The sequence below is a fragment of the Henckelia pumila genome, chromosome 1, assembly GCF_033568475.1.
Source record: "Henckelia pumila isolate YLH828 chromosome 1, ASM3356847v2, whole genome shotgun sequence".
Taxonomy (NCBI): domain Eukaryota; kingdom Viridiplantae; phylum Streptophyta; class Magnoliopsida; order Lamiales; family Gesneriaceae; genus Henckelia; species Henckelia pumila.
In genome coordinates, this window is record NC_133120.1 from 14,362,782 (window position 1) to 14,434,870 (window position 72,089).

General features: G+C 37.4%; 1 protein-coding gene across 1 annotated transcript; it reads right to left on the reverse strand.

Moving 5' to 3' along the window:
- Positions 1–32,636: 32,636 nt before the first annotated feature.
- LOC140859913 (uncharacterized) lies at positions 32,637–54,749 on the reverse strand. The gene is made up of 7 exons (XM_073262535.1): positions 54,734–54,749; positions 35,990–36,089; positions 34,841–35,315; positions 34,653–34,754; positions 33,744–34,331; positions 33,483–33,608; positions 32,637–33,050 (listed from the first exon to the last, which is right to left on the reverse strand). Exons 1-7 carry the CDS (start codon positions 54,747–54,749, stop codon positions 32,637–32,639), a joined length of 1,821 nt encoding a protein of 606 aa, XP_073118636.1.
- Positions 54,750–72,089: the final 17,340 nt, after the last annotated feature.

The following is a 72,089-nucleotide window of genomic DNA, read 5'->3' on the forward strand; positions in this document are numbered from 1 at the left end:
TCGACGGCGGTTGACTTCTGCGCCGGTGTTAGCATTACCGTCCGGATCTGGAGGGTATGTAGTTTACACGGATGCTTCTCTTCAGGGGTTAGGTTGTGTCCTGACTCAGAATGGGCATGTGATCGCATACGCTTCTAGACAGCTGAAGCTTCACGAGGACAACTACCCAGTCCATGATTTGGAGTTAGCAGCCATTGTGTTTGCTTTGAAGATCTGGCGTCATTATCTGTATGGCGAGAAATTTGAGATCTTCACCGACCATAAGAGTCTCAAGTATTTGTTCACTCAGGCGGAGTTGAACATGAGGCAGAGACGTTGGATGGACTTGCTTAAGGACTATGATTGCGAGATTAAGTACCATCCGGGAGCTGCTAATCTCACCGCTGATGCTTTGAGTCGCAAGGTGCGACTATCCGCACTTCAGACTTGTTCGATGTCTAGTGCGATCAGTGACTGTTGTACTTCAGGTTATACCTTCAAGCATAAGAAAGGTATGCAGAGTATCCAGATGTTTGCGATATTATCTGAGCCAGCCTTGTATTCGCGGATCCGAGATGCTCAGATGTCTGATTCAAAGACCCAGCGTTTAGCTCGTCTAGCTAATGAGGTTAGCTCGTCTGGATTTCATTATCAGTCAGATGGCTTTCTGTGTTTGTCTGGTAGGCTTGTGATTCCACAGGATGAAGAGTTGCGAGAGGAGATTTTATCTCAGGCACATCGCACTAAGTTGAGTATTCATCCTGGGAGCAACAAGATGTACAAGGATCTACGTACTCGTTTCTGGTGGAAGGGAATGAAACGCAGTGTTTATCAGTTTGTTTCGAGATGTTTGGTGTGTCAACAGGTCAAGGCCGAGCACCGACGACCTGGAGGATTGCTTCACAGTCTGCCTATTCCTGAATGGAAATGGGAGTTTATCACTATGGACTTTGTGACCCATTTGCCGGTATCCCCGAGGAACTGTGATGCTATCTGGGTTGTGGTGGACCGACTCACCAAGTCAGCGCATTTCATTGCCTATAGCCGAGAGTACTCTGTGGATCGCATGGCACGGATGTACATTCAGGAGATCGTCCGACTTCATGGAGTGCCTGTGAGCATTGTCAGCGATCGGGACCCCAGGTTTACTTCTAGATTCTGGGGGAGTGTTCAGCGTGCGATGGGTACTACTCTCAGTTTGAGTACAGCGTATCATCCGGAGACTGATGGTCAGTCAGAGCGCACTATCCGTACGTTAGAGGATATGCTTAGAGCGTGCGTCATGGATTTTGGTTCAGCCTGGCAGGATCATTTGTCGTTGATCGAGTTCGCTTACAACAACAGCTATCACACTAGTATTGGGATGGCACCTTTTGAGGCGTTGTATGGGCGACGTTGTCGTACTCCACTCTTCTGGGAAGAAGTGGGGGAGAGACAGGCTGAAGGACCGGAGTTTATCCAGCAGGCGATAGACATTGTTGATCAAATCAAGAAACGGATTAAGACTGCACAGGATCGTCAGGCCAGTTATGCTAATATCAAGTGTAGGCCCTTGCAGTTCGAGGTCGGGGAGAAAGTGTTTCTGAGAGTGTCACCTTTCCGCAAGATTCTCAGATTTGGCCTTAAAGGCAAGTTGTCTCCCAGATTTATCGGTCCGTTTGAGATCTTGGAGAGTATTGGCGATTTGGCTTATCGACTAGCTTTGCCACCGCATCTATCCAGCATTCACGACGTGTTCCACGTATCTCTGTTGCGACGATATGTGGCGGATGAATCTCATATCCTGCAGCGATCTGAGGTTCAGGTAGACAAGGATTTGACTTATGTTGAGAAACCTCTTCGCATCCTTGATTATAAGGATAAGGTTTTACGGAACAAAGTCATTCCTTTGGTTTTAGTTCAGTGGCAGCGCCGAGGCACTGAGGAAGCTACTTGGGAGCTTGAGGACAGGATGCGTAAAGACCATCCTGAGTTGTTTTGATTTCATTCTTTAAGTTGTATTCAGTTGCAAACTCTGTAAACGTTGGATTTGAATAAAGAATGTTTCTGATTTCTGTATTTGCATTCGGTACTTAAGATCTGATTTCGAGGACGAAATATCTTAAGTGGGGGAGAATGTAGTAGCCCGAACCCTAATTGAGTAATTAAAGGATTAATGCTAATTAAATAAATTGGGGATTGGACGGATCGGAAGCTCCGAAGGGACGATCGGAAGCTCCGATCGGGATCGGAAGCACCGATGATATTACGTCATCCATGACGTGTGGCTGGATCGGAAGCTCCGATCAGGACCGGAGGCTCTGATCACCCCTATCTGGAGTCAACAAGTGATATTTTGACACGTGGCAGATCAGGATCTTCGAAAGCTCCGATGGCAGGATCGGACGTTCCGATCGAGGATCGGAGGCTCCGATCGTTGTCTATAAATAGAAGGCCGAGACTTCATTTCTCCTTGCCAATTCCGGATTTCCTCCCTATTTCTAGTCATATTCGAGCTGTTCTAGTCTTCTTAGGCTTGGTCCGGAGGTCGGAGAGGCGTTCGGTAGTCGTAGCGGAGTTGTGCCCAAGTTCTGGAGGCATCGACATCAAAGGGCTAACGACGGACGAAGGTATAGCTTTTGCTTCCTATAAATATTTAGGAGTATGCAATAGCTTAGTTAAGGCTTTTAGAGCACTTTAATGATAGTAGTATCATTTCGCTGTGTAGGCGGACTTTAGGCTTGGACTTAGAGCTGGTAGTGCCTACCTGGTATTTTGAGGTACGGAAGTACTGTTCGAGATATCCTGACTGAGTATGCATGTATTATGTGACCGCATGATTTATATGCCATGATATTATGCTGCATTCATTTGCATCTTACTGTATCTCCTTCGAGATGTCTGTTAGTAGGGTTGTACCCTATCCTGTTAGTGGATGGACTTCCATCGATTTGGGTCCAGCGTATCCACAGTTATCTCGGTATGGGAGCCACCTCTTGAAGCGACGGCACAGCGTGCTACATACCAGGGCCCGGTCTGTCTCTGTTATCTGATCCTTGACCTCGAGTCTATAGGGAGTTCACTTTGCATGCATGTATACTCATACTCTCGCACTGAGCGTTTTATGCTCACGTCTCGTACTCTGTATTTTCTGGACACCCTATTCCATGGGGCAGGTTTGCGATTGGACGAGGAGGGTGGATCCAGGAGGGGCTAGTCAGTGGTTGGCCAGCTGGAGCTTTGTCTAGGCTTTATTACTGTTGTTTGGGTTTATACAGCTATTCGATTTGGTTGTATATTATTGGATAATTACAGATTCCTTTACTTGGGATTGTATAATTTTATTGGTTCCGCAGTTTTATTCTGATATCTGTTTCTTTAAGTTAATTGCATGCCTAAGTTCTGTTTAGTAGGTGATCCGGGTAAGGGTCACTACATTGTGTACAGGTTGCATAGGCTGTCAAATGAGGTTGAAATCATGTCATATGGTTAGTTTGTAGTGTTTGGAGAGTTTCGGTTCAAGCGGTGTTGAATTTGGCTAAGGGATGATAGAGTTAAGAGGTTTTCGGTGCGATTGCTCGGGCTGTTGCTTCGAACGTGAGAATTTGAGTTAAGGATGGGTTATCACCTAGGGGCAGCCACTTACTCACCTAATACCCACATTTATGTGTTGAGTATTCATTCATATAAATGCATACATGTGTCTTTAAGCCTTGGCCTTGGGTCAAGCAAAAAGGTTACAAAGAAAGTCTCTTCCATGCATGCTAAGTATTTTAATGTCTTGTCAAAGGAGGAAAAAAAATATATATTTTTGAACGAAGTGATTTGATTGTGACGGGACAGGGTATTGATGGGTGGGGGATTCCCCACTCACTTGCCATAGACGGGTAGATCGAGATCGGGAGACATCCCGGGATCCCTACCAAAATAGACGGGTAATGTGAGATCGGGAGAAATCTCGGGATCCCTACCAAATGAAACTTAAAGAGGTAAGTCTTATCGGGAGGAATCTCGGTGTCTTGCCGGCATAGTTCACTGCAGCCATTGATCGATCAAAACAGAGGGTTACAATTCAAAGATCTAAGTTTACAGTTTCACTTTCAGTATCAGTTTGACTCGTCTTATTGCATAAAGTTTCTGTCATGCATGAGTTTCAATAAAGTTAAGAAGGTTCCAGAGTTTCATAGCGTGAGTTGGCGTGTGTTCATCATTATATGTTGTCTCATTTTTGTTTTAGCTTGCGCATTTCTACAGCTTTCGTTTCAAGTATATTATGTATAGTATTTTGAGTATTACTGCAGTTATTTTAAACTCTTGTTATTACACTGCTTAAACTTGCTGGGTCATTAGACTTACTATACTTGTTTGTTTGCCAGGTTAGGAGCACTTTGTTGGGACCGAGGGGCAGGCTCCTCGAGGTTGAGGTCGCCGGTGGTGCGAGGCCCTAAGACCGTCGCTGCTATGTTTCCGCTCTAGTTTATGATTGTAATAAAGAGTTTAAACTTATGTACTTTTGGTAATAGCCAGGATGTGATTTTCCTGTGCTTAAATTTCTAAGTCTTGAAACAATTATCGCTATTTTTTGCAACCATGTGGGGTTGCTTTTACATTTGAAGTTATGATTATCGCAGTGGTTATCTTTTTGCCGCATTTATTGCGTTTTTTTAGATTTGTTGTCTGTGACAGGGAGGTTTTGCTTACTTTCAAACAAGTCATGGTAATTTTTTTTTTAAAATCCATAATTTCTTTTATTATTTATTTAAGTATAGAAGTTAGGGTCGTTCAATAACAGAAACAACTGATTCTTCAACCTCGAGAAACGATTTCGAGAGAGAAGAATAAAGAGAATTCAGAGTGAGACAACTGAGGCGTAGATTGTGACGGGAGAATTCAAAGATTTGAGTCTTAAATTGAGTTTGTATCTAGCATTTGAGTTGGTCTGATCTGGATTGTAAAAGCTCTGTTTCTGTGCTTGATTGTTATCTTCTTGTTTGTGATTAATAAAAGTGTTGTGTTGCTCTCCTATGGATGTAGGAAAATTCGTTGCCAAACCACGTAAATATTTGTGTTGTTTAAATCGCTTTCGCGTTAGTGGGGTGATTGATCTATGTGTTGGGTTTTATACAATTTATGGGATTGTGTTCTTGTTGCTGTGTGTGGTGAATTCTCTGGAGAATATCGAATTTTTTCTATTAATCTTAACAGCTTTATTATCAACAACTATATTTTTTGTTAACAAGGTAAATGTTCGATTCTACAATTAATATCAGCGTCATGATAACGAGTTCATCTTTATGATTGTATATAGTTGAGAGAGAATTATTGGGGTTGATATGAATCTGGATGTGTAAGATTAGCAAACACGATTACAATTTGAATCGCACCCTCTAATCAATAAACAAATGACCCAAAGTTTTGCCCAATCTTTGAAACAAGTAAAAATTGATAGGATTTTGGATTTTCACCTTTAATCGACGGTACGATTAACAACAGAAATTACAACAATTGAAATCAAAGAAAACCTTCAGATAACTTGTATCTGACAATCTTCAGTGAGAAACAATCGACAAACGCTTCCAAGTAATTAAACTGAGAAAGTTTGATTTGAAATGCCAAAACAAAGCTTTGTATAAAATTCTAGAGAGAATTTCAATAATTTGTGTATAAACTGAATCTGAATTATTATTAATGAAATAAACAAAAGTATTTATAGTTTACAATAAAAAATAAAAGATAATGCAAAATATAGCCTAAAGATATCAAAGATATCATCTAAAAAGTTTCCTAGTATAATTAAAAGACTCAAAATATAGAAAATAATGCCAAAATATCAAAAAGTCTCGCACACACACAAACATGTCGAACTATGTGTAAAACTCGGAGGCGCGGGTGCGCGTGCGGACGCGCATGGCTCTCTAGACTGATGCACGGGCGTGCATAAAACTCTGTCCAGAAATCTTGAAAGTACTCGGAACATGTGCGGGTGCGCATGGGCTTCTGTCCTCGATCTTCAAAAAGACAAGGCTTCGCGCGGGCGCGCATGTGTCTCGGGCTGTGTCACCTATTGTTGTGTTCTCTTTGACATTTTCTCCACTTTCTTGACTTCTTTGGACTTCAATAATATTGTAACACCCTTCAAAGTGATCTTCAAGCATTCCAATGCCTTCTTGACAATTCACCATCAACGACTGAAGCGCATTTTGAATCTCTTAGCTCGACCTCTCGTAATTGGTCCTCTTGGCATCTCCAACGGATCCTTAGCCACTTGATCAACATGCGAGCCATCCATTATCGCATCATCCTTCCCTTCTTGAAAAGGATTTGTCATCAAATCTTGATCATCTCCTACATCAAATGGAGACAAATCAGAAACATTGAAAGTAGCACTGACATTATACTCACCTGGCAAGTCTAATTTGTAGGCATTGTCATTGATCCGCTCCAAGACTTGGATAGGTCCATCGCCTCAAGGTAACAACTTAGAACGCCGCTTCTCCGGAAAATGCTCCTTCCGCAAATGCAACCAAACCCAATCACCGGGTTCAAACACGAACTTCTTTTTACCTTTGTTTGCTTGCTTTGTGTATTTCAAGTTCTTTTTCTCGATGTTCGCTTTCACCTTCTCATGAAAATTTCTCACAAACTCAACCTTTGTCTTTCCATCCGTATTAACCCTTTCACTCATAGGTAACGACATCAAATCCAACGGGGTCAATGGGTTAAAACCATACACAATTTCAAAAGGTGAATAATTCGTAGTAGAATGCACATTACGATTATAAGAAAATTAAATAAATGGAAAACAATCCTCCCAATTTTTCAAGTTATTTTTAATGAAAGAACGCAACAATGTTCCTAAAGTTCTATTCACTACCTTAGTCTGTCCATCAGTTTTTGGATGACAACTAGTAGAAAACAACAACTTAGTTCCAAGTTTACACCACAATGTTTTTCAAAAGTAACTCAAAAATCGAGTATCCCGATCAGAAACAATACTTAGTTCCAAGTTCCAACTTGTGGCTAAGGGCTTTTGTGACTCTATGTATAAACAATCTTTGTTTAATATAATTTACATTCATTAATGGCATTTCCTTTGTCTTTCTTCATATTGTTATATTGTGATATACTATTGATGTTTTGATAAAGACCTTGAATATACTATAATGTAAGTAAGATGTGATAGTGAATAAAGAGAGATCACTATTATGAAACACATCTTATAGTCACTGTATATTCTAAACAGTTCCTAGTCAATTGAGTCGTCCGCTAATAAGGGTAAGGATCGCTCGAGATTTAGACTAGCATTTGTGATGCCAAGTACCACGTTTCATTGGTAATGGACATGGAGATATTCAAAGCATGCAAATTGATATTCATATGATGAATGATCGAACTACCCTATTCGGACTTTCCAAGTGGTTATCACTTATCGAGTGGATAAAGTCCGCGGTTTTGGTTGTACACCATTAGTCCTTACTACTTGAAACATCATTGAGACTCTATATGCTAGTAATGTACTTTGACTCGTTTACCGACTCTATTGGGGTCATCAGGTGTCGGGATTGGGTACAGTTACGACACATATAGGAGTCAATGCTTTGTTGTCAAGGATTCACCACATACTTGCGAGTGTGGATATTGTAGTGACCCTTACCCTGATCACCTACTAAACAGAACTTAGGCATGCAATTAACTTAATAAAACAGATATCAGAATAAACTTGCGGAAACCATAAAAAAATACAATCCCAAGGAAAGGAATCTGTAATAATCCGAATATTATACAACCAAATCAAATAGTTGTATCAACCCAAAACAACAGAAATAAAACCTAGACGAAGCTCCAGCTGGCCAACCACTGCCTAGCACCTCTTGGATCCACCCGCCTCGTCCAATCGCAAACCTGCCCCATGGAATAGGGTGTCCAGAAATACAGAGTACGAGACATGAGCATAAAACGCTTAGTACGAGAGTATGAGTATATATGCATGCAAAGTGAACTCCCTATAAACTCGAGGTCAAGGATCAGATAACAGAGACAGACCGGGCCCTGGTATGTAGCACGTTGTGCCATCGCTTCAGGAGGTGGCTCCCATACCATAATACCAGTGGATATGCCGGACCCAAATCGATGGAAGTCCAACCACTAACAGGATAGGGAAAAACTCTACTAACAGACATCTCGAAGGAGATAGCTCAATATGCAAATGAATGCAGCATAAATCAATGACATATAGACCATGCAGCCACTTAATACATGCATACTCAGTCAGGATATCTTGAACAGTAATTTCGTACCTCAAATCAGTGCAAGCTCTACCAACTCTAGGTCCACGCCTATAGTGAAAGAGTGGGTGCCCGGTGAGCCAACTTGTGGCTAAGGGCTTTTATGACTCTATGTATAAACAATCTTTTGTTTAATACAATTTACACTTTTATAATGGCATTTACTTTATCTTTTATCATATTATTATGTTGTGACATACTATAAGATGTTTAGATGAAGACCTTGAATATACTATAGTGTATGTAAGATGTGGTGGCACATGGGGATGGCTATCATGAAACACATCTTATAGTTACTGTATATTTTAAACATTTCCTAGTCGATTGAGCCGTCCGTTAATAAGGATAAGGATCGCTCAAGATTGAGACTAGCATTTGCGATGCCGAGTACCACGTTTATTGGTATGGAACATAGAGATGTTCAAAGCATGAAAATGGGTATTCATACGATGAATGATAGAACTACCCTATCCGGACTTTCCAAGTGGTTATCACTTATCGAGTGGATAAAGTCCGCGGTTTTGGTTGTACATCATTAGTCCTTACTACTTGAAACATCATTGAGACTCTATATGCTAGTACTGTACTTTGACTCGTTTACCGACTCTATTGTGGTCATCAGGTGTCGGGATTGGGTACAGTTACGACATATATTGCTTTGTTGTCAAGGATTCACCACATACTTGCGAGTGTGGATGTCCTATGCAATCTGAGGAGATATTAGTGTGACGAATCTCTGGCCAGAGTACATGATGTGTTTTTAAGAAATTGTTTCTTAGTAGCACATGCGATGTCACTATTTGATCTTCAAGATGCATTGCATAGTTATCGAATCTCGAACGACTCTTGATTTACCAATGGTTGTTGATTCGATCGGGATATATGGATGAAGAGACCGTACTGTACGCTAACCAAAATCTATTGGTTCTTGCAGGCACTATCAGTGATACCTAGGGTAAGTCGGAAATAGTCGAAAATCTATTGGTTCCACCCAACTTACCATGATTCGATGGGCAAGTCGGAAATTGTTGTTCCGAGTCACAAGGAGTTGTGAGCCCACAGCTAGATGTATCCCTGAACCATTGAGGGTCACACAAGTAATGGATTTTTAATCCCCGTTGAGATAATTAAATTTAAAGAGTTAAATTTAGTGAATAAAGAAGTGGGACTTCTTATATCAGAGTAGAAGAGTAAGATTTCCTAAAATGACATAGGGATGGGCATTTTTGGAAATCACTGAATTCGGATTCAGAAAATTTATCTTGACTTTAAAAGATGCAGAAATGGTTTCGGTGCACATTGGTGAAATTGGTTTATCAATCTGAGTCACGATGAATTTTATATTAATTTCTGAATATGCAGGCTTTGCTTGTCAGGCTTTAACTTATGACTAATGGGCCCTAAGCTGTTAGCAGCCCACATTATAAATAAGTTATTGCAGTGCAGAAATTAGACACAAGTCTCATAATTTTCGAACACTAGGGTTTTGAGACCTAGAGTGGCCGCCCCCCTCTCTGTGTTTTTCTCTCTGAAATCCAGTCTGTGAATTTCGAATTTGCAGTCTGGTTTAACGGATCAAATTCGTTAATTCTCTTCGTAGAAACTTCTGATAGATTTTCTAGTGCAATCTATCAGAGGGATTCGAATTCTGTTCGTGGACCTGATTGAAGAATTGTTCGTCCATCAGTTCCTGAGATATACAACAAGAGCAGAGTTATCTGTTGGTGTCCATAATCTCGTTTCGAGTTTCAAGGTAAAAATTTAATTGTTATTTAATTTTTACACGCACAATTTAATCGTAAAGTTTTGATACCCATGATATGAAATTGTTCCATATAAAATTTTAAAACTTCCGCTGCAGCGGGTATCAATTCTTATTGATCTGAACACCGTGTAACAACAGTGGTATCAGAGCAAGGTTGCTCAGATCAAGCGATTAAATTAATCGATTGTACAAAATTTTTAAGCTTTGGTTTTTTGAAACAAAAGGATTTTAAAAATTTAAAATTAATGGGCAAACCCGGGGCAGCGAACGTCGCTGCCCATGGGCAGCGATTTGATCGTTGCCCAGGGCAGCGATCGTCGCTGCCCAAGGGGCAGCGACGGATTGCCCGGCCTGAGCTCCTTTGGGGCGCGGGCTGCTCGGGATCGTTCCGGGCGGTCCGGGAAAATTAATTTTTATTTTTAATTAAAATTTTAATATGTTAAAATTCTATTTTTGGTCCGATCAAAAATTGTTTTTGATTGGTCCACGAGGCATCGGATCGAATTGTTCGAGTCCGAAAATTTTAAAATTGATTTTTGGATAAATTTGAATTTTTGGAAAATTAATAGATTTTATCCGTTAAATCAGATTTTATGAAATTAATTATTTTTGATACAATTGATGATAAGATATGATCTTATGGAAATATTGAGTAAAATATGATTTTATGTATAAAATTGGATTTTATATGTAAAATATGATTTTATTTGATAAAAAGGTAAAATATGATTTTGTATGTAAAATAAGATTTTATATATGGAATATGATTTTATCCTTTTTAATTTAATTGTCATTGCATGTTATCCAATAAATTAATTTTGAATTAAATATTATTGGATAAGGATGATCGATTACCATGACCAATTTTGTAGGTGTATGTTAGGGAATTTACATTTGTTTTTATTGTTGTTGGATTTATTAATGGGCCTGGTTTATGGCCCAATATGAATTGTCATATGTAATAAAAGTGGGCCTGGTTTATGGCCCCCACCCCTTAAAATGTATCCCCTACTTGTCATAGTTATTTATTGTAAATACATTATACTTAGTGGAAGATGAAGATTTGAAGACGAAGGTGGGCCCAGCAGACAATAAAGACTGAAAAAATGTAAATTGGAAGCTTAATGTAATATGATTGCATTGCATACTTGCATATTACCTAGGATTGGACATAGACTCGTGATTGGCAACCACGGGTCGATTAGAAATGGAATCGATCATCCTAAATAATATATGATATTATTGAAGTATGCATGTTTTAGACTAAATTGTATGAATCCCGCAAGCATACAAATTTTAAATGATGAGACAAATTTTCAAAATTAAAATCCCTCATTTTAAATATGATTTAAAATTGATATCAAGATAAATAAAGGAAATTTAAATATTGTTTAAATGTTCCTACCTTCCATCAACGATCAATGTATGAGATTCTACACGCGGATACGGTCCGGCTCATATTATTGGGGGGGCCCGTTCGTCGGAAAGCTGTACATTGGATCGACACATGTTGTAAGTTGGATGGAACTCCCATGGGATTGGCTCATATTATTGGGGATCCACATGGCGACCGTCCATCACAACTTGATATTGATGGGTCATCTTGACATGTCACAATAAACGACGTCATATTATTGGGCCCTTATTGGACATGAGTTAAAAACATGGAGATTGCTTTGGAAGCAATTGGGCTCTACCTTTTGAAAATTATGGTTGGCTGATATTATTCGGGACTATAGTTTGTCAATTGGACTCCATGTTCCCACTAAAGAAAATGTTTCTCGTTTTCACTAGAGGGTAGTGAAATCGTTAAAATAGTGGGAGTGAGATTCATAAAATAAATTTCGCCTATTTTATGTCTTAGTAAATTAATTAAACAATCACAGATTATTGTCTGTTTCTTTTCAGTATTTCATTAAGAAGAATTCGCGCAATCCACTATTCTCTATTCTCGAACAAAATAAACTGACTGGCGCAAACTATACGGAATGGTTCCGTAAGTTGAAGATTGTCTTGACCTCGGAGAAGATGTTCTACGTGTTAGAAAAAACTCCCCCGAAGGAAGCACCAGCTGATATAAGTCCGGAAGAGTTGTCCAAACTTGATAAATGGTGGGACCATGATATCAAGGCCAAATGCTATATGCAAGCTTCGATGTCTGATGAACTCCAGAGGCGATTTGAGGATACCGTGAATGCTGCTGACATTCACGTACAACTCAAGGAACTTTTTGGGGCTCAATCGAGAGCTGAAAGGTTCGCTACTGTAAAAGAGTTAATGACGTGTCGCATGCGTGAAGGAACTTCGGTCCGTGATCATGGGGTACGCGTGATTTGGCTCATTCAGAAGTTGGTAACGCTTGATTTGGTATTGGAACATGAACTCAATGTGGACTTATTACTTCTCTCTCTTCCTTCATCGTTTGACGGTTTTGTGGTAAATTTCAATATGAAAAAGATATAGGCCTCCCTTGAAGAGATGGTCAATATACTTGTAACTTATGAAGCCACTTTAAAGAAGGATAAATCGGTTCTCTTGGTGGGCTCCTCTTCTTCTGCTAAGAAGGGGCCAAGTACAAAGGGTAAGAAACGTTCTGCCCCATCCATGAAAACCGGACCCGAGAAGAAGAACAAGACAAAGGCTTCAAACATGGAAAAGTCCAAGGATGTTTGCCATCACTGCAAGAAACCCGGTCATTGGAAACGTAACTGCAAGGAATATCTAGAGCAGTTGCGAACTGCGAAGGGTATATTTTATATTGAAATAAATGTTTCACTTAATACTACTTCCTGGGTATTGGATACCGGATGTGGATCTCACATTTGCAATGATTTGCAGGTGATGACAAGAAGTCGCAAGCTGAGAATGGGTGAGACCCAGCTGAGGCTCGAAAATGGTTCTAGAGTTGAAGCCAAAGCTGTGGGAGACGTTTATTTAATTTTGCAGAACGATTTTAAGTTACTTTTGAGAGATGTTTTATTTGTTTCAGACTTGATTAAAAATATTATTTCTGTTTCTATGCTTGATAGAGATGGTTTTTCTTGCAATTTTGTGAATGGGATTTGCAATATTTACAAGAATGAATGTTTGATTGGAAATGGACAACTTGAAAACGATCTATATAACTTAAAATTAAAAGACGTTCCAATAAATTATGTTGATAAACCGGTAACAACAAACAAAAGGAAAATCGATAGTCAAAACCCGGCAAACCTTTGGCATGCTAGGCTAGGTCATATTTCATCAAGGATGATGAACAAGCTAGTGGGAGAGGGCATGTTTGATATGTCTGATATTAACTCTCTACCTACTTGTGAGTCCTGCCTGAAAGGAAAAATGACTAAATCTCCTTTCAAAGGAAAACCTGAGCGTAGTCAAAATCTATTGGATTTGATCCATACGGTTGTTTGCGGACCATTTAGTATTGGTAAAAAATTTTGTCACACCTACTTCATTACCTTTACTGATGATTATTCTAGGTATGGGTACTTATATTTGATGAAATATAAGTCTGAATCATTTGAAAAGTTCAAAGAATTCAAGGCTGAAGTAGAAAACAAACTAGGTAAGAGGATTAAAGCACTTCGATCAGATCGAGGTGGAGAATACTTGAGTACCGAGTTTTTGAGCTATCTAAAAGAGAATGAGATTCTCTCTCAGTGGACTCCTCCTATGACACCACAGCTTAATGGTGTTTTGGAGCGTCGCAATCGAACTTTGTTGGACATGGTTCGATCTATGATGAGCTTCACTGAGCTCCCACCTTCGTTTTGGGGCTATGCTCTTGAAACGGCGGTATTGTTGTTGAACAACGTTCACACTAATGCAGTGAAACAAACACCATACAAGTTATGGAATGGCAAAGCTCCTAAGTATTCGTACTTGAGGATTTGGGGATGTCCTGCTTACGTGAAGCAGACAGTGGGAGATAAGTTGGATAGTCGATCCACCTTATGTTATTTTGTAGGGTATCCGAAGAATTCAATCGGATATTATTTCTATCATCCTACTGAAACAAAAGTGTTTGTTTCAAGGAATGCCACCTTCTTGGAGAAGGAGTTCTTATTGGATAAGAAAGGCAAGATGATGGAACTCGAAGAAATTCGAGAAGAACCCAAGATACAAAATAATGATCCTACACCTCAGGAACCATTGATTGACACGCCTATTACTAGAAGATCCGAGAGGACTTCTAGGCCTCCTATTAGATATGGTTTTCTTCTTGAAGGGGATCAAAGTGAACCCGACATTGGATGTGATCCAAGAAACTTCAAGGAAGCAATTTCTGATGCAGATTCGAATTTATGGCTTGAAGCTATGCATTCGGAAATAGATTCGATGCATACAAACCAAGTTTGGACTTTAGTAGATCCTCCCGATGGAATTGTTCCAATAGGGTGTAAATGGATCTATAAGAGAAAACTTGGGCCTGATGGAAAGGTACTGACCTACAAGGCACGATTGGTGGCAAAAGGTTATACTCAAAGACAAGGAGTTGACTATGATGAAACCTTTTCACCAGTCGCAATGTTCAAGTCTATAAGAATCCTTATTGCCATAGCATCATGGTATGACTATGAGATATGGCAAATGGATGTAAAGACTTCATTTCTTAATGGAAACATTAAGGAAGAGATCTATATGACGCAGCCTGAGGGATACACATCCATGGGAAGCGAGCATAAGGTATGCAAGCTTCAGAGATCAATCTATGGTCTCAAACAAGCATCAAGAAGTTGGAACCAGAAATTTGATGAAACAATAAAGGATTTTGGTTTCATAAAGAACCCGGAGGAACCGTGCGTGTACAAGAAAGTAGTTAAGGATGCTGTGACATTCTTAGTACTTTATGTTGATGACATGTTACTCATTGGGAATGATGTAGGGATGTTGCAGTCAACAAAGATATGGTTATCAGGTAGATTCTCGATGAAGGATTTAGGTGAGGCATCCTATATTCTAGGAATTCAGATCTATAGAGATAGATCTAAAAGAATGATATGACTCACTCAATCAACCTACATCGACACCATATTGAAAAGGTTTTCAATGGATGAGTCCAAGAGAGGACATCTACCTATGTGTCATGGAGTCTCTCTATCCAATTCTATGTGTCCCAAGACTGACGAAGAGATAGAGAAAATGACACACATACCATATGCGTCAGCCATAGGGAGTATCATGTATGGGATGATATCCACCAGACCGGATGTGGCATTTGCTCTGAGTGTCACGAGCAGATATCAAGCCAATCCCGGTCAAATGCATTGGAAAGCCGTGAAGGATATTCTTAAGTACTTGAGAAGAACTAAGAATGTATTGATGGTTTATGGAGGAAGAGAACTGAAATTGGAAGGCTATACCGACTCTAGATTCCAAAGTGACGTGGATGACTCGAAGTCAACCTCTGGTTTTGTGTTCATGCTCAATGGCGGTGCTGTCTCTTGGAAGAGTTCCAAGCAGGACACCACAGCGGATTCCACCACTGAGGAGGCAGAATACATTGCGGCATCAGCTGCTGCTAAAGAGGCCGTTTGGATGAGGAATTTCGTCCAAGAGTTGGGCGTTATTCCTAAAGCTGTTGGTCCAGTCCCGGTGTACTGTGACAACACGGATGCCGTTGCTCAGGCAAAGGAACCAAGGTCTCATCAAAGATCCAAACACGTACTGAGGAAATACCACATCATCCGGGAGATCATGGAAAGAGGAGACATCACTGTCGAGAGAGTGGCCTCTGCAGACAATATCGTTGATCCACTTACTAAGCTCTTGCCAGGACCATTATTTGACAAACATCGCGAAGCAATGGAACTACGTAGTATGACTAGTTGGCTTTAGGGCAAGTGGGAGATTGAAAGAGTGGGTGCCCGGTGAGCCAACTTGTGGCTAAGGGCTTTTATGACTCTATGTATAAACAATCTTTTGTTTAATATAATTTACACTTTTATAATGGTATTTACTTTATCTTTTATCATATTATTATGTTGTGACATACTATAAGATGTTTAGATGAAGACCTTGAATATACTATAGTGTATGTAAGATGTGGTGGCACATGGGGATGGCTATCATGAAACACATCTTATAGTCACTGTATATTCTAAACAGTTCCTAGTCGATTGAGCCGTCTGTTAATAAGGATAAGGATCGCTCAAGATTGAGACTAGCATTTGTGATGCCGAGTACCACGTTTCATTGGTATGGAACATAGAGATGTTCAAAGCATGCAAATGGGTATTCATACGATGAATGATCGAACTATCCTATCCGGACTTTCCAAGTGGTTATCACTTATCGAGTGGATAAAGTCCGCGGTTTTGGTTGTACACCATTAGTCCTTACTACTTGAAACATCATTGAGACTCTATATGCTAGTACTGTACTTTGACTCGTTTACCGACTCTATTGGGGTCATCAGGTGTCGGGATTGGGTACAGTTACGACACATATAGGAGTCGATGCTTTGTTGTCAAGGATTCACCACATACTTGCGAGTGTGGATATCCTATGCAATCTGAGGAGATATTAGTGTGACGAATCTCTGGCCAGAGTACATGATGTGTTTTTAAGAAATGGTTTCTTAGTAGCACATGCGATGTCACTATTTGATCTTCAAGATGCATTGTATAGTTATCGAATCTCGAACGACTCTCGATTTACCAATGGTTGTTGATTCGATCGGGATATATGGATGAAGGGACCGTACTGTACGCTAACCAAAATCTATTGGTTCTTGCAGGCACTATCAGTGATACCTAGGGAATCATGGGGCGATGTTGCTAGGCGCTCTTACCATGATTCGATGTGCAAGTCGGAAATTGTTGTTCCGAGTCACAAGGAGTTGTGAGCCCACGGCTAGCTGTATCCCTGAACCATTGAGGGTCACACAAGTAATGGATTTTTAATCCCCGTTGAGATAATTAAATTTAAAGAGTTAAATTTAGTGAATAAAGAAGTGGGACTTCTTATATCAGAGTAGAAGAGTAAGATTTTCTAAAATGACATAGGGATGGGCATTTTTGGAAATCACTGAATTCGGATTCAAAAAATTTATCTTGACTTTAAAAGATGCAGAAATGGTTTCTGTGCACATTGGTGAAATTGGTTTATCAATCTGAGTCACGATGAATTTTATATTAATTTTTGAATATGCAGGCTTTGCTTGTCAGACTTTAACTTATGACTAATGGGCCCTAAGCTGTTAGCAGCCAACATTATAAATAAGTTATTGCAGTGCAAAAATTAGACACAAGTCTCATAGTTTTCAAACACTAGGGTTTTGAGACCTAGAGTGGCCGCCCCCCTCTTTGTGTTTTTCTCTCTGAAATCCAGTCTGTGAATTTTGAATTTGCAGTCTGGTTTAACGGATCAAATTCGTTAATTCTCTTCGTAGAAACTTCTGATAGATTTTCTAGTGCAATATATCAGAGGGATTCGAATTCTGTTCGTGGACCTGATTGAAGAATTGTTCGTCCATCAGTTCCTGGGATATACAAGAAAAGCAGAGTTATCTGTTGGTGTCCATAATATCATTTCGAGATTCAAGGTAAAAATTTAATTGTTATTTAATTTTTACACGCACAATTTAATCGTAAAGTTTTGATACCCATGATATGGAATCGTTCCATATAAAATTTTAAAACTTCCGCTGCACCGGGTATCAATTCTGATTGATCTGAACACCGTGTAACAACATATAGTCTGCTCTACACTGCCAAATGATACTACTATCATTATAGCGCTCTAAAAGCCTTAACTAAGCTAAAGCATACTCCTAAATATTTATAGGAAGCAAAAGCTATACCTTCGTCCGTCGTTAACCCTTTGATGTCGATGCCTCCAGAACTTGGGCACAACTCCGCTACGACTATCGAACGCCTTGCCAACCGTCGGGTCAAGCCTAGGAAGGCTAGAACAACTCGAATAGACTAGAAAGGAGAGGAAAATATTCGGAATTGGCAATTGGAAATGAAGCCTCAGCCCTCTATTTATAGACAACGATCGGAACTTCCGATCCTCGATCGGAACGTCCGAACCTCGATCGGAATGTCCGATCCTGCCATCGGAGCTTCCGAAGATCCTGATCTGCCACGTGTCAAAATATCACTTGTTGACTTCGGATAGGGCGATCGGAGCTTTCGGTCCTGATCGGAGCTTCCGATCCTGCCACACGTCATGCATGACGTAATATCGATCGGAACTTTCGATCCTGCATCGGAGCTTCCGATCCTGATCGGAGCTTTCGATCTCACTTTCGGAGCTTCCGATCCGTCCGATACCAAATTGGTTTAATTAACATAGTTAATCTCTTAATTACCAATAACGGGTATGGGGTACTACATTCTCCCCCACTTAAGATATTTCGTCCTCGAAATCAGATCTTAAGTACTGAATGTAATACAGAAATCAGAAACATTCTTTATTCAAATCAAACATTTACAGAGTTTGCAACTGAATACAACTTAAGAATTAAATCAAAACAACTCAGGATGGTCTTCACGCATCCTGTCCTCAAGCTCCCAAGTAGCTTCCTCAGTGCCTCGGCGCTGCCACTGAACTAAAACCAAAGGAATGACTTTGTTCCGCAAAACCTTATCCTTATAATCCAGGATACGAATAGGTTTCTCAACATAAGTCAAATCCTTGTTCACCTGAACCTCAGACCGCTGCAGAATATGAGATTCATCCGCCACATACTGTCGCAACAGAGATACGTGGAACACGTTGTGAATACTGGATAGATGTGGTGGCAAAGCTAGTCGATAAGCCAAATCACCGATGCTCTCCAAGATCTCAAACGGACCGATAAACCTGGGAGATAACTTGCCCTTAAGGCCAAATCTGAGAATTTTGCAGAAAGGTGACACTCTCAGAAACACTTTCTCCCCTACATCGAACTGCAAAGGCCTATGCTTGATATTAGCATAGCTGGCCTGACGATCCTGTGCAGTCTTAATCCGTTTCTTGATCTGATCAACAATGTCTATCGCCTGCTGGATAAACTCCGGTCCCTCAGCATGTCTCTCCCCCACTTCTTCCCAGAAGAGTGGAGTAAGACAACGTCGCCCGTACAACGCCTCAAAAGGTGCCATCCCAATACTAGTGTGATAGCTGTTGTTGTACGCGAACTCGATCAACGGCAAATGATCCTGCCAGGCTGAACCAAAATCCATGATAGGCAATACTCAAACAGAGAGTAGTACCCATCGCACGCTGAACACTCCCCCAGAATCTAGAAGTAAACCTGGGGTCCCGATCGCTGACAATGCTCACAGGCACTCCATGAAGTCGAACGATCTCCTGAATGTACAACCGAGCCATACGATCCACATTGTACTCTCGACTATAGGCAATGAAATGCGCTGACTTGGTGAGTCGGTCCACCACAACCCAGATAGCATCACAGTTCCTCGGGGATACCGGCAAATGGGTCACAAAGTCCATTGTGATAAACTCCCATTTCCATTCAGGAATAGGAAGACTGTGAATCAATCCTTCAGGTCGTCGGTGTTCTGCCTTGACCTGTTGACACACCAAACATCTCGAAACAAACTGATAAACACTGCGTTTCATTCCCTTCCACCAGAAACGAGTACGTAGATCCTTGTACATCTTGTTGCTCCCAGGATGAATACTCAACTTAGTGCGATGTACCTGAGACAAAATCTCCTCTCGCAACTCTTCATCCTGAGGAATCACAAGCCTACCAGACAAACACAGAAAGCCATCTGACTGATAATGAAATCCAGACGAGCTACCCTCGTTAGCTAGACGAGCTAAACGCTGGGTCTTTGAATCAGACATCTGAGCATCTCGAATCCGCGAATACAAAGCTGGCTCAGATAGTATCGCAAACATCTGGATACTCTGCATACCTTTCTTATGCTTGAAGGTATATCCCGAAGTACAACAGTCACCGATCGCACTAGACATCGAACAAGTCTGTAGTGCGGATAGTCGCACCTTGCGACTCAAAGCATCAGCGGTGAGATTAGCAGCTCCCGGATGGTACTTAATCTCGCAATCATAGTCCTTAAGCAAGTCCATCCAACGTCTCTGCCTCCTGTTCAACTCCGCCTGAGTGAACAAATACTTGAGACTCTTATGGTCGGTGAAGATCTCAAATTTCTCGTCATACAGATAATGACGCCAGATCTTCAAAGCGAACACAATGGCTGCCAATTCCAAATCATGAACTGGATAGTTGTCCTCGTGAAGCTTCAGCTGTCTAGAACCGTATGCGATCACATGATCATTCTGAGTCAGGACACAACCTAACCCCTGAAGAGAAGAATCAGTGTATACCACATACCCTCCAGATCCTGACGGTAATGCCAACACCGGCACAGAAGTCAACCGCCGTCGAAGCTCACAGAAATTCTCCTCACACTCGGAGGACCACTCGAAATCCACACCCTTGCGGGTAAGCTGCGTCAAAGGTCGAGCTAGCTGAGAGAAGTTTAGAATGAAGCGACGATAATTCCCTGCTAGACCCAGAAAACTACGGATCTCAGCAACTGTCGTCGGACGCGACCAATTAAGCACCGCTTCAATCTTGCTTGGATCAACAGAAATCCCCTCCCTAGATATGATATGGCCAAGAAAGACCACTCGATCAATCCAGAACTCACACTTGCTCATCTTGGCGTACAACTGCTCATCCCGAAGAGTCTGTAGTACTAACCGCAAGTGAGAAATATGCTCTTCCGTATTATGCGAATACACCAAGATATCGTCAATGAAGACCACGACAAACTTGTCCAAATACTCCCTGAAGACACGGTTCATCAGATCCATGAATATAGCCGGCGCATTAGTCAAACCAAATGGCATCACTAGGAACTCGTAATGCCCATAGCGAGTACGGAATGCAGTCTTGGCTACGTCCTAATCACGGACTCTCAACTGATGATACCCAGATCTCAAGTCAATCTTGGAGTAAACTGACGTGCCCTGCAGCTGATCAAACAAGTCATCAATACGAGGCAACGGATACTTGTTCTTCACAGTGACTCGATTCAGCTGCCGATAGTCAATGCACAGCCGCATCGACCCATCCTTCTTCTTCACAAAGAGAACAGGAGCTCCCCAAGGAGATACACTAGGACGAATGTACCCCTTGTCCAAAAGATCCTGTAGCTGATTCTTCAACTCACGCATCTCTGACGGAGCCAGACGATACGGTGCTCGAGAAATAGGTGAAGTACCCGGCATCAACTCTATGCCAAACTCGACTTCCCTAGCAGGAGGAAAACCCGGAATCTCATCAGGAAATACATCTGGAAATTCATCCACAACAGGAATGCTCTCTAACCCAATGCTCTCAGCGGACAAATAAACTGCATAGATAAGGTAGCCTTACCCGCCAGACTCTAGAGCTCGGCAGGCTCTCAAAGCTGATACCAAAGGCATCGGGGGTCGCGCTCCCTCACCATAGAAAAACCAGCTCTCACTCCCCTCCGGATGAAAGCGTACTAATCTCTTATAGCAGTCCACTGAAGCTCGATAGGTAGTCAACATATCTATTTCCAGAATGCAATCAAAGTCGTCCATCGCTAGGACCATGAGATTCGCTAACAGAATGTTCCATTCGAACTCTAAAGGGCAACCCATCACTAGATGCTTAGCCAAAGCAGATTGGCCCGTCGGAGTAGAAACAGACATCACTACGTCTAGTGCAATGCATGGTAACTTATGCCTCTTAACAAATTGTGCAGAAATGAAGGAATGAGATGCACTAGTGTCAATATGTACAAGAGCAGGTATACCATAAAGAAGAAATGTACCTGCGATGACTTTCTCATTCTCCTCCACTGCCTGATCATGTCTCAGGGCAAACACCTGGCCAGAAGCTCGTGGCCTCAAATGAGAACTCCCAGCAGGCTGTCCCTGCGACCTCTGCTGAACGGTGGCCTGAGAACCAGATCCTGAACCAGAACCAGAACCGCCTCCCCCAGATAGTGGACAATCCCTCCGGATATGACCAGTCTCTCCACAATGGAAACAAGCTCGGATGGATGGTTCTTCCCACAGTGATCACACTTGTCCTTCTTACCGAAACGGACAACACCTCCAGAACCAGAGGAAGAAGTAGATCCAGACTTCTTAAAAGTTTGGGCACGGGGACCCCAAGAACTAGCAGGCCTCGATTGAGGGAAAGACCTGTTTCGCCGAATGCTGTCCTCCGCCTGGTGACAACGGCTCACCAAACCCTCGTAGGACATGTCGTCGCCAACCGCCACACGGTCATGGATCTCAGGGTTAAGGCCCTGAAGGAACAGATTATACTTCATCTCTGATCTATCAGCAATCTCGGGGCAATAGGATAGTAGATCAAAGAACCTCTGCTGATACTCATCAATAGACATGGTTCCCTGTCGCAGACTCAGTAACTCACCTGCCTTCGACTGTCGGAGTGCAGGAGGAAAATATCGCTTTTGGAAAGCTGTGCGGAATTCGGCCCAAGTGGCCACTCCTCTCGCCGCAATAAAGGGTGCCAAAGTAAACCTCCACCACCTGCGCGCACGTCCATCCAGAAGATAGCCAAGGGTCTCCATCTTTTGCTCCTCGGTGCATTGGAAAGTCTGAAAAGTCGACTCCATGCGGTCTAACCAGTTCTCCGCATCCTCCGGAGACTCACCTCCAACTAAGGGCTTAGGACCCATAGCTAAGAATTGATGCACAGTTAAATGCTCGTCGTCATGATGATGATGACGCCGTTCTCGACGAGGCTCCCGATCGGCATCACCCCAACGCCCACCAATAATGCCATGAGAACTCCGGTCGTCACGATCTGCCATCTACAAATGTACCTCACGGTTACCTTATGCAGAGTCTAAATCCCAAGAATACTATGCATGCTCTGATACCATAAATGTAGTGACCCTTACCCGGATCACCTACTAAACAGAACTTAGGCATGCAATTAACTTAATAAAACAGATATCAGAATAAACTTGCGGAAACCATAAACAAATACAATCCCAAGAAAAGGAATCTGTAATAATCCGAATATTACACAACCAAATCGAATAGCTGTATCAACCCAAAACAACAGAATTAAAAACTAGACGAAGCTCCAGCTGGCCAACCACTGCCTAGCCCCTCTTGGATCCACCCGCCTCGTCCAATTGCAAACCTGCCCCATGGAATAGGATGTCCAGAAATACAGAGTATGAGACGTGAGCATAAAACGCTCAGTACAAGAGTATGAGTATACATGCATGCAAAGTGAACTCCCTATAACCTCGAGGTCAAGGATCAGATAACAGAGACAGACCGGGCCCAGGTATGTAGCACATTTTGCCGTCGCTTCAGGAGGTGGCTCCCATACCATAATACCAGTGGATATGCCGGACCAAAATCGATGGAAGTCCAACCACTAACAGGATAGGGAAAAACCCTACTAACAGACATCTCGAAAGAGATAGCTCAGTATGCAAATGAATGCAGCATAAATCAATGACATATAGACCATGCAGTCACATAATACATGCATACTCAGTCAGGATATCTCGAACAGTACTTTCATACCTCAAATCAGTGCAAGCTCTACCAACTCTAGGTCCACGCCTATAGTCTGCTCTACACTGCCAAATGATACTACTATCATTATAGCGCTCTAAAAGCCTTAACTAAGCTAAAGCATACTCCTAAATATTTATAGGAAGAAAAAGCTATACCTTCGTCCGTCGTTAGCCCTTTGATGTCGATGCCTCCAGAACTTGGGCACAACTCCGCTACGACTATCGAACGCCTTGCCGACCGTCGGGTCAGGCCTAGGAAGGCTAGAACAACTCGAATAGACTAGAAAGGAGAGGGAAATATTCGGAATTGGCAATTGGAAATAAAGCCTCAGCCCTCTATTTATAGACAACGATCGGAACTTCCGATCCTGGATCGGAACGTCCGAACTTTGATCGGAACGTCCGATCCTGCCATCGGAGCTTCCGAAGATCCTGATCTGCCACGTGTCAAAATATTACTTGTTGACTTCGGATAGGGCGATCGGAGCTTCCGATCCTGCCACACGTCATGCATGACATAATATTGATCGGAGCTTCCGATCCGTCGGATACCAAATTGGTTTAATTAACATAGTTAATCTCTTAATTACCAATTTCGGGTACGGGGTACTACAGATATCCTATGCGATTTGAGGAGATATTAGTGTGACGAATCTCTGGCCAGAGTATATGATGTGTTTTAGGTTACTCGGTTTTCCTAGTAACACATGCGATGTCACTATTTGATCTCCAAGATGTAATGCATAGTTATCGAATCTCGAACGACTCGCGATGCACCAATGGTTGTTGATTCGATAGGGATATATGGATGAAGGGACCGTACTGTACGCTAACAAAAATATACTGGTTCTTGCAGGCACTATCAGTGATAAATAGGGAATCATGGGGCGATGTTGCTAGACGCTCTTACCATGATTCGTTGGGCTAGTCGGAAATTGTTGTTCCGAGTCACAAGGAGTTGTGAGCCCACGGCTAGCTGTATCCCTGAACCATTGAGGGTCAGACAAGCAATGGATTACTAAACCCCGTTGAGATAGTTAAATTTAAAGAGTTAAATTTTATGAAAGAGAAGTTGGACTTCTTAACTAAAAGGGAGTGGAATTTCCTAAAATGACATAGGGATGGGCATTTTTGGAAATCACTGAATTCGGATTCAGAAAAATTATCTTGACTTTAAAAGGTGCAGAAATGGTTTATGTGCACATTGATGAAATCGGTTTATCAATCGGAGTCATGATGAATTTTATATTAATTTCTATAACAACGGGCATGACTTGTTGGGCTTAAGTTATGGATTGTAGGCCCTAAGGAGTTAGAGTCCTAATACAATTATAACTTAATCTAGTCTAGAAATTATCTATAAATACATGTGAAGTGTTGGAAAATTGAAACAATTCATTCTTCCAATTTTCGAAATCACACATATATATTAAAGGGGAATTTTCGAAAATTCCTCTGTCCCTTTAGAGAAAATTCGGTCTGTGATTTTTGTGAAAAATTACATTCCGAATTAACAGATCAAATCTGTTTATTCTCTTCGATAAACATCTGATTGATTTCTAGTGCAATCAATCTGAGGGTTTCTATTTTCTGTTCGTGGACCTGATTCCGAAGATTGATCGTGAAGACAAATATACAAGAAGAGCAGATTAAATTCTGTTGATGTCCATAATCAAGACGTTGCTTGAATAGGTAAAAAATTTAATTGTGAATTTATTTTTACTTGCATAATTTAATCGTAAAGTTTTGATACCCATGATATGGAATCGTTCCATATATAAAAATAAAATTTTTAAACTTTCGCTGCACCGGGTATCAATTCTTAATTGATCTGAACACGTTTTCTAACATTGGTATCAGAGCCAGGTTGCTCTCAGATCAAACGATTAAATTAATCGATTGTACAAAATTTTTGGCCTCGGCTTTTTGAAACAAAAACAAAATTTTAAATTAAAATTTAATGGGCACATCGGGCAGCGATTGTCGCTTCCCAAGGGCAGCGCTGGGTGCTGCCCAAGGGCAGCGAGCCCATCGCTGCCCAGGGCAGCGCACGGTGCAGCCCATCGCTGCCCAAGGGGCAGCCCTGCCCGGGATTGTCACGGGTAGCCCGGGAAAAATTAAATATAATTTTTTAATTAAAATTTTAATATTTTGGAATTTTAGTTTTTGGTCCGATCGAAAAATGTTTTTTATTGGTCCACGAGGCATCGGATCGAATTGTTCGAGTCCGAAATTTTTAAAATTGATTTTTGGATAAATTTGAATTTTTGGAAAATTTATAAATTTTATCCGTTAAATTAGATTTTATAAAATCAATTATTTTTGTACAATTGATGATAAGATATGATCTTATGAAAGGATAAGATAAAATTTGATTTTATCTTTTAATTATGATGTCATTGCATGTTATCCAATTATTTAATTATTGAATTAATTATTGGATAAGGTATGATCGATTGCCATGACCAATGTTTTAGGTGTATGTTAGGTAATTTACATTTGGTTTTATTGTTGTTGAATTTTATTAATGGGCTTGGTTTATAGCCCAATTTGAATTGTCATTTGTAATAAAAAGTGGGCTTGGTTTATAGCCCGTTCCCACCCCTTAAATATGTATCCCCTACTTGTCATCGAAATTTATTGTAAATTTGTTAGACTTAGTGGGAGATAAAGATTTGAAGACAATGGTGGGCCCAGCAGACGATAAAGACCGAAGAAATGTAAATGGAAGCTCAATGTAATAGGATTGCATTGCATACTTGCATATCACCTAGGATTGGACTTAGACTCATGATTGGCAACCACGGGTCGATTAGATAATGGGATAGATCATCCTTAAATAATATATGATATTATTGATGTATGCATGTTTAGACTAAATTGTATGAATCCCGCAAGCATACATAAATTGCATGATGAGACAAATTTTCAAAAAATTAAAATCCCTCATTTTAAATATGATTTAAAATTGATATCAAGATTTATAAAAGGGAATTTAAATATTTTTTAAATTTTCCTACCTTCCATCAACGATCAATGTATGAGATGCTACCCGCGGATACGGTCTGGCTCATATTATTGAGGGGGCCCGTTCGTCGGAAAGCTGTACATTGGATCGACACATGTTGTAAGTTGGGTGGAACTCCCATGGGATTGGCTCATATAATTGGGGGATCCACATGGCGACCGTCCATCACAACTTAGTATTGATGGGTTATCTTGATATGTCACAATAAACGGCGTCATATTATTGGGCCCTTATTGGACATGAGGTAAAAACATGGGGGTTACTTTGGAAGTAATTGGGCTCTACCTTTTGAAAATTATGGTTGGCTGATATTATTCGGGACTATGATTTGTCAATTGGACTCCATGTTCCCACTAAGGAAAGGAGTTTCCCGTTTTCACTATACGGTAGTGAAATCGTTAAAATAGTGGGAGTGAAATTCATAAAATTAAATTTTGCCATATTTTATGTCTTAGTAAATTAATTAAACAATCATCGATTATTGTCTGTTTCATCTCAGTATATCATTATGATGAATCTTCTTAATCCACATGTTTCAATTCTCAAACAAAACAAACTTTCTGGCGCAACTATACGGAATGGTTCAATAAGTTAAGATTGTCCAGAGTTCGAAAAAGATTTTCTAAGTGTTAGAAAAGGCTTCTCCAAAAATAGCCCCGGCTGATGTAACTGCCGAAAGGTTGGCCGAACTAGAGAAATGGTTGGACCATGATCTCAAGGCCAAATGTTACATGCAAAATTGGACAAGTCTAAACAAGTTTTCCATCACTGCAAGAAACCCGGTCATTGGAAACGTAACTGCAAAGGGTATGTTTTACATTGAAATAAATTTTTTACTTAATACTACTTCTTGGGTATTGGATACCAGATGTAGATCTCACATTTGCAATGAGTTGCAAATGATGACAAGAAGTAATAAGCTTAGGAAAGGTGAGACCCAGCTAAGACTCGGAAATGGTTCTAGAGTTAAAGCCCAAGCTATAGGAGACATTTATTTAGTTTTGCAGAACGATTTTAAGTTATTTTTGAGAGACGTTTTATTTGTGCCAGATTCTATTAAAAACATTATTTCTATTTCTATGCTTGATAGAAATGGTTTTTCTTGTAATTTTGTGAATGAGATTTGCAATATTTACAAGAATGAATGTTTGATTGGAAATGGACAACTTGAAAACGATCTATATAACTTAAAATTAAAAGACATTCCAATTAATTATGTTGATAAGCCGGTAACAACAAATAAAAGGAAAAACGATAGTCAAAACCCGGCAAACCTTTGGCATGCTAGGCTAGGTCATATTTCCTCAAGGAGGATGAACAAGCTAGTGGGAGAGGGCATGTTTGATATGTCTGATATTAACTCTCCACCTACTTGTGAGTCCTGCCTAAAAGGAAAAATGACTAAATCTCCTTTAAAAGGGAAGCCTGAGCGTAGTCAAAATCTGTTGGATTTGATCCATACAGATATTTGTGGACCATTTAGTATCGGTACTAAATTTGGTCACACCTACTTCATTACCTTTACTGATGATTATTCTAGGTATGGGTATTTATATTTAATGAAATATAAGTCTGAATCATTTGAAAAGTTCAAAGAATTCAAGGCTGAAGTAGAAAACAAACAAGGTAGAAGTATTAAAGCACTTCGATCGGATCGAGGTGGAGAATACTTAAGTACCGAGTTTTTGAGCTATCTAAAAGAGAATGGGGTTCTCTCTCAGTGGACTCCTCCTATGACACCTTAGCTGAATGGTGTCTCGAAGCGTCGCAATCGAACTTTGTTGGACATGGTTCGATCTATGATGAGCTTCACTGAGCTCCCACCTTCGTTTTGGGGCTATGCGCTTGAAACGGCGGTATTGTTGTTGAACAATGTCCACACTAAAGCAGTAGATAAAACTCCATACGAGTTATGGAATGACAAAGCTCCTAAGTATTCGTACTTAAGGATTTGGGGATGTCCTGCTTACGTGAAGCAGACAATGGGAGATAAGTTGGATAGTCAATCCACCTTATGTTATTTTGTAGGATATCCGAAGAATTCAATCGGATATTATTTCTATCATCCTTATGAGACAAAAGTGTTTGTTTCGAGGAATTCCACCTTCATGGAGAAGGAGTTCTTATTAGATAAGAAAGGCAAGATGATGGAACTCGAAGAAATTCGAGAAGAACCCGAGATACAAAATAACGACCACACACCTCAAGAACCTTCAACGGACACGCCTATATCTAGGAGATCCGAGAGGACTTCTAGACCTCCTATTCGATATGGTCTTCTTCTTGAAGGGGATCAAAGTGAACCCGACATTGGATGTGATCCAAGAAACTTCAAGGAAGCAATTTCTGATGCGGATTCTAATTTATGGCTTGAAGCTATGCAGTCGAAAATAGACTCGATGCATACATACCAAGTTTGGTCTTTAGTAGATCCTCCCGATGGAATTGTTCTAATAGGGTGTAAATGGATCTACAAGAGAAAACTTGGGCATGATGGTAAGGTACTTACCTACAAGGCACGATTGGTAGCAAAATGTTATACTCAAAGACAAGGAGTTGACTATGATGAAACCTTTTTACCAGTTGCAATGTTCAAGTCCATAAGAATCCTTATTGCCATAGCAGCATGGTATGACTATGAGATATGGCAAATGGATGTGAAGACTGCATTTCTTAATGGAAACATTAAGGAAGAAATCTATATGATGCAGCCCGAAGGATTCACATCCATGGGAAGCGAGCATAAGGTATGCAAGCTTCAGAGATCAATTTATGGTCTCAAACAAGAATCAAGAAGTTGGAACCAGAAATTTGATGAAACAATAAAGGACTTTGGTTTCATCAAAAACCCGGAGAAACCGTGCGTGTACAAGAAAGTAGTTAAGGATGCGGTGACGTTCTTAGTGCTTTATGTTGATGACATCCTACTCATTGGGAATGATGTAGGGATGTTGCAGTCAACAAAGATATAGTTATCAGGTAGATTCTCAATGAAGGATTTGGGTGAGGCATCCTATATTCTAGGGATACAGATCTATAGAGATAGATCTAAGAGAATGATAGGACTCACTCAAGCAACCTACATCGACACCATATTGAAAAAGTTTTCTATGGATGAGTCCAAGAGAGGACATCTACCTATGTGTCATGGAGTTTCTCTGTCCAAGTCTATGTGCCCCAAGACTGACGAAGAGATAGAGAAAATGACACACATACCATATGCGTCAGCCATAGGTAGTATTATGTATGGGATGATATCTACCAGACCGGATGTATCTTTTGCTCTGAGTGTCACGAGCAGATATCAGGCCAACCCTGGTCAAATGCATTGGAAAGCCGTGAAGGATATTCTTAAGTACTTGAGAAGGACTAAGAATATATTCATGGTTTATGTTGGAAGAAAATTGAAATTGGAAGGCTATACCGACTTTAGCTTCCAAAGCGGCGTGGATGACTCGAAGTCAACCTCTGGATTTGTATTCATGCTCAATGGCGGTGATGTCTCTTGGAAGAGTTCCAAGCAAGACACCACAGTGGATTCCACCACTGAGGCAGAATACATTGCAGCATCAGCTGCTGCTAAAGAGGCCGTTTGGATGAGGAATTTTGTCCAAGAGTTGGGCGTAATTCCTGAAGCTGTTGGTCCAGTTCCGGTGTACTGCGACAACACTGCTTCCATTGCTCAGGCAAAGGAACCAAGGTCTCATCAAAGATCCAAACACGTACTGAGAAAATACCACATCATCCGGGAGATTGTGGAAAGAGGAGACATCACTGTCGAGAGAGTGGCCTCTACAGACAATATCGCTGATCCACTTATTAAGCCCTTGCCAGGACCATTGTTTGACAAACATCGTGAAGCAATGGGATTGCGTAGTGTGACTAGTTGGCTTTAGGGCAAGTGGGAGATTGAAAGAGTGGGTGCCCGGTTAGCCATCTTGTGGCTAAGGGCTTTTGTGACTCTATGTATAAACAATCTTTGTTTAATATAATTTACATTCATTAATGGCATTTTCTTTGTCTTTCTTCATATTGTTATATTGTGATATACTATTGATGTTTTGATAAAGACCTTGAATATACTATAATGTAAGTAAGATGAGATAGTGAATAAAGAGAGATCACTATTATGAAACACATCTTATAGTCACTGTATATTCTAAATAGTTCCTAGTCAATTGAGCCGTCCGCTAATAAGGATAAGGATCGCTCGAGATTGAGACTAGCATTTGTGATTCCAAGTACCACGTTTCATTGGTAATGGACATGGAGATGTTCAAAGCATGCAAATGGATATTCATATGATGAATGATCGAACTACCCTATTCGGACTTTCCAAGTGGTTATCACTTATCGAGTGGATAAAGTCCGCGGTTTTGGTTGTACACCCATTAGTCCTTACTACTTGAAACATCATTGAGACTCTATATGCTAGTACTGTACTTTGACTCGTTTATCGACTCTATTGGGGTCATCAGGTGTCGGGATTGGGTACAGTTACGACACATATAGGAGTCGATGCTTTGTTGTCAAGGATTCACCACATTCTTGCAAGTGTGGATATCCTATATGATCTGAGGAGATATTAGTGTGACGAATCTCTGGCCAGAGTACATGATGTGTTTTAGGTTACTCGGTTTTCCTAGTAACACATGCGATGTCACTATTTGATCTCCAAGATGTAATGCATAGTTATCGAATCTCGAACGACTCTCGATGCACCAATGGTTGTTGATTCAATCGGGATATATGGATGAAGGGACCGTACTGTAAGCTAACCAAAATCTACTGGTTCTTGCAGGCACTATCAGTGATACCTAGGGAATTATGGGGCGATGTTGCTAGACGCTTTTACCATGATTCGTTGGGCAAGTCGGAAATTGTTGTTCTGAGTCACAAAGAGTTGTGAGCCCACGGCTAGCTGTATCCCTGAACCATTGGGGGTCACAAAAGTAATGGATTACTAAACCCCGTTGAGATAGTTAAATTTAAAGAGTTAAATTTAATGAAAGAGAAGTTGGACTTCTTAACTAAAAGGGAGTGGAGTTTCCTAAAATGACATAGGGATGGGCATTTTTGGAAATCACTGAATTCGGATTCAGAAAAATTATCTTGACTTTAAAAGGTGCAGAAATGGTTTTTGTGCACATTGGTGAAATCGGTTTATCAATCGAAGTCATGATGAATTTTATATTAATTTCTATAACAACGGGCTTGGCTTGTTGGGCTTAAGTTATGGATTGTGGGCCCTAAGGAGTTAGAGTCCTAATACAATTATAATTTAATCTAGTCTAGAAATTATCTATAAATACATGTGAAGTGTTGGAAAATTGAAACAATTCATTCTTGCAATTTTCGAAATCACACATATATTTTAAAGGGGAATTTTCGAAAATTCCTCTGTCCCTTTAGAGAAAATTCGGTCTGTGATTTTTGTGAAAAATTACATTCCGAATTAACAGATCAAATCTGTTTATTCTCTTCGATAAACATCTGATTGATTTCTAGTGCAATCAATCAGAGGGTTTCTGTTTTCTGTTCGTGGACCTGATTCCGGAGATTGATCGTGAAGCCATCGATTCCCGGGATATACAAGAAGAGCAGATTAAATTCTGTTGGTGTCCATAATCAAGCCGTTGCTTGAATAGGTAAAAAATTTAATTGTGATTTTATTTTTACTTGCATAATTTAATCGTAAAGTTTTGATACCCATGATATGGAATCGTTCCATATATAAAAATAAAATTTTTAAACTTTCGCTGCACCGGGTATCAATTCTTAATTGATCTGAACACGTTTTTCCAACAACAATCTCATTAATGAACAAATATGCAACATGCGAAACATCATCTGATTTATGACATGCAATAAAATGTGCCATTTTTGAAAAACTATCAACCACAACATAAATAGAATCCCTCCCCTTCTTAGACCTCGGTAACCCAAGAACAAAATCCATAGAAATGTCTATCCATGGTTCTTTAGGTACTGGAATTGGAGTATATAACCCATGTGGTTGTGATCTAAACTTTGCTTGCTTACAAGTCACACACCGCTCACACATTCTCTCAACATCATGCTTCATATGCGGCCAATAAAAAATGTTCATGCAAAATTTGATATGTCTTAGCCACACCAAAATGACCCATTAAACCACCACTATGTGATTCTCTAACAAGTAACTCCTTAATTGAATACTTAGGAATACACAATTTATCCTCTTTAAACAAATAGCCATCATGGAAGTAAAATTTATCCTTTGGACCACGCATACATGACGCATAAATCTCACCAAAATCAATATCACTCACATACAACTCTTTGACATGCTCAAACCCCAAAAATTTAAAATCTAAGGTAGTCAAGACCACGTACCTTCGTGACAATGCATCTGCCACTACATTCTCCTTACCTTGATTGTACTTGATTACATAAGGAAAAGTTTCTACGAACGCTACCCATTTGGCATGTCTTTTATTCAACTTTTGCTTCCCCTTGAGATGCTTCAAGGACTCATGATCCGTATGAATCATGAACTCTTTCGGCCTCAAGTAATGCTGCCATGTCTCGAGTACCCTCACCAACGCATAGAACTCCTTGTTGTAGGTAGGATAATTCAAAGACGCTCCACTTAACTTCTCGCTGAAGTACGCCACTGGTTTTCCCCCTTGCATCAAAACGCCTCCAATCCCTACACCTGATGCATCACATTCAATTTCAAACATATTAGTAAAATCAGGTAAAACAAGTAAAGGAGCATTAATAAACTTATTCTTAATAATATTGAAAGACTTCTCTTGCTCCTCGCCCCAATGCAATGAAACATTTTTATTGATGACCGCAGTCATAGGCGCCGCCAATGTGCTAAAATCCTTCACGAATCTCCTATAAAAACTCGCAAGACCATGAAAACTCCGAACTTGACCAATAGAAGTAGGTGTTGGCCAATCTCGAATAGCACTTACCTTTTCTTCATCAATTTTCACACCTTGTGAACTCACAAAAAAACCAAAAAACACGAGTTCTTTTGTACAAAACACACATTTCTTCAGGTTAGCATATAAATGTTCAGCACGCAATGTGATTAAAACAACTCTCAAGTGTTCCACATGATCATCTAAGTTTTTGCTATATACCAATATATCATCAAAATAGACAACCACAAACTTCCCAATATATGCACGCAAAACATGATTCATTAAACGCATGAAAGTACTTGGTTCATTAGTCAAACCAAAAGGCATAACCATCCATTCATACAACCCATACTTTGTTTTAAATGCAGTTTTCCACTCGTCTACCTCTCTCATCCTAATTTGATGATAACCACTTTCAAGATCAATCTTGCTAAACACACAAGCACCATGCAATTCATCTAACATATCATCAAGTCTAGGAATAGGATGCCTATACTTAATGGTAATGTTATTTATAGCTCTACAATCAACACACATACGCCAAGATCCATCCTTTTTAGGTATTAACAACACAGGTACAGCACATGGTGACATCGAATCACGCACAAAACCTTTATCTAAAATCTCACTTACCTGTCGTTGCAACTCCTTAGTTTCCTCCGGAGTGCTCCTATAAGCTGGACGATTTGGCAATGCACTCCCGGGTACCAAATCAATTTGGTGTTCAATTCCTCTCAAAGGTGGTAATCCTTGAGGTAACTCCTCCGGAAATAAATCATCGAATTCCTGCAATAGAGAAACAACAACGCTCGGAAGATCTCCGGCTATATCACTTTTCTTAAGGAGTACCTCCTTATAAATCATCAACACAAGTGGAATTTGAGAATTCATAACATCTCTCAACTCACTCTTTTGGGCTATATATATATTTTTTTCAACCTCTTTTCGCTCAACTTTTTTTTCATCATTCTTTTTTTCTAGGGTCATCTCACTTTTTTGTTAACTTGCTCTGGACACTTGCTCTGGAGTCATAGGCAACAATACAATGGATTCTTTTTTCATTACAAACGAATATTTATTTTTAAAGCCATCATGACTCACTCTTTTATCAAACTGCCATGGTCTACCCAATAAAATATGACACGCTTGCATAGGGACCATATCACACAAGACCTCATCAACATATTTGCCAATAGAAAATGGCACCACAACTCGCCTATTAACTCTCACTTCCGCACAGTCATTAAACCATTGCAATCTATATGGTTGAGGATGCTTCAAAAGAGACAACCCCAATTATTCCACAAGTTCACAACTCGCTACATTGGTGCATCTACCCCATCAATGATAAGACTACATACCTTTCCCTTTACAAAACAATGAGTATGGAAAAGATTTTCCCTCTGGCTCTCTTCCTCTTCTCTAGGTTGTGCATATAACGCTCTTCTTCTCACCAATAACTCACCAACAACAGCCCCAAACCCATCCTCATCATCAGGATCTACCAATGCAGGCATATTATCATAATTTTCCTCCTCACTCTCCGACTCCACATCACCACATGAATTAATAATCATCAATTTCTTATTTGGGCATTGGCTAGAAATATGGCTAATACCTTGACACCTAAAACATTTAATATCTCTAGAACGAGTATTAGAAGTTTCAGATGTACCTTTAACCACTTGCCTTGGTGTCTCCGATCTGGTGTCGGGTTTTGGATTGGACCCCTGCTTGTTGTCCTCCCATTTTGCAATTTTTGGACGCAATGAAGTCGACGATCCTCCACCTAAAAGGAAATCGGCCAGCTCCTCTTCTCTTGAGCTGTTGCTCCACCTTCATGGTCGTCTGCACCATCTCATCCAAATCAAAATAGTGACAAAGTTTCACTTGGTCTTGGATTTCTCTATTCAAACCGCACAAAAATCGGGCCATTGTAGCTTCATTATCCTCCTCGATGTTGGTCCGGATCATCATGGTCTCCAACTCCTTATAGTAATCCTCCACGTTCCTTGGACCTTGCTTCAAAGTTTGTAAACTCCTGTACATTACACGATAATAATTGTTAGGCACAAACCGCTTCTTCATGACACGCTTCATCTCTTCCCACGTCTCAATAGGCGGCTCTCCACATCTCCTTCTAGTGGTCACTAATTGAACCCACCAGATTAATGCATAATCTAGAAACTCAACCACTGCCAACATCACTTTCTTAAGATCAGAATAGTGATGACAATCGAATACAAACTCCACACGCTTCTCCCATTCCAGATATTCCTCCGGAACAGATTTTCAATGAAACGCTGGAATTTTCATCTTAATACTACTCATATTCCCATCCTCCTTACTACCCTCCGTATATTTTCCTCGCACCGTTTCTCGCCTATGTCTACCCCCATGTACTCTTCTCTTCTCATCCCAATTCTCCCCTTCTGACTTTTACTTTTTTTCCACTACCACTACTCTCCTCCAATTTATTCATCCGCTCATGAAGAGACTCTAACTCCGACCTCATCACCCTAGTCAACTGCCCCATCAACGCATCCATTTGAACCTTGGAAATTCCTTGGTTCACACTCTCACTAACATCTTTATTGGAATTCATGGTACCTGCAAGAAAATAGTTAGTAATAAACTTCCTCACACAAATTCTCATAGTTCACTCCAAACGAATCACTCAATCACTCCTTTTTTTCACTCAAATTTATGGAGAGGCTTTGCTTTGTAGAATAAAATTTAAACCTTCAAGTTTAAAACTTTTAGACGCTTGAAAATTGACCCACAAAGATTGCACAAATACAAGTAGGAAATTTTATAGACAACTTGACTCTGACTCACTTCAGATGAATAAAGACAAAGGAATTGGCCACAAGTTACTTTTCTTCACCTTTTTTTTCTCAGATTTTCGGCCCCACTATTTTTTTTTCTGACCGATTTTTCTTTGCTCCTTTTTTTTTATTTTATAACTTGTAGCACAAGACACGTGTGGGGACCTCGGGTTGCTAATCTCATCTTAGGGCAAATAACGATTAATTAAACAATTAATCAAACAATTAACGAATAATAAATCAAGAGCAGCAATTTTTTTTTATTTTTTTTTAAAAGTCCCGAGCCTCGCTCGATCGGTCAAAAGCTATCGATCGAGCGAGCAAGAAATTTCATGTTTCTGCTCACCAAAATTATGCCTCGCTCGATCGGTTCCAAGTTTGATAGCAGAAAATGTCTTCTGTTATTTTTTTGGAATTGGTGCTCGCTCGATCGGTGATAATCACCCGATCGAGCGAGCACTAATTCCAGAAAAATAACAGAAGACATTTTCTGCTGTCAAACTTGGAACCATGCCAAATATTCTCAATAAATTCGATCAAAAGCATGCTACAATATCTAGGAACATGCAGATAATCATTTACAGCAATTTAAGCATCTAATCATGCAATTCTTACATCAAAAGAATCCCATAAACATTAAGAAACTACAACTATTCAAGACGTCATATACCGACTACAAGTTTCTAATGTTCTTGCTAAGTTGATGTAATATCACTATCATTCATCCGCTTAAAACCGAGTCCACACTTGCTAAATCTCGCTCCCGAGCTATCCATGTCATCTCAAAGTAGCTCCTGCCCCATCTGTTGTGATGCACACATACAAAACAAAACAACAGCCGGATAAACTCCGGTGAGAAATAATTCTCAGTATAATCGACATATAAATGCGTTAAATAAATTCATAACAACTCTAAACATATCAACTCAAGAATAGAGTAAAAATAACGCATATATCGACTCAACTTCAAATCAAGACTTCAATTTATATAGCGCGCTAACTCAAGAATTGATTCTTATCACTTCGTTGCCATCAAGATTCATAAACGATCTTGACATGGATATCCATCTATCGAAATCATTCCGGAATTCGAAAATATGGGCGTCCTCCGACCCCGGCATAGAATCAATTCGTATCATTCTCGTATCATAATCGCATCGACTCAAAATTAAAGATCCACTACCTGGGATGGATCGATAAGAACAATAACAAGTTCTCAATCAAAAGAAACATAACTAATATGTGATTTGGCGGACTACTCAAGATTCATTAATCCTGAGTATCATAGTCCTGAATCTCGATATCGTCTTATACATGTCATTCTCGAGTTTATCATATTCCACATCTGGATAGGAAGTACATAAACTTCTACAAAACATCTGATCCTTAAACATCAATCACCCTTCAATCAATACACTTCATCTTGATCACTTCTTCTTTTGTTTCAAGTTGAGGTTCTTGAGTCAATAGTCTCCTATTAAACTCTGAAACATATCATCAAAATATGCATATCAAAACTCATTATATTCAATCATTTCAGAATTGAATCAAAATCATCAATATAGATGTAATCAACATCATTTCAAACTTCAACTTCTTCTTAGTCGGTACAACTCGGAGTCTTGCATCGTTCGTCTTTTAAACATGATTGAAACTGAGACATAAAAATGTTATATCATCACTACCATGTCACTAACATCTCAATTCAATCTTTGATTATCATAACTGATCCTAAAACATCACCCAGCGGCGTAGCGATTAAAATTCGGTAACCGACTCGGTATCGAATTCATTATGAACTTCTTATCAACTTCTAATCACTTCATATCATTCATGCTTCACATATCAGCAGCTATAATCACATGTTAACAAATCAACAACATGCTGAAATACTTATAAGTTCATAACTTAATCCATATTCGACCCGGTTTCGAAATTAAACGATATAACACATCAATAACATGATCATATACCAAAGTACTGATCTCTGCCATATATCGTTCTTCAAAACATGCCGAAAGGATTAAATACTTACATCAAATCGAAGTAATTGTCGTAAGGATTCCAGAACATCTTTCGGAATCGAAATCGGACAACCGACGCAAAAGTTACGGGGTTTCGAACAAAATGAATTCAAAAGAAAATAAGGAGAAGCTCGACTCTGTTCTTCAATTCTGAATTCCTTATCACACATACACATATAACGCTGAATAATCTGATTAAAATCAGATATATATGGCATAATTGCAATTTAGTCCTTCAAGTCTTCATTAATTGCAATTCAGTCCTCAGCCTTCTTTTTAATTCAATTTCAATCCAAAATAATTTAAGAATATTAGAATTAAAATCGAAACTCTAAATATTCCCAAATTAAATATACTCGGATTAAAATAAATTAAATTTGGATTAATTAAATAATCCCGACCGTTTGCACTTCAGCCCTTCAAACGTCGATATTTGCAAATCAGTCCCTGATCGGGTTGTATCTTCAAAATTAATCTTAGTTAATTCCCGAAACATGGAATTTAATCTTAAATCCCATAAATATTCAAATCGAATAGTTATTCTTTTAATTTAAGAATTCTCGGAATTTAATTCTCAAAACCCGTAAATTCTCAAATTAAATATTTTCGGCTCAAAAATTAAATCTATCATTTCCATAACTTCTCAAATAAATATTAGCCCATAATATGGAATTTAATTCTCAAATCCCATAATTAATAATTTAATATTTTCGGGCCTTACAATTCCTCCCCTCTAAGAAATGATTTCGTCCTCGAAATCATAGTCATCTGGAATATCAAATCGAATAGAATGAATGATTATCTGAAGTGATTCTCACTTCAATCATCCAACTCTGCATTTCGTATCTCACTTCATCCTTCAATCTCTTGTCAGATTATTACTTCGAATCTGCTTCTATTCTCTTGGAACCAGTATCGATTCAGTTGTACTTTAAGTCATTGAAATGAATTCGTTCTGAGCTGTTTCTTTCTTCAATCAAGGATTGGTCGAATAATCGACTTACCTCAGACTCTTGTTAATATCTATCTCATCTGAATAAAGTACATACGAAGAATCTACTGATACTTCTTTCACTTAGATACTGAACTTATCAAGTTGAAAAGAATACTTTCGTTCAATGAAATTATCAATTCGGTCTGACATGTCATTCAGTGAAATTCATCATTTGTGACGACTTGATTCTTTCTCGATATCATTCTATATAGAGTATAGATCATAAATCAACTCTACACTATTCTTCAGTTCATCGCTTAAAAATCAGTATTCAACTTCATATTCTGAATCTGTAAATTAAACTCTTCTCTTTCTCTATTCTAAATTGAATGATATTTCAAAAATAACTTTTTCCCGTAACTAATCAATTTCAGCTTCAAAAGTTATATCTATCATTCCATTACTAACTCTAGTTCATCTTCTCTGCTTTCATTCCATACAGATTCATAATCATCATCCTTGTGTTCCTCAAATCACATCTGATCTGCTGTCGACAAATCAAGTCTGATCTGATATCATATACTTCAGTAATATCATTTCATCACAAGGCAATCAGATTTTCTTTCATCATATCATCATAATCCTATCTCAAAATCGATTCATTAACTGTTACAGGAATTATAATCATCAAGTGGCAATACATCAAAATAAGTAATACCTAATCAGGTATCACAGTTTTGAGAATAGTCTCAATATATGGAAAAATTAACTCAGATAATCCATCAATCGACAAATGGTATAATGCAATCACATATAACCAACTCTCAGAACATCAATCAATCAATCGATGCAACATTCTGTCGAATAAATCTAAAGTCTTAATCCTGACAATAGATTTTAATCATTCCTGTAATTCATCATATCTCTATCTTCTTCACAGATCTGAATAGATAACTGTTATTCACATCTCATACAGTGTATTCCACAAATCTGATTAGTCTATGCGGATTATTTCGTAATCTGAGTTTATGTTGTATTCATAGATTTCAAAGTATTCAGAATTGTTGATAATCTGTATCATGTCAGATATAACTTCCTTCTCGAAATTCAATTCATCTTCCTTGATTATTCTTCCAATTCAAGAATAACATATTGTATCTTTACCTCAAAACAATACTCAAAGTCTTCGAATCATCTGTATTACAATATACTAGTAAACCCAATGTTTCAATCTGAAACATTATTTCGTGGCGTACTGTTCATCTTGCAACGAATCTAATCACAATTCAATGAATTGTTCATACAGACAAATTATCATATCCAGTAATTGCAATCAATCGGTTCATAACTACCACCTGTTTACTTCATATAAAATGTTTCATCTTGGTAGTTTCACAAAATACTCTTCCAAATCATGATCTCATACCAATTTTGGAATTTCTAAACTATCATTGAACTCTTCTGGTCAACGATTTTCAACTTCATCAGAAATTCTCTGTACGTTTAACTTCGAAAATGTACCAATTCGGTTGCTTCTATTTGCTTTATCTTCTGATAAAACAATTATGGGATAAATCCTAAACTCATTGTCGTGCATTTTCTTCAAACTTTAATATCTCTTTTCAGAAATATCAATCATAATAGAATTCATTCCGTCTAATCTGAGGCTTCAATTCATATTTCTATATGGCATTCTGTACTGAATTCTCATCGCTTCAGTTTACTTTCTGTGTTTCTTTCATCTTCTACACATTTCTGATTTGCTTCCAATCAAAATCATTCTGATTGATCATATATTCATCTGAATATTCGAACCAGAATACACAAAATCTGAAATCAATTGATCGAATGCCTGTTTCATTCTTCATTTCTATTTCTTAATTGAATTCGAATAACTTGACCTCATCTCAATGCGCTTTAATCCTTCAAAATCAAATCGTACTTAATTTGGATTACATCAATTCTGACTGTTTTAGTATCTATCTCGATACTCAAGCACATAACTTCAGAAGATTAATTAATCAAGCATTAATCTCTTCTCTTCGTTCTATTTCCCGAATCTCAATTGGAAATTCTAACAGTTACGAGTCCAAAAATATTATAATATACTGAATGTATACATCAATCAATCAGTAACTCTTGAAATTCATAATCAGGGAAACTCACTTAAGTCAAGGTCATCCACAGAACAATAATATGAATGACAATATGCTAAGTGAAAACAACTCACTAGAATCTCAAATTAAGACAAGTAAATCAAATCAGACCCTAACAAATAATAAGAGTCAATCAAAATTGATTGAGGTCGGTACCAAAACCTCAAAATCAATATCAAGAATTTCAAAAATCATGATTTTATGATGTAATAACTTCAGTAAAATCAAATATAAGACTCATCTGTAACTGATTTTCATATCATCATCTATTCTATAAACCTCAAAAGCAATAATCAATTCACAAACTTATCAATTCTCTGATAAATTCCAGTTCACAACTTAAACTAAAGTCAAGAATCTTACTGAAATATATCTGCAATCTCTACTCATCGGCATACCTATCAATGCTGATTTAGATCTTGAACATATCTAGTGTATTGAATATATTGATTTCGGAATATTTCTGGAATCAAATATCATATAACAAACTGAAATCACAAAATCTTAATTCGAGATTCTATATCATCATATTCAATTGCACGTTATGTTCTTACTGATCTAATTTAATCGTTTCTTATCATCAATTCTTCTATGCATCTGTATTCGATTATTGTGTCATCATCTATTATGCAACATAAATAGATACTTCAATATGAACACAATCATCTTCAGTTTCAGTTCATCGAAGCAATATCATTTTCAGTCTCATTTCATCAAATCAGTAGTTCTTACAATCTCTTTTCTGATACAGAGGTGATCATATAATAGGCTTTCAGCAATTACGTATCTATTGCACCATAATAAACAGGTCAAAACAAAATAAATTTGTTACCTGAAACTTCATTCTCAGGTGCAAGTTAATTCTAATTCTCTGTATACTTCTGGAATCGAAATTGTAGCTAAATATGCATTTCTCTCACACACTATAGCATCTTTACAATTTTAGTCTTTTTGCTTCATCATTCAGCTTCAGTTCTACTAAACAAGACTATGTCATTCATAACATATTTATTTCTTCGAATTCAAATATTCTTCGAATTCAAGCCATAATGAAACAACTCAATCTTGAGCTTTTTCATCGTTTACAATTCTATGAATCGTAATAGGCTTGAAAATCTAGCTAGACATTCTTCACTAGTCAAAATACTCTTCTTCTGATTGGTATATTCTTCAATATTCAAAATATTCAGCTTCTAGACGGTATATTTTTCCTTCTCATCATTTTTATCTGTTGTGGAGAAGAATTGTTAATTAAAACCTTATTCTAAGCACTTACCAACAAATAAATATACCTCAATTCTGTCAGAATTTCTTCGTCAAAATCTATCAGCTAGTTGCTAGGTCGTGAAGTTGGTAGACAATCAATTTGATACATCATTCATCTGTATCTTCCAGATATCTGAACATCAGTTCTTCAGAACAACTTCTACTTGTAATACATCTATTCATTTGCTGATATACTATTCTGTTTCATCAGAGATATTTCATTCAGCTGAGCAATAAGACAGTTCTGTTCAATCTGACCATACCATCCTATTCAGTCTGGCCATACAACTCTGTCAGTCTGGGGTGCTTACGTCACCCAAAGAACAATATTCTCTTCGATTCTGGGTTCTTACATCACCCAGGGAAATTCTTATAATAACATCGATAAGAATTCGAAAATTTACAAATCAGTAAATTAATCAATTCAATTTGCAAAAGTAGATCAAGAGTACATGCAATTTATTAAATCATCGAATCAAATACTGCATAATCATGCAATACTATAAATGCATGTAACTCACTCTACCCCGCTCAGCTTCTATCTCAGTCCAGAAACTTACGCTCTGATACCACCTGTTGTGGGAACCTCGGGTTGCTAATCTCATCTTAGGGCAAATAACGATTAATTAAACAATTAATCAAACAATTAACGAATAATAAATCAAGAGCAGAATATTTATTTATTTTTTTTTTAAAGTCCCGAGCGACCGATCGAGCGAGCAAGAAATTTCATGTTTCTGCTCACCAAAATTATGCCTCGCTCGATCGGTGATAATCACCCGATCGAGCGAGCACTAATTCCAAAAAAATAACAGAAGACATTTTCTGCTGTCAAACTTGGAACCATCCCAAATATTCTCAATAAATTCGATCAAAAGCATGCTACAATATCAAGGAACATGCAGATAATCATTTACAACAATTTAAGCATCTAATCGTGCGATTCTTACATCAAACGAATCCCATAAACATTAAGAAACTACAACTATTCAAGACGTCATATACCGACTACAAGTTTCTAATGTTCTTGCTAAGTTGATGTAATATCACTATCATTCATCCGCTTAAACCCGAGTCCATACTTGCTAAATCTCGCTCCCGAGCTATCCATGTCATCTCAAAGTAGCTCCTGCCCCATCTGTTGTGATGCACACATACAAAACAAAACAACAACCGGATAAACTCCGGTGAGAAATAATTCTCAATATAATCGACATATAAATGCATTAAATAAATTCATAACAACTCTAAACATATCAACTCAAGAATAGAGTAAAAATAACGCATATATCGACTCAACTTCAAATCAAGACTTCAATTTATATAGCGCGCTAACTCAAGAATTGATTCTTATCACTTCGTTGCCATCAAGATTCGTAAACGATCTTGACATGGATATCAATCTATCGAAATCATTCCGGAATTCGAAAATAAGGGCGTCCTCCGACCCCGGCATAGAATCAATTCGTATCATTCTTGTATCATAATCACATCGACTCAAAATTAAAGATCCACTACCTGGGATGGATCGATAAGAACAATAACAAGTTCTCAATCAAAAGAAACATAACTAGTATGTGATTTGGCGGACTACTCAAGATTCATTAATCCTGAGTATCATAGTCCTGAATCTCGATATAGTCTTATACCTGTCATTCTCGAGTTAATCATATTTCACATCTGGATAGGAAGTACATCAACTTCTACAAAACATCTGATCCTTCAACATCAATCACCCTTCAATCAATACACTTCATCTTGATCACTTCTTCTTTTGTTTCAAGTTGATGTTCTTGAGTCAATAGTCTCCTATTAAACTCTGAAACATATCATCAAAATATGCATATCAAACCTCATTCTATTCAATCATTTCAGAATTGAATCAAAATCACCAATATAGATGTAATCAACATCATTTCAAACTTCAACTTCTTCTTAGTCGATACAACTCGGAGTCTTGCATCGTTCATCTTTTAAACATGATTGAAACTGAGACATAAAAATGTTATATCATGACTACCATGTCACTACCATCTCAATTCAATCTTTGATTATCATAACTGATCCTAAAACATCACCCAGCGGCGTAGCGATTAAAATTCGGTAACCGACTCGGTATCGAATTCATTATGAACTTCTTATCAACTTCTAATCACTTCATATCATTCATGCTTCACATATCAGCAGCTATAATCACATGTTAACAAATCAACAACATGCTGAAATACTTATCAGCAGCCATATTCGACCCGGTTTCGAAATTAAACGGTATAACACATCAATAACATGATCATATACCAAAGTACTGATCTCTGCCATATATCATTCTTCAAAACATGCCGAAAGGATTAAATACTTGCATCAAATCGAAGTACTCATCGTAAGGATTCCAGAACATCTTTCGGAATCGAAATCGGACAACCGACGCAAAAGTTACGTGGTTTCGAACAAAACGAATTCAAAAGAAAATAAGGAGAAGCTCGACTCTGTTCTTCAATTCTGAATTCCTTATCACACATACACGTATAACGCTGAATAATCTGATTAAAATCAGATATATATAGCATAATTGCAATTTAGTCCCTCAAGTCTTCATTAATTGCAATTCAGTCCTCGGCCTTCTTTTTAATTTAAGTTCAATCCAAAATAATTTAAGAATATTAGAATTAAAATCGAAACTCTAAATATTTCCAAATTAAATATACTCGGATTAAAATAAATTAAATTCGGATTAATTAAATAATCCCGACCGTTTGCACTTCAGCCCTTCAAACGTCGATATTTGCAAATCAGTCCCTGATCGGGTTGTATCTTCAAAATTAATCTTCGTTAATTTCCAAAACATGGAATTTAATCTTAAATCCCATAAATATTCAAATCGAATAGTTATTCTTTTAATTTAAGAATTCTCGGAATTTAATTCTCAAAACCCGTAAATTCTCAAATTAAATATTTTCGGCTCGAAAACTAAATCTATCATTTCCATAACTTCTCAAATCAATATTAGCCCATAATATGGAATTTAATTCTCAAATCCCATAATTAATAATTTAATATTTTCGGGTCTTACAACACGAGACTTGGATAACAAGTTTGAAAGAAACGACACAGAACTTTGATAAATAATATACTCAGATGAAGAACAAATTATGAAGAACGAAGAACACAAAGAACACTAAGAATAGAGATAGATGAAGATAGATACTTACTTGATTCAAAACCTTGGCTTTGATACCAAATGATATGAATCTGGATGTGTAAGATTAGCAAACACGATTACAATTTGAATCGCACCCTCTAATCAATAAACAAAAGACCCAAAGTTTTGTCAAATCTTTGAAACAAGTAAAAATTGATAGGATTTTGGATTTTCACCTTTAATCGACGGTACGATTAACAACAGAAATCACAACAATTGAAACCAAAGAAAACCTTCAGATAAATTGTATCTGACAATCTTCAGTGAGAAACAATCGACAAAAGCTTCCAATTAATTAAACTGAGAAAGTTTGATTTGAAAAGCCAAAACAAAGCTTTGTATAAAATTCTAGAGAGAATTTCAATAATTTGTATATAAACTGAATCTGAATTATTATTAATGAAATAAACAAAAGTATTTATAGTTTACAATCAAAAATAAAATATAATGCAAAATATAGCCTAAAGATATCAAATATATGATCTAGAAAGTTTCCTAGTATAATTAAAAGACTCAAAATATAGAAAATAATGCCAAAATATAAAAAATCTCGCACGCACAAAAACACGCCGAAACTGTGTGTAAAACTCCGAGGCGCGGGCGCGCGTGGCTCTCTGGACTGACGCGCGGGCGCGCATAAAAATCTGTCCAGAAATCTTGAAAGTACTCAGAACATGCGCGGGCGCGCAAGGGCTTCTGTCCTCAATCTTCAAAAAGACAAGGCTTTGCGCGGGCGAGCATGCTTCTCGGGCTGTGTCACCTATTGTTGTGTTCTCTTTAACATTTTCTCCACTTTCTTGACTTCTTTGGACTTTAATAATATTGTAACACCCTTCAAAGTGATCTTCAAGCATTCCAATGTCTTCTTCACAATTCACCATCAACGACTGAAGCGCATCTTTGAATCTCTTAGCTCGACCTCTCGTAATTGTTCCTCTTGGCATCTCCAACGGATCCTTAGCCACTTGATCAGCATGCGAGCCATCCATGATCGCATCAGGGATGCAGTCATGATACAAATTAGTTACATTTACTTTCACGCATTGAATGTCGAAATTCACTAATATATGATATGTTAAAGTATGTGAATGATAATTTCATTTAATATTTTAGTCTTCAATTATTCTTATATGGAACAAAAAATTAATTAAATTTTTATTTAAAAAAATATTAAAAATATTCAAATCTAATATTCCCAAATCCCAACTCAACAAGTTTCAAACTTTGGGATATTAATTAGAATTTAATATCATTCAAATAATTAGAGGTTGTAAATAATTAATGTCATCTCCCAACCAATCAAATTCAAAGTTTAATAACTCCACACTTCATTCAACCCACTTGGGAATAATTTATCAACCAAGCAAACCACTTTTGAATAAAATAAAATAAATTTTGGTGCAATTTATATAAATTGTCAATATTTGAATTTAAAAAAATTACCGGGAACATGTGTCTGCAAAAGGTGTTAAAACAAGCAGACAGAAAGAAAGACCTGAAAATTGAGATATGAATATTTTTTTTTAAAAAAAAAACAAAGTTTAAATAAAATGGAAAAAACCTAAGTGGACACATTAAGATTCATAAGATTCAGAAGCTATCTGAATTCGTCTATCAACGCTTTTGGAGGCTACTTATTATTTAAAATAAAATCGGGCTCTTAAATTTACAATAAAATATTTATTTTATTGTTTATTTTCATTGTTTGAGGCATTTAAAAAATTGATGTGTAGATATGAATTTAAAAAAAATTTACTGTACAGAATATATCGACTAATTTTCAAGAAATAAACCTAGTCAAGAAAATCGAATAGATTGTTTTTGTGATGTGATAATCCAAAATTCCATTTGGATAAAGTATTATTGTCGTTGTTATTTATAATTATTAATGAACAAAAATGAACAAAAATTAAACTTATGTGTGACACTATATTATTGAGTTAATTTTATGATATATATCTCCAATTCGATCCAATTCATAAAAATATTATTATTTATGTCAAAAACATTAATTTTTCACTATATATATAAACATGGTCGTCCGTCTCACGAATATAAATCCGTCAAATTGTAACACAAGGCACCTATTCATGAAAATAAATACTATAAGCTTAGAAATATATTTGTCAAAAGCTTGGTATATGGCATGAAGATGAGTTTGTGCAACATATCATTAAACCATGTGGATCCAATATCACATCATAAGAAAAAAAAAATCCTGTTTTGGTAGGGCTGATTAGTGTGGGATTAATAAATAGTCCTGTGTTTGACTCGATTTTAGGGGAAAAAATAAATTATCTCAGGCCCGTGAAAAGGTCATGTTCAATCTGGAAAACGCTTGAATTCTATTCCTTCCGTGAGTTGGTATTTCTAATCCAAATTTGAACAATACGAAAGATTGTTGAGCATTTTCCAATTTTACCCTCGAGAAAATTTGGAAAGAGATGGAAAACCTGTAAAATGACTACTAAAATCCCAGATCTCCATTTTGCATTGCATTTAATTCCAAGCTTCTGTAATCGCAGATCTCCATTTATTTACTATTTTCCAATAAATGAATATTTATATTATCATTATATTTAATGATTTTATATATTTTAATTAAAATTTTAGTTATTTTTTAGTATGAAAATAGTAAAAATTTAATAATTAATATAATAATAAATAAATTTTATAATGTAACTAATTTAATAATTAAGTTAATTACTATTCAACATATTTTAATTATTAGTAATTATTAAATTTTTATTTATTTAGCAGTAATATTATAATTGTTACTAATTAAATTTAACATTAAAATTAATATCAAATTATATAATAATATTTTATTTATTAAAATAAATTCATATTTATATTATTATTAAATTTATTAATTTCTATTTTTATTAATATTTTAATTTTTTTTTGAATTTAAAATTGATGAAAATTTAATAATTAATATAATATTTAAAATTTATTTATAATGATAACGGTAAAAATGTAATTTTTTAATTTATCATTATCTCAATCCCGATATTAATCATTCAAATCAAACATATAATTATTTATTTCAATCATATCAAATTTCTTTCATAATCCCAATATACTTTATCCATACTTTATCATATCCATTTAACCAAGCGGAGAACATAAAATAATCTATCTACAATTATAATTGCATTCAAATAACCAATAAATTAGAAAAAAAAAAAGAAAAAAAAAGAAAAGGATAACTACCATGGGATACGTACACTATAAAGTGGAACTTTGGATAAACCAATAAAATCTTGAAAGACGCAAAACATCACTGTATCTTACTATACCATACTATTACTATATTATTAAAATAGAGACCTTCTTATTAACAAATTTTCAATTAATTGATAAAATTTGATTTGAAATTATCATTATCTTCTAACTTAATTTTCAATAAAACAAAATTATTTGGCAAAATAGTCATTTTATACGGTTACCTCTTTTCTAGCCATTAAAAGCTCACTTTGTGCCCTTTGATATTATTTTATTTACAAAAATGACACTCACTTTATGAGATATATAATTTTCTTGTGAATATTTATTTAGAAAAACGTTATATTTTTATTATTTTTTAATTTTTTAATTTATTATTTATTTTCTTCGTTAAAAAAATGAAATGTACGAGCACGCAATGCGTGCAGCGAAATACTAGTTTGAATAAAATGGCCAACCCTTAATCCAAAATAAATAAATTAATTAATAGAACGGCCAACCCCAATTTACCACATAACATATGCTAAAACTTTAATGATACAACTAAAAGAACCTTTAATGATACAAATAATTTGAAGTTACTTTTTCACAAATAATTATTCAAATGTAAATCATAAAAATAGTCTAAACGTTTTCGATAAACTCATTTCCACATATCAAATTATCAATCTTACTCAGGTAATTTTTCTTTTTTTTTTTCTCAGGTGCAGGAGAGGTTTTATTATTACAAATTAGTATCTCGTATCAACACAAATTTAAAACCTTAACATCAACAATCTGAACCTGTAATAATTTATAGAGCTAAGGTCCATTTCACAAATACTGCTTTAATTTAGATGGTTAATAAAATTAATAGAAAATAAACCACGTCACAAGAAGACAATTACTTTCCATATGTTCTGATTGGCAACAACTTTAATATTCTTTTAAATTTTATTTTAAAAAATTACTTTTTTATTTAATTTCAAATAATAGTCAATGTGTTTTCCACATGACATACCTAATTCTAGCAAAAAAACATTAAAACTGTTCCAAAGAGGCTTCGAGTTAGTTGGATAGGTGAACACTTGGTTAGTAATCAGGAGTACAATTCTCACTTCTAATACCTTCTCGAGCGAATCTGTCACATAACTTGTTCAATGTGTTTTACTTGACTAGCGTGATTTACATATTAATGCGTTAATTTGAGAGTTTACCCAATTCACATAAAAAATAACGACAGTAAGTTTTCACGACATAAAAAATTAAATTAAACTTAATGAAAAGAACTATTCTCAATCACCATCACCATTTATTGTTTGCAGTTATATTTCTGGACATTTGATAAGAAATGATACTAAGGATATAAAAAAATAAAATAAAAAAGGGGAGAGAGAGAACATGAAACCAGAAAATTATTAAAATTAAATTTTTAATTAAATCAATTTTGAAAGGAATATTTTATTCTTAAAATTTCTCAAGTTTTGAAGAGATTTTAATTAATATATTTTGTCTTTCTTGGACATGAAGTAACTTTTATATAAGTTATTTATTTTCTTAGGTAATTTGATTTGAGATATTGTTAAGCTTATTATAATTTTATCATATCATATCTAACGAAAATCTTTCTTTATTTGTGCAGATTTGATATGATCAAATCAAAAGAACCCTACGCCTATAAGAAAACATATTGAAGAAGGATTCTTGCCTATATATTGAAGGAGGCGTGCACAAAGACACCGAGAGAGAGAACGACCGTGAGAGAGTTTATCTGAAAGCTTCATACACGTAAATGTTGAGAGATTTCTGAAGAATTTCTGAAGCTTGTTTAAGGTCGTGTTCTACCTATTTGCCTTGAAGATTTGGAGAGCACTTGAAGATTGGCGATCGAAAGTGGTGTTGCTCTCATCGTATTTTGGCATCTAGGGCCAACTCCTTGCTTTGTTTATTAATTCTATCTTGCATAGAATTTTTAGGAATTGTTTTTATGGTTTATTTTCTCACTTCTTGTTGAGAAAATTGTTTTTACAAAAATCACTAGTTTTAGGGTTTGTAAAACTCTTTGGTTGTTTTTCTAGTGAAAGTTTTGCCCTGAGGCAGTGCAAGAGTATTTTATACTCTTGCATAATTATTCTTGAGTCTGTTTATTTGGTTGCTAGTATATTTTATTCACGCTTTAATTATTTTTCGGTGCGTATTACTCAAGATGTTATTCAAGGTGTTGTCAGCACCTTGTGACAACACCTCAAACTGTTTATGTGCAAACCCAATTTCCTTACAAGTGGAATCAGAGCCATATTCTCGATACACTAAGAACTGATCCTTGTTTGTTTATTTCATTACATTACAGGGAATAATATGGACTTATCGTCTGTTGCAAACTCGTTTTTAAAACCTCCGGTTCTTGATGACACGAAATATGCATTGTGCAACACAATGATGCGATATACTATCAAAGCGATGGATTTTCGTGCTTGGCAAAGCATTCTGACTGGTTGGACTCCTCCAAAGACACTAGATCAAGAAGGAGAATACATTCTCAAGCCAAAAGCAACTTGGACCGTCGAGGAAACACAAAGTTCAAGCTATAATGCTAAAGCAATCAATGCAATTTTTTCATCTGTGGATATGAGAATGTTTGGAATCATAGCTTACTGCACAGTTGCAAAGGATGCTTGAGAAGCTCTTCAAGAACACTGTGAAGGAACTGATAGTGTGAGAAGAACAAGACTGAGATTTCTAAACGCAAAATTTGAGAGTATCCGAATGGATGAGAATGAGACTATTGTTGATTATGATAAGAGACTTAGGGAGATAGCTACAGAGGCGCATGCTCTTGGAGGACCTATTGCTAGTGAGAATATGGTGAACAAGGTTCTTCGATCTTTGCCAAAGAGATTCAATGGGAAGATTTGGGCGCTTGAGGAGGTAAAAGTGAAACGACCCTAACCTCTAAAATTAATTAAATAATAAAGAAAATAGGGATTTATAAAAATTTTGCCATGACTTGTTTGAAAGTAAACAAAGCCACCCTGTCACACACAACAATTCTAACATAAAGAAATAAACGTCTGATAAAAATCCAAACTGCGATAATCATAAATTACGAAAGAAAGGGCAACCCACACGGTTGCAATAATAGCGATAACAAATTTCAAGACTAATATTTAAGCACAAGAAAAAACACATCCTGGCTAATACTGAAATTACTCAAACTAAAATTCTTTATTTCAAACATAGTCTTATGCGGAACTTAAAAGTAGCAACGGTCATAGGGCCTTGCACCGCCGAAGACCTCAACCTCGAGGATCCTGCCCCTCGATCCCTAGATACTCCTCCACACCAGGCAATCAAACAAGCATAGTGAGTCTAATGACTCAGCAAGTATAAACAGTGAAATAACAAGGGTTTAAAATATCTGCAGTAATACTCAAAATACTGTACATCATATACTTGAAACTTATGTTGTAAAATATGCATGTTACAAGAGAATGGGGCAACCTGTAAACAATGAACTCACGCCAACTCACGTTATGAAACTCTTGAACTTTCTTATCTTACTTGAAACTCATGCATGACATCAAACTGAAAAGATTGGGACGAGTCAAACTGTTACTGAAACTAAAACTGAAACTGAGAACTTAGATCCTTGGATTGTGACCCTCTATTTTTGATCGATCAATGGCTGCAGTGCACTATGCCGGCAAGATGCCGAGTTTTCTCCCGACGCGACTTGCCCCTTTAATTTTTGTTTGGTAGGGATCCCGAGATTTCTCCCGATCTCACACTACCCGTATATTTTGGTAGGGATCCCGGGATATCTCCCGATCTCGTACTACCCGTCTATTTGGCAAGTGAGTGAGGCATCCTCAAACCCAACATTACCCTATCTTATCACAATTAACTCACATCGTTCAAAAAATATTTTATTTTCCTTCTTTGACTCGACTCAAAATATTTAGCATGCAAGAATAGAAGCGACTTCCTTTGTAAACATTTACTCGGCTCAAGGACGAGACTCAAGCACACAAGTATGCAACTTTAGGAAATAAAACTCAATATAAAAATGTGGGTGTTAAGTGTGATAGTGGCTTCCCCTAGGTGGAATACCCAACCTTAGCTCTAATTCTCACAAGCAAGGCATAACCCGAGCAATCAAACCGAAATGCCCTTATCCCGACCTTACCTTAACCGAATTCGACCCCGCTCAAACCGACACTCTCCAAACACTACAAACTAACCATAGGACTAGGTTATGACTTCATTTGACAGCCTAAGCAACCCAATCAACAAACAATTTCGGACAGCCCCTATTTACCTCTTAAAAATTTCTGCACCAACACCTTAAGCTTAGAAGGCCCTTAACCTATCCAAATCTTAACCAAAATGAGCCCATTTTATACCGACGCGACAACAATATCATAACCTTGACCTATGAACAGCCCATGACACGACCAGACCTGGTTTGATGCCTCCCCTGCCCCGAATTCAGACACCCCTGCCCAAAGAAAACATCACCCTACATCACTTCTACTTTGAGGAAACAATCCCAAGACCTTTTTCCTTACTTCTACCTCCTTCCAACCACAATACACACTTAATAACACCTCTTGGGACTTGACACAAACACCTAGGCAGCCCTCAACCACACTTCAACCCCACAATTCAAAAACAACAAGATAATATATCATAATGCCTTAAATTCTTGAACAATCAATGAAGCCAATTGACAAACAACAAAATGCTCTACACACACTTCAAACACAGCCCTATCACCATGAAATTTTCGAATATAGGGCATGCACAACTTTTGAAAATTTGAATTTATGCACTATGCATCAAAACACATCATGCCTCCAATCACAATTTCCGTGCAACTCCTTAAAAGCCATTCTCAATCAAAAATTCGAAACTATCATGAACCCTACTGAAAAATGATGAAAATCAAACCCTATCATACATATAATCACAAGCATTTTGAAAATTAAATAGGGTTTTAGCACAAGAACATAATAGCTAGCTTGAATGCCCAAGAAAATGCATACACTTGCCTTAACCTTCTACCCAAGAAAATTTTTGAACCAAAGAGAAAAGAAGGGCTGAATTCTTCGAACCACAGCTAGGAGGCCTTCCCACGGTGGACTCCAAGTGACGGCGGCGGCGGGAGATGGCCGACGGCGGCCGAAAAACTGAATGGTGGGGCGGCCAAGAGCTAGGGAAGGGAAATGGGAGAGAAAGGAGAGAGGGGCGGCTACAAGGTTTTGGGGTGCTAGGGTTTGAAAAATGATTTAATTTGAGTGTGTAGTGTGTACATGTGTGTGTAAGAATAGGTGTAAGTATTTAAAAGCAAGTGTGAGTGTTGCTTTAAAAGTACAACTTTAAAGTACTACAACTTTTGCCTACTAACTTATACTAATAAAATTCCTAAGTTTAAAAACCCCAAATTAAAATTATTATATTGGGTTTTACTAATCCGAGTTTAAGAAAATTCTAACTTTTGAAAAAGTTAAAGAATAAGCCCAATATTGCGATAAAAAAAATGATTTCTGATACCCGAAAACTTCTAACTTTCAAACTCTCATCTAATTTCCTCCTTCCTCCCAACTTACTTTTTTTTCAAATAAAATCTTGGGAACTTACCCCCGAAATCCACCATCGCCGAACACCGGAACCGGAAGTCACTAACTCAAAAATCTCAATAATAAATAACTTAAAATATTTGAGAACTTAAACTTTTAAAGGAAACTTAAACAATTAATTCCAAGCAATTAAAATCATAATTATTGAAAATGAATTTAGGCATGAAATTCGAATTATGAAATTCTAGGTGCTACAAAAAGACACCTCGAATATGAAAATGACTGAACTGATTAGTATCCATCAAGTATTTGAGATGAACTCTACAGCACAAGAGAAGGATAAAGGGAAATCAATAGCACTTCAAGCTTCAAAGCCTTCATACGAGGAGTATGTTCAATTCCACCAAGAATATCATCAGTCTGATTTAGAGGATGATTGTATCTCACTCATGACTAAGAAATTCAATGACTATCTGAAGAAGATGAAAGAGACTAGAAAGACGGATCAAAACCTCAAGGCTCCAATGTTTCCTATCAAGCCTTTGAGAATTACTGGACCAGAACATTCACCAAGAAAACCTACCGATACTCCTAAGCCTCTACTGATGTTGGAAGGGAAGAAAAGTCAGTTTCAAATAATTTAGACACGGTACAGTGTCATGCTTGTCAAGGCTTTGGACATTATGCCAATGAGTATGCTAAAACGCATAGGAAAGAAATGAATACGCCTTTAAGGGATGAAGAGTCTGATGAAGAAGAACAAGAAGATGAAGAAAGACACACTGCCCTATCTGCCCTGCCGAAAAGTAAAAAGAAATTTCAAGTCAATCTTTTAGGTATTGCCGCAGGTGTTGACACACCTGGATGTAACACCTCCCAAAGGCTAGTCTGTTTAAATTCTTCAATTACTGATAATGTGTGAATAATGATTCAGGTGATGACACAATATCCATGAAAGAAGCTCGTATGATGTTTGAAGAGTTACATGCTGATTGGATTGAAAGAAATAAGATGAATACTATTCTTTCAAAAAAAAAATCCTGATTTAAAGGATGATGTGTCAAGGCTTGAAGTTATGTTGAGTAAGAAAGACATGGAATTAATTCAGGTGAAGGAAGAACTCGAAAAAGCAAAATCTACATTGGCCAAGTTTAATTCAAGCACTACCAAGCTTGATTCTCTACTCATGATGGAAAGAGATGATACAGCTGGTTTAGATTTTGAAAATAGCAAATTTGAGGTTGGTGAAAGTTCAAAAGGCCCCGTGTTTGTCAAGGAAAGCAGCTATACAGAAATCTCAACCAAAAAGGCCACACCAACTGATCCTTCAAAACCAACACCACAGCCTACTGCTCCTTCAATGTCTAGAAGGAAACGTAAGTACATTTGTCACTACTGTCATAGACCTGGTCATATCAAACCATATTGTTTTAAGGTGTAGGAAGACTACAGACAAAGATCTGCATCCAAGGTGATGCCTAAGGTGTTGCAAACACCCTCACAAACATCTACAGAAACAGATCTACTGTAAGAAAATTTTGGGTACCAAAAGCTGATATTCACTGCTATATGATTTATACTGCTTTAAGAACTAATGTTTCAAGTGCTTGGTACTTTGGCAGTGGTAGTTCACGTCATATGACAGGTTCCAAGAAGTTTCTCACTGATTATTTTGAACAGTAAAGTGGTAAAGTAACCTATGGAGGAGGTTCAAAGGAAAACATTGTTGGAAAAGGAACATTGAATGTTGCTGGTTTGCCTAAGCTTCACATTGTGCTTCATGTTGAAGGGCTTAACGCAAACTTAATAAGCATTAGTCAACTTTGTGATGATAATTTGCATGTGCAATTTGATAAGAAAGTGTGCAAAGTATTTGATAGTTCAAATTTGTGTGTCATGATAGGTACTAGGTCATCCGGCAACTACTATCAACTTGGAGAAGAGATGACTTGTAGACACACAAAAGTGACTGAATTTAACCTATGTCATCAAAAATTGGGTCATGCGAATTTCAAGATACTAAAGAACTTGAGTAAGTTAGAAGATGTCAGAGGTATGCCTAACTTGAAATCTTGTGTTCCATTTGTGTGTGAAGCATGTCAAAAAGGAAAGCGTACTAGGGTCACACGAGGTGTTGCCAACATCTATGACAACACGCTGTCTTGAGCTTATACATATGGACTTGATGGGTCCAATGGATGTTAAAAGCTTCGTTGGTAAGAAATATTCTTTTGTTTGTGTGGATGATTTTTCACGATACACTTGGGTAAACTTTTTGAGAGAAAAATCAGACACATTTGATGTCTTCAAGAAACTGCTCACTAAGATTTCGAATCTCCACAATCTGAAGGTAATTCGGATTCGTACTGATCATGGTAAGGAGTTTGAAAACTCTTCTTTTGCAAGTTTGTGTGATAAGAAAGGTATTTCTCATGAATATTCTGCACCTAAAATTCCACAACAAAATGGAATTGCTGAAAGGAAAAATAGGACTTTGCAAGAAATGACAAGAGTGATGTTATGTTCGAAAAATATTTCAAAACGCTTTTGGGCTGAAGCCTTGAATACTTCATGTCATATTTCAAATAGATTTTATTTGAGGAATGGTACTACTATGACATCCTATGAAATTCTCATGAGAAAGAGACCAAACCTTAAATATTTTCATGTTTTTGGATGTGTATGTCACGTTTTGAATGATAGAGATCATCGTGCTAAGTTTGATGCAAAGAGTGATAAGAGTAAGTTTTTGGGATATTCATCAAATAGCCAAGCCTATAGGATGTATAACTTGAGAACTAGGGCTATTTTTGAGTCTATTAATGTTGTATTTGATGATTTTGCATATCTAAAAAAGAAAACAGCTGAGGATGAGATTGATGATCTGCTTGATAATTTTGGAAATTTAGATCTTGTCCAAGGTGTTACAACACCTCCGACAAAACCTTCTGCAAATATTCCAGAAACAAAAGATGAACAGCTTACTGATGAGATTAATGACGAAGACAGTGATGTGAATGAAGTTGGAAAGAATATTCCGAGAAAAATTCAGAAGAATCATCCAACCTCACAGGTCATTGGAGATGTACATGGAAACATGAAAACTCAAAGGAAAAAGAAAGTGGATTATCGAAAGATGGCTGGTTTGATATGCATGAGTTTTATGTATTCTCAGGTAAATTTTTCTTGCTTTGTGTCAAACACATTGAACCCAAAAAGGTTGAAGAAGCTTTAAAAAATGAATTTTGGGTCAATGCTATGCATGAAGAACTAGAACAATTTGTTAGGAATGATGTTTGATACTTAGTACCGTGTCCAGCTCGTGGTAATGTTATAGGAACTAAATGGATTTTCAAAAATAAAACCGATGAGTCTGGAAACATCATTAGAAATAAAGCTAGGTTGGTAGCTCAAGGGTATACACGGGTTGAGGGGGTGGATTTTGATGAAACCTTTGCTCCCGTAGCCCGCATTGAGTCTGTAACGCCCCTTTTTTTATCTTAATTGACTTTATTTGAGATAATCAGTAATTTCTGAATTCGAGAGCCGACTTTTTTATTGATCAGGGACTATTTTGAAATTTTTGGATATTTCAGGAACTAAAATGCAAAAATGAGTTTTGTTATATATTTGGAAGTTTGACTTAGTCTTTCTTATCTCATCCATCTCCCTCCCCAACGTGTTCCACCATTGAAGAAGCTCCAAACGTGATTCAAGCTTTTAGATTTGAGTTTCCGATCAATCCGTCCGTTGGAATTTATTTCTGAAGGCAGTTTAGCGATCACGGCATCGAGAGCTTCGTTCTATCGTAAGCTTCTCTCCGATCAAATATGTTTTATTTTTCGGATGCAGTTGGAATTTTATTCTTTTCGGGTATGATGTTCTTGAGATAATTCTTATCGTTTATTCTCAGACGAAATTGAAATAGAGCGTCGTTCGGAATTATTATGATTTTTGGAAGCATATTTCGAAATTGTGGGTTTTGGGATGTGTTGGATTTGAGTTTGAATGTTTGAATGATGATTGATATGAGTTGTTTTGATTAATATTATGTTGTCTGCATTTCCGGTTTGATCAGAAAATAGCCATTATGCCGCCGGTTTTAATCTTGGGTTTTGAATCGTTTGAATTGTTGAAACCATTTTCCGTTGGGTTTGATTGTTAATTCTGGGCCTTTGTGAATTGTTTTTAGATTGGTTTGAAGGCTGTGGAATTCGGATTTGACAAAATTTGCATCGTTGGAAGATCGAAGCCGGTACAATATCGATTTTTATTATTAACTCTTAAGGAATTGGAATGAGTTAGATGGGATCATTGTTGATTATCATTGTTGTTTTCTAGATTTGGAGCTACAACTGAATTGAAAATGTATAAGATGACTTTGGAGTTGAATAGGACGATTAACTCGAATCTGGATTGATTCAAGTGTCCTGGAAGAAAATCACATACTTGCATGTTTAAATGTTTAATTGAAGTTATGATTGAATTTATATTTGAATGCATGAGATTTCATATGCATTCATATTGAGCTGATTGATTATTCATTTTGAATTAGACGATCTGGAAATTTTAGCTGAGTGGCCTTGGTAGGCGATTTACTACAAGCGTCGATTAACTCACTATAATGTTATGGAGTCTAGAAGATTAAAATATGTCTCGTCCACCTCGAAAGGGGAGTTCGGTGTGATTGTTGGATATTTTAACCTCGGGATCCCAAACCGAAGAAATCAAGAAAGACGAATTCCTTTTGATTATCTGAGTCTGATAATCCAGAAGTTTTAAAGTCATGCATATCATTTTAATTCATTACTTGAATAGATTACTTGATTATATTTGGAATTGTTTCATATCATGATTGATATGTTTGTATGATATTGCATGTTAGTCTCTTTTACTTGGAATATTATTCTCACCGGAATATCCAGCTATTGTCTTCGTTTTTATGTGTACTTGGCAACAGGTGGGGCTGGAACAAGCCAGAGAACTCATGGATAGATGAGAGATGATGTAGAAGTGAAGATCGTTTTAGGAGTTGAATTTATTTTCAAACTCGATTTGTATTTTGGATTGTAAACTTAGATTGAAAGCATGTTCTATTAGTTTGAATTGGATGTATAACTTTAGAACTATCTTGTAATGTAATATACATGTTGGATGTGTTGATGCATGTTTTAGATTGAAGATTTGATTTGTTGTTGAAAGTTGAAGAAAACCTGCCCTGTTTCTGATTTTTTTTCGGGGCAGAGGGCGCGCTCGATCCCACGAGTTCGTAGGATCGAGCGCGGCCCTTAATTTTGTTGAGGCAGTAACTTTCCGGAAACACTATTCATAAAATTTTTTTTTCCTTTTATTATTTTTTTTTTGGCTTTTTATTAATGATGTTTAATTATTGATTATTCGATATTAGCCGATTATAACCGAGGTCCTCATATTAAGTGGTATCAGAGCGATAAGATCTTGGACTGAATTTAGAAGTGAGGGGGTAGATTGAGTCCGCTTGCACTGGTTTCTCGCATGTGTTTGAGTTATTTTACTGATTCTTTTAAATACGAAGCGAGCATGCTTTATTGATTGAGCATTATTGAATTACGTGATTATGTGATTTAAATTTCTAAAGCATGAAATTACTTGAGATATCAATTGTTGGTTTTCTGGATCGAATACGAATATTCTCGCATTGTTAGTATTATTCGAAGAGGAGATTTGGACATTGTGGAATTAATGGAATTATGGGAATTGGATTATCTGTGTCCTAACCTTTGATTATCAGATTATGGGTCCTCAAAGGATGTTGAATAGTAACCCACCGCCAGTTGTTCATCCGAATGAGAATCCGCCTGTGAACACTCCTCCGAATGAACAGGGCAGTACGGTGACCGATCAGATGGATGTCACCTCTACGCCGATGGAAACTTTATTGAAGAGGTTCCAATCTTTCAAGCCGCCGACTTTGAAGGGTACAGAGAACCCGGTTGATTGTGAGAGCTGGCTAGATGATAGAGATCAGCTTTTTGACTCTCTTGACTATTCTGATGACCGCCGGACCAGGTTAGTCATTCATCAATTGCGAGGTGTCGCAAAGAATTGGTGGATCACGACAAAGAGGGCTATTGAGAACCGAGGTACGGCCATCACCTGAAATCTTTTCAAATCAGAATTTTATAAGAGGTTTTCCCAGTTTCTTACAAAAAAGATAAGGGTGCAGATTTTGCAAACCTTAGATAGGGGAACATGAATATTGAAGATTATGTCACTAAGTTCGATAGTTTGTTGCGTTTTGCACCGCACATTGCTGACAATGAGAAAGCCAAGGCTGACCAATTCATTAATGTCTTGAATCCTGATATCTTCACCCTTGTGAATACTGGGAGGCCCAATAACTTTGCTAATGCAATGGATCAAGCCAAGGGTGCTGAGGCAGGGCTGTTGAGGCAGAGAGGAAATCAGTTTGCATCTCAGCAGCAACAGAGACAGTTTCAGACCCAACCATCCCAATATCAGAATCAGCCTCAGAGATCCGAGGTTGGTAGTAGTGGAGGTAACATAAATGATTACTACCGACCGAAGGGAAAACATTTAAGAAATCAGGAAGCAGTTCTTCGAGCTCTAGTTGCTCGAAGCAATTCAGTTCTGGACAGGGTTCAGGTTCTTCTATAGATTCTTGTAACAAATGTGGAGGTCGTCATTCCGACCAGTGTAGAGGGATTTTTGGGAATTGCTACATCTGTCAGAAGACGGGACATTATGCTAGAATTTGTCCTCAGCAGAGTTCTGAGCAAGCGCAGAGTGGCACTACAACAAAAAAGGTGAAAGACAACACGTAAAACACAACGCTTTTTGTAAAAAGCGTTGTTATTTTTTAATAAACAACGCTTTTAACTAAAAGCGTTGTCTATGAGCATTTTTTTTATTATATACGACAACGCTTTTTGAAAATCATTGTCTTTGACCGTTTTTTATTATATACGACAACACTTTTTAAAAAGCGTTGTCTATGACCATTTTTTTTAAAATATGCAACAACACATTTATTAAAAAGCTTTGTGTATTGTATAATTTATTAAAAATATATTAATATTCTCCTACCACAACCCTAGCCCATTTTTCCGTAACATCTCATTCCACCAAAATCCTCCTCATGTGCCTCCGCCGTCTCCATTGTCACTTCTTCATGAAATTGTCTCCCCTTTTCTCGTAACCTTCACAACATGCCTCCCCTACATCTCCGTATCTTCCAACATCCTCACCGAATCTCGTCCCCCTCAGTGCTGCGATGACATTTCCATTTCTTTTTCCTCCAGCTTCGCCGAATGCCTCTGTTATTTCCTCCTCCGACCTGGAATGCTTGGATTTCTGCTCAATTCCTCGAAGCTCATGGATCTGTCTTCTATATGTCCCGCGAAACATCACGATTCCGAGGATAATTTCTGCTGGAGAATTTCCGATTTTAATTTTTGCGTCAAATTCCTCAGTTCTTGTTTATTTCGTACTTCTGGGCTCTTTTATTCTGCAGAAACGGTTGCCTTGCCTCCTCTTCAGGCAATAACAGATCGTTAAAAGTGAGATGTGGGTGGCGGTGTCGGAGAATTCGTGATGAACTTCGGAGGATTCAAGGAGGAATGCGGTTGTGAGAGGATAAGTGATGTGCTATGCATTCTATGGCCAGTTGTACTGTTGCGGCTCAACTTTGTTACCGTGGATTTGTGAGTTTTCAATTTACATGTTTTGTTAAATTGTGAAATATTTTTAGCTAACCAAGGCTTGTGGATTTAATTTTTCGAGTAATTTGAGTTAGTTCTGCTATAATTGAATCTGACATTTACGCAAACGTGAAATAATATATATTAGCTTGATGGTTTCTTGAATTTGAGTTAGTGCAGCAGCGTTAATATATTACATTTGGTAGGGAAGGATCATATTGAAAAATTAAGCTAAAACTCTATGAGATTAATAATATAATATTTAGAATTAATTAATAGTTCTTCAATAAGAAAATCCATTAAGGTTCAAGATTAATCTTGGCTTTTTAATTAATCTCACAAATTGATCACTATAAGCTACTTATATGTTGTGTAGAGGATTTGGACCTGTGCAAACTCTCCTCTTCTCGACGCCGAAAAATGCGTCTCCGTTCTTTTTTGGTGCATCTCGTAATCTGGAGCCATTTCTATGTATTTGAACAAAATTCATGAAAGAAACAGAACCATTTTTATCTCTGGATAATTTGATATTTCCATGAGCAAAACAAGGGTTCTCCAACATGAGCAGAATAAGGATTGTGCACAAGCCAACCACTTCTTTCCCCATTAAACCTATGAATTTTTCTCTGGCCAACAAGCTCAATATATATATATTAAGATATGTTGGATCCAAAAATACAGCTTCTTTCTCTCACCTTGTACTCTATCTTGAAGCAGAATTATAAGATTAATGATTTATATATATAGATTTGAAGTGTGGGAGTTTTACAGGGATTTTAATGTAGACAGTAGAGCTTTTTGTTTGGTTTTCTTTGACACTTTCGAGGGACTATATATATATTGCATGTATTTTGTTGTTTTTTTATTTTTATTTTTTATAAAAAAAGATATCGACTCCTGTGCAATCTAAGAAAGATAATTATTAAAATTTTAACTTGATATACGCCATTAATTAAGAAAAACCATATTTTTTTTGAAAACCATATTTTTCCATTTTGATTGTGACTCATTTTTCCATTTGTCATTGGGCTTAATCGGTGTGGGCCGCCATTTTGCAGCATCACAAATCTGTGCAGTGTGCTAGGTGTGATTTGTGTTGCTTTGTTTCTTTGATTTTTTATGCTTGAGCGTGGCTTTTGGTGGGTTTTTACAGTCTTTTGATGGTGTTTTTGTATGTGGTTGTGGTTGATTTCTACCTACACTGCTGTTGCAAGGGTCGTTTACTGCTGCCCGCAAGGTTTTTGGTTTTATGCTTCTTATAGTGTACTCAACACCTCCATTGATTCTTAGAGGTATTTTGGCTTGAAACTCTTCTGGTATCAGGCATTTTTGGTGATTGTGTGCCTGTATTCTCCTTTGTGTGTTGGTTCTTGCGTTGATTGGAAGGGGAGTGGTTGATATTGTTGGTGTTTGGCTGAGTTCTTCTTGCTGCCATTATGAGTGACTATTCCAGTAGTACTATTAATCAAACTCCAGCTTGGTGGAAAGTTTATTCATATGTGAATAAATGATTAGAAGCATAAAACCAGATGACTTGTGCTTTGTTAGCCAATCTTGTTTTTAATTGGGAAAAAAAAGTTAGATGGCTGCAATTAAAACTTGATATATATAGTTTTATGTAGCCAAGTGCGTCTTAAAGTCAGAAATGGACTTTTTAAACATAAAAAAAATTTAAGTGATGCATAAATTTACATGTCTTCTGCTTTAGGGATATCCCTCCAAGTTCAGATTTTGGTATTTTGTTTGTATTGTTTGAATGTTATTGCATGGCTTTTTTTTCATGGGTTTCAGGGATATGCCTCTAAGTCAATTCTACTTTCTTTTATTTTTTGAACGAGAAATCTCAGTAGCTACTTGAGTGTTCGATTATGAACATGAGAGGCCATGCGTTTGCCAGACTCCTTACTGTTACTTGGTCAGGAGCAATTGTATCTTCAACACAGGTTATGTTTTAATGTGTACTATTATTTGCGTAAGATTCATGAGGTTATATAATGGTTTCTGTCAATGGGTAAAAAGATTTCATTTTTGGGATTTCTTTCTTCCAAGGGAAGTGAGTGAAAACTATTTGGAATATGTGAAATGGAAATATTTCACATAGTGTTTAGCTTTGATCTTCAGGTTCTTGCTACATAGATATGTAATTTGTCATATTGGAGTTTTTAAAACCAACTTTATTTATTCTAACTAATAATATAAACATTTTCCAATTTGTAGCATTTAAATTACTCTGCATCCGTTATCGAAATAGGCTTCAGCAGGAGACAAGTTGTTTCCTTGATATGAAATATTTTGAGGAAACGATTCTTGATGGGAATTGGTAGGAAGTAGATAAGTATTAGGCTTCACTAGAGTTGAAGATAACAAATATTCAATCAAGATTTACTTTGAAATTCGGAAGCAAAAGTTTCTTGAGGCATTAGGCAAGTAAGCTAGAGAGTCGCGTCTTTTTTAATCGATTTCATTAGGCTCCTTTAAACCGTAAATATTTTGTTTTTTCGTGATAAGCATGATCGCAAGCTTTGGATGTCCTACAAAAGGAACTGAAACAGAAGTATGCAGCATGGAAAGCAGTAGATATAAGGAAGGCTATAAAAGAAGGGAGGAAGCCTCTGCTAGGTCCGAGAGCTGTAATGTTAGTGGATTCCCATGCTGGGTCAAAAGTATAAACATATTGCAGTGCTAGGGCCCGAGAGCTATAATGTTTTATTGCAGAATTTATTGGTTTCTTTGATTTTGAAGATGACTTTTATGTGATGTTTATCTCTTTTTTATGGTAATTTAAAAGTTTTAATGGATGTTTCAAGCTTGTGATGTAATTTTCTTGGTTTGTTTTTGTTTTTTTCCCCCTTAAAACTTAGTTGGACTTATATTCTCAGTAGATCTACTTTTTTAGTTGCATATATGGTTTTAAGATCTAAATTTGAGTTTTTTCCACTGAATATTCTATATATAAGTGTTTGATTGGTTATTATGTTGAATTTCATACTTTTTCCAATGGTTTAGGCTTGTAGCATTCGATTCAGCTCCATACATATAATTTCCTTGATAAAAGTGAATCTTGTATTTTGTTCCTCTAAGAAACATGCAGATAGATCTACTGTATTGCTCTCATGAGAAATCTCTTCCTTGTGTTTAGTTGGACATGATGAAATTAGTCCAGTATTCCTAGAAATGCACATGCTATATATATCATCTTACCACGAGTCAATCAACAAAAAAATTGAACATTCTGTTTGGTCTCAAAACTGAGGTGCAATGATAAAAAAATACTAGTGGAAAAACTCTAAAACTTCTCCTCCAATATGAAGCAGAGGATTGCACAAAAATATTCCAAGAAAGAGCAGATCATGAAATTGACAATTGAGTGTGCTATCTCCTCCTCCTCGATCTCTCAGTACATAAATTTTTATTCCAAAACAAGAGACCACCAATGATTAACCGAATAAATATGTGAGTTTGTTTTTGTTTTCCTACAGTCCGAAGATCTCGGATTTGTGAAATTGTTGGACCAAAAAAGGATACCTACTCTACAAGAAGAATACTTGAGTGCTACCTTGGGTCTCTTCTAAGTACATAACATGCCAATTGGCATGAAATGTAACTAGAATCCGTTACTTTTAGACCTACTAAAATAGTTCTGCTACAAAAAAATTGTTGTTTTTAGATGCATCTAACTTTTCCCCATATTTCCTTTTTGGCAATATAGGCGCTAGACTTGGTACTACTCGCCCCAATCTTTTTGAATAGTTTTATTTACTAGAAACATTAATAAAAAAAAGGAAAAAAAATAAAAAGGTTGAGTCGTTCAAAATAAATACTTTTTTTAAAAAAAAACATGAGAATTATGTTACAGTATTTCGTTCAATATTTGATACATCTACACTATTTGTTATTTATTCAAGATTGGGTTCTCGTGTCTTAGTTCTTATACATCGGAGCAAACTGCATATGAAACAAACAAAGTTGGTCTTCAAATGGTGAAAGATTTAACTCTTGCTCGTCGTTTTATTATGCAAAAGCTGGTTGTAAGCATGCTAAATATTCTCAACTTGTTGCACCGTGAGGTTTGATTTTGAAGTTAATCCTTCATTTATTTATGTCAACCAACATAAATTTATAAGCATGAGTCTATGAAGGGATTTTTAGATTGACATATTTATATCAATTATGCTGCTATTGAATTATGTCTTAAGATCTTTTCATGGCAATCCAGTCTCTGGTTGAGACTGCTCGTGATGTGATGTTTCTATTTTACTTTTCTTCTTTGATGTTTGATTTATTGTGTCAATCATAACCACGGCTTTGAAATTGTATTCTTGTTTGTTGCTATTGTTCAGCACATTCCCAGTCCTCCAAATGAATTTAGCATTCTGATAGTTGGTCTAATCGCCGACTCCGGTTTGAGGCAGAAAGCATAGCGCACATGGCCGAGATGAACATGAATAATTCGATTATTTGTTATATTTGAATGATTTTTGTTTTATTTGAATGATTTATAATATTGAAATATTGTATATTAGATTTAATTTTCAAAAATTTTGAATATTGAGTGATTTATAATATTGAAAATTTTTGAATTAAATTTTATTATTATTATTTATTTGAGAAAAGACAACGCTTTTTAAACGTTGTCGTAGGTGGTTTAAGCATTGTCTTTGCAAAGCACAACACTTTTAAAAACGTTGTGGAAAAGCGTTGTAAATGGTTTTGTTGTAAAATGTCCGCTCAAAGACAACGCATAAAAAGCGTTGTCGTTGCCTAAAAAAGACAACGCGGAAAAAGCGTTGTCTTTTTCAAATATCACAACGCTTTTTATGTGTTGTCTTTTCTCAAAACGACAACGCTTTTTCCGCGTTGTCTTTGACCGCGGTCCTTCACAACACTGGCTACGACAACGCTTTTTTGTGATAATAACAACGCGGAAAAAGCGTTGTCATTTGCCGTTTTTCTTGTAGTATGGAAATGCTTCTAGACAATCCGCACTGCCTTAGAGGCAAGCGAATGCAGTTCAATCCTTCTAGCCCCAACAACAAAATCGTCAAGGAGGTAACCAGAACTTGAACCAACCTCCTCGACAGCAGGCGAGAGTTTTTGCTCTGAATGAGGATCAGGCTTAGGCAGCACCTGATGATGTGATTGCAGGTAACTGTACAATCTTTGGTTATCTTGCTTATATTTTGATAGATACGAGTGCGCCTCACTCCTTTATTTCTGAGAAATTTGTTTTGATGCATGCCTTGATTTGTGAGCCTTTACCTGCTGTGGTTTCTGTTACTTCAACTTTGGGTGGAGGTATTGTTTCGATAAAATTTGTACGGAATTGTGAATTGAGTAGTGAAGAGAATTTGATCGAGTTAGACTGTATTGTACTTGGTTTGTCTGATTTTGACTGCATCGTTGGTATAGAAGTTTTGACCAAATACAGGGCTAGAGTGGATTGTTTTCAGAAGGTAGTCCATTTCAGACTAAAGATGTTAGATGAGTGGAGATTCTTTGGTAAGGGTTCTCGATCTTGAATCCCTTTAATTTCTGTATTGTCTATGACCCGATTGTTGCAGAAAGGAGCAGAGGGTTTTCTGATTTATGCAGTGGATGTCTTGAAGTCTAGCCCGATGTTGATTGACATACCAGTGGTTAGAGAGTTTCCTGATGTATTTTCGGATGAGATTCCTGGATTGCCGCCTATCCGTGAGGTAGAATTTAGTATTGAACTATTGTCAAGTACTCAGCCAATTTCCAAAGCTCCATATCGAATGGCTCCGATTGAATTGAAGGAATTGAAAGAGCAGTTGGAAGATTTGATTTCCAAGGGATACATCAGACCTAGTGTATCGCCTTGGGGTGCTCCTGTTCTATTTGTACGGAAGAAAGATGGATTCATGCAACTCTGTATCGATTACCGCCAATTGAATCAAGCGACGGTAAAGAACAGGTATCCCTTAACTCGAATAGATGATCTTTTTGACCTGTTTCAGGGTTCTTGTGTTTATTCAAAAATCGATTTGAGGTCGGGTTATCATCAACTGAGGGTTCGGGACGAGGATGTTCCTAAGAATGCGTTCAGAACAAGGTATGGCCATTTTGAGTTTATTGTCATGGCGTTTGGTTTGACTAATGCTCCAGCAGTCTTTATGGGATTGATGAATCTTATCTTTCAGCGGTACTTAGATGAGTTTGTTATTATTTTCATTGATGATATTCTTATCTATTCGAAGAGCCGTTCTGACCATGTAGAGCATATGAGGACCGTTTTGTAGATTTTGAGGACCGAGCAGTTGTTTGCCAAATTGTCGAAGTGCGTGTTTTGGTTAGACAGAGTCGTTTTTCTTGGTCACATTATCTCTGGAGATGAGATTTCTATGGATCCCAGCAAAATTGAGGAAGTTATGAACTGGCGTAGGCCGACATCTGTGCCTGAGATTCGGAGTTTTATGGGTTTAGCGGGTTACTATCGCAGATTTATTCAGGGTTTCTCATCTATTGCGAATCCAATTACACAGCTGACTCAGAAAAACGCGCCTTTTTTTGGACTAAAGAGTGTGAGACCAGTTTCATTGAGTTGAAGAAGAGATTGACTAGCGCTCCGATTATTTCTATTCCATCAGGTTCTGGAGGTTTTACAGTGTATTGTGATGCTTCTCATTCAGGTCTTGGTTTTGTTCTTATGAAGAGGAAACACGTGATAGCTTATGCATCAAGACAGTTGAAACCGCATGAGACTCGTTATCCAGTTCATGATCTTGAACTCGCTGCTATTGTTTTTGCCTTGAAGATCTGGTGTCACTATCTTTACGTTGAGTCTTTTGAGATCTTTTCTAATCATAAGAGCCCGAAGTATTTGTTTTCACAGTCTGAGTTAAATATGAGACAGAGAAGATGGTTAGATTTGCTGAAGGATTTTGACTGTGAGATTAAGTACTATCCGGGGAAGTCGAATTCAGCTGCTGATGCTTTGAGTCGCAAGCTTTGTTCTTTATCTCTTTCGACCATCGGTGTGTCTCGTTTGATTGACGACTGTTGCAATTCTGGATTGGAGTTTGACTCAGATAGGAATCCTATCAGAGTTTGTGCTATCCAGGTCGAGCCAGAGTTGTTTGTGTCGATCAGAGAAGCACATAAATCCGATGAGAGTATTCAGCATTCGATAGAGAAGGTGAGATCTGGACACCAGTCTGAGTTTCAGGTCAGGGATGATGTATTATTTGTGAATAACCGTATTGTTGTGCCTGATATTTCTGAGATGAGATAGCATATTCTGTGAGAGGCACATTGCAGTCGGTTCAGTGTTCATCCTGGAGGCCGGAAGATGTATAATGACCTGAAGAGTTAGTTTTGGTGGAAGAAGATGAAGAGTGATGTTGCGAGGTTTGTATCCCGTTGTTTGAACTGTCAGCAGGTGAAAGCCGAGAGAAAGAGTCCGGGTGGTCTTCTGAACTGTTTATCTGTTCCAGAATGGAAGTGGGATCATATCTCGATGGATTTCGTCACAAAACTACCCCGATCTGTTCGAGGATGCGATGCCATTTGGGTAGTGATTGACCGTTTGATGAAGTCTGCTTGTTTTATCCCGTATCGGATGACATATCGTCACAATCAGATGACTGAGTTGTATGTCAGAGAGATTGTCATATTGCACGGTCTTCCGAGATCGATTGTTTTAGACTGAGATCCTCGGTTTACTTCTCATTTCTGGCATAGTCTACAGGAAGCTCTTGGTACTCGTTTGCACTTGAGTATAGCTTATCATCCTCAGAACGACGGTCAATCAGAGCTGACGATTCAGACTCTGGAGGATATGTTACGAGCAGTAGTGCTTGACTTTGGCACTAATTGGCAAGATTCGTTGCCTCTTGTTGAATTTCATACAACATCTTCCAGACGAGTATAGGAATGGCACCATTCGAAGCGTTGTACGAAAAGAAGTGCAAATCTCCTCTGTACTGGGATGAGATGTCTGAGTCCCCAGACTTGGGACCAGATATGATTCGTGACATGGCTGAGTAGGTGAAGATTATTGATTGAGAATGAAGACTGCTCAGGACCGACAAGCGAAGTATGCAAATTTCCGTCGCAGACCTCTATCATTTGATCAGGGAGACCGTGTATTCTTGAAGATTTCTCCGTTTAGATGTACTGTTAGATTTGGGAAGAGAGGGAAGTTGTCACCGAGATTGATCGGTCTGTATGAGATTTTGCAGAAGATAGACAATCTAGCCTATAGATTATCACTTCCTCCTTCTTTATCTGGGATTCACGACGTATTTCACGTCTCGATGTTGAGGAAATATCATCCAGATCCTTCTCATGTTCTTCAACCTGACGAAGCCGAACTTGATAAAACTCTGAGCTACTTCGAGAGACCGATTCAGATCCTTGACAGAAAGGAGAAACAACGTAGAACCAAATCGATTCCTTTGGTGAAAGTTCAGTGGAGTCGTCACGGAGTCGAAGAAGCGACTTGGGAGACAGAAACTGACATGAGACAGAGATTTCCAGACTTATTCGCTTGACGTGAGTCCTTAATTTTTTGTTCTTGAATTCTTATTTCTCTAACTTATGAGTTGAGATTATTGATTTCGAGGACAAAATCTATTCTTAGAGGGGGATAATTGTAACGCCCCGTTTTTATCTTAATTTACTTTATTTGAGATAATCAGTGATTTCAGAATTCGAGAGCCGACTTTTTTATTGATCAGGGACTATTTTGAAATTTTTGGAAATTTCAGGGACTAAAATGCAAAAATGAGTTTTGTTATATATTTGGAGGTTTGACTTAGTCTTTCTTATCTCCTCCATCTCCCTCCCCAACGTGTTCCACCATTGAAGAAGCTCCAAACGTGATTCAAGCTTTTAGATTTGAGTTTTCGGTCAATCCGTCCGTTGGAATTGATTTTTTAAGGCAGTTTAGCGGTCACGACATCGAGAGCTTCGTTCTATCATAAGTTTCTCTCCGATCAGATATGTTTTATTTTTTGGATGTAGTTGAAATTTGATTCTTTTCGGGTATGATGTTCTTGAGATAATTGTTATCGTTTATTCTCAGACAGAATTGAAATAGAGCGTCGTTCGGAATTGTTATGATTTTTGGAAGCATATTTTGAAATTTTGGGTTTTGGGATGTGTTGGATTTGAGTTTGAATGTTTGAATGATGATTGGTATGAGTTTTTTGGATTGATATTATGTTGCCTGTGTTTTTGGTTTGATCAGAAAATAGCCGTTATGCCGTCGGTTTGAATCTTGGGATTTGAATCGTTTGAATTGTTGAAACCGTTTTCAGTTGGGTTTGATTGTTAATTCCGGACCTTTGTGAATTGTTATTAGATTGGTTTGAAGGCTGTGGAATTCGGAGTTGACAAAATTTGCATCGTTGGAAGATCGAAGCCGTTATAGTATCAATTTTTATTATTAACTCTTTAGGAATTGGAATGAGTTAGATGGGATCATTGTTGATTATCATTGTTGTTTTCCAGATTTGGTGCTACAACTGAATCGAAAAGGTATAAGATGACTTTGGAGTTGAATAGGACGATTAACTCGAATCCGGATTGATTCAAGTGTCCTGAAAGAAAATCACATACTTTCATGTTTAAATGCTTAATTGAAGTTATGATTGAATTTATATTTGAATGCATGAGATTTCATATGCATTCATACTGAGCTGATTGATTATTCTATTTGAATTAGATGATCTGGATATTTTAGCTGAGTGGCCT

Coding starts and splice junctions, on each gene's coding strand:
- LOC140859913 (XM_073262535.1), bottom strand. Junction 34,332..34,652: donor TTGGCAAATATGTTGATGAG/GTCTTGTGTGAT, acceptor ATGATTTATAAG/GAGGTACTCCTTAAGAAAAG. Junction 33,609..33,743: donor TAATGAATCATGTTTTGCGT/GCATATATTGGG, acceptor GCTAACCTGAAG/AAATGTGTGTTTTGTACAAA.